Source organism: Zingiber officinale, chromosome 1A (genome assembly GCF_018446385.1).
Source record: "Zingiber officinale cultivar Zhangliang chromosome 1A, Zo_v1.1, whole genome shotgun sequence".
Taxonomy (NCBI): Eukaryota; Viridiplantae; Streptophyta; class Magnoliopsida; order Zingiberales; family Zingiberaceae; genus Zingiber; species Zingiber officinale.
In genome coordinates, this window is record NC_055987.1 from 183,831,953 (window position 1) to 183,892,900 (window position 60,948).

Below are 60,948 nucleotides of genomic sequence, written 5' to 3' on the forward strand. Positions count from 1 at the left end.
TTCCTAGCTACCATGTGTTCTTTTAAATTAAATTTTGGATCGCCTGCGGAACTTAACACGTTTGATCCAAAACATAATCTATTTGTTCTTTTAGGTTTTGACTTGGATCTCCTGCGGAACTTTACACGTTCGACCCAAGTCTCCTTAAGTTATTAATTCCATTAAATATTAATTTCCATAATTGGTTCCCAGTACTGACGTGGCGAGGCGCATGACCTTCTTGGATATGGGAGCAACCACCACCGACTAGACAAAACCTTTTATAGAAAGCTAATATTTAATTTCCTAAAATAACTTTAGGTTAACCAAAGAGAACAATCAAATCACAAGGAAAAGAAAAAACAATAGAACACAGCATCGAAAAAACATATTCGAAATTCTAGAACGTAAGCCTCTTGTATTTGGTATTATTTCCATAAATAACTAGCATGATGCGGAAATAAAAATTACTAGTTATACCTTGTAGAAAAACCTCTTGATCTTCTACCGTATTCCTCTTCTAACCTCGGACGTTGTGTGGGCAACGATCTACCGAGATGAGAAACCACCAACCACCTTCTTCTTCTCCAAGCAAGGTTCGGCCACAAAGGAAAACTTCACCAAGGAGAAAAACCAAAATACTAACCAAGCTCCAAGAGATGCTAGCTTTCTCTCCTTCTTCTTCTTCTCCAAGTAGTATCCGGCCACCACAAGAGCTCCAAGGGAGAGAGAGAGGTTCGGCCACCACAAGAGGAAGAGAGGGAGAGGATGGTCGGCCACACCAAGGAACAAAAGAGGGAGAGAAATAATAGATGTTGTGTCTCATGAAGGCACCCTCACCCCTTCTTTTATATTCCTTGGCCTAGGCAAATTAGGAAATTTAATTACAATAAAATTTTCTCAATTTCCTTGACATGATTTAATTGAGAAAAATAAAATAAAATTTCCCAATTAAATCTACATTGGCCGGCCACATCATTGGAGAACAAATTGGACAAGTTTCAATCAACAATTAAAACTTCCTAATTTGTTTCCGGAAATTTTAAAATTAAAATTTCTCTTTAAAAATCTCTACATGGTTAATAAAAGAAATTTCTATAATTTTAATTTTACAACATGTGAATAATTTTTAAAGAGAAAATAAAATATCTCACCAATCTACAAATAAGGAAAGAGATCTAATCTCTTTCTTTAATCTTTTGTAAATTTTACAAGAGAGATAATTTAATTTAAATTCTCTTTAATAAATTATTTCTTCCACATAATAAAAATTAAAATTAAAATTATTTTTAATTTATTTTGGCCGGCCCTACTAGCTTGGGTTCAAGCTAGGGCCGGCCACCCAATCTTATACCTAGGCCGGCCCTAGCTTGTTCCCAAGCTAGCTTGGCCGGCCCCTATTGGGTGGGTATAGAAGGTGGGTATAGGTGGGTATAGAACTCTATAAATAAGAGGCTATGATAGGGACCGAGAGGAGGAATTGGTTTTGGTCTCCCGATAAAATTAAGCATCCCGTGTTCGCCCCGAACACACAACTTATTTTTATCAATGATAATTCATTCTACTAGAGAACTATCATTGAACTACCGCACCAATCCCAAATTACATTTTTGGGCTCCTTCTTATTATGAGTATGTTAGTCTCCCTGTGTTTAAGATATCGAATGTCCACTAATTAAGTGAGTTACTGACAACTCATTTAATTAATATCTTAGTCCAAGAGTAGTACCACTCAACCTTATTGTCATGTCGGACTAAGTCCACCTGCAGGGTTTAATATGACAATCCTTATGAGCTCCTCTTGGGGACATTATCAACCTAGTATCTCTAGGACACAGTTTCCTTCTATAATCAACAACACACACTATAAGTGATACCATTTCCCAACTTATCGGGCTTATTGATTCATCGAACTAAATCTCACCCATTGATAAACTAAAGAAATAAATATCAAATATATGTGCTTGTTATTATATTAGGATTAAAAGCACACACTTCCATAATAACCGAGGTCTTTGTTTCTTTATAAAATCAGTATAAAAGAAACGACCTCAAATGGTCCTACTCAATACACTCTAAGTGTACTAGTGTAATTATACAGTCAAGATAAACTGATACATAATTACACTACGACCTTCTAATGGTTTGTTCCTTTCCATTTTGGTCGTGAGCTACTGTTTATAATTTATAAGGTACTGATAACATTATCTTCTGCATATGACACCACATGCTATGTTATCTACAATATAAATTAATTGAACAACTACAAACAAATGTAGATAATTTGACCAAATGTGATTCTTTATTCAAGACAAATGTTTACAAAAGCTTAGGCTTTCAGTATACACTCCAACAACACGAAGGGACGTCCGAAGCCAAGCTCGAGAGACGGGATTTACTTTGTAACCAGCCCACCAACCTGCAATTCGGAGAGGATGAAACCATTGTGCATCTCCACTCGAGGATTAAGGAGCCCATCATTAGACTCTCGAATCTCGGAGAAAAGGTAAGTAACCGACATTCGCTAAGGTATGCTCTTAATGCCTTCCCTAGGAACACAAAATGGGCATCACTAGTAGATGCTTTTTATATATCTAAGGACTTAGAAACTATTTCCTTAGAAGAATTATTTTCCACATTTTAAATGCATGAATCGAGATGTGCAAGTACGAAGGAGACGAAGCACAACGTCACCCTCAAAGCATCGAGAGATGAACCCGAGTCAGAGTCTTCTCTCGACGATATGAGGAACCGGTAATGATGGTAAGGCACTTTAAGAAATTATGTAAATCTAGAAAAACTAATCATCCACAAGGTAGAAAGAAAAGGACGATCCGATGCTACCACTGCAATGAAGAAGGGCACGTCAAGGACAACTGCCCCAAGCTAAGAAACAAGGATAAAGGAAAGAAGTCTGCCCAACCGAACAAATTCAAGACACTAAAAGTGACGTGGGACGATACGTCGTCCGAATCGGAAGTCGAGGCTTTTTTCGGTCTTACATTAATGGCAAGTCATTAAGACGAGGAGTACGATTCAAGCTCGTTCGAAATGAGCATAGAGAGCATCGATAAAGGGGGAGCTACGTCGGAAGAAAGCAGCAGTTCATGGGGAGACACAGATAACGAGATCTACAAGGTAAGTCAGGTACGATCTCTTCCTTCCGATAAATTATTTAAGTTCGTTAAATTATTAACTAAAGATTGCTGTAAATTTGAAAAAGAGATTAAAAATTTAAAATTAATACTAGCTAAATCTTGCTTGTTAGAAGAGTTAGACAAAGTAAAATTAGAAAATGAAAATTTGAAAAGACAAGTAGATAACTTGAAAAATCATACATGTTCATCAAATACAAGCTTTAGAAAATTCACTAATTTAAATTGGTATTATAGATATCACAAGGGACAAATTAGGAATATTTCAAAGAAATATATTCCTAAGAAATTCTCAGTTAATCCAGTTGACTGGAACCTATATTGGGTTCCAAAGTCTTGTTTAATCTAAAACTTTGAATTAGGCTTAGTACTTTCAGTGAGAAGATTAAACATTTAATTTCTATATGAGGCTTTGTCTAGAAAGTGGTTGTTGCTCCAATAATCAAGAAGGTCTAGTGCCTCGCCACTGCTTGGAAGCCAAGTATTGAAATAAAAAGTTTAATTGACTAACTGAAAAAGTATTAAATTGAAATTAAATAATGTTTTAAAGGGTTACTCAATTCATTTGTAAATTCTCAAAAGTATTTATGTTTGCAAATATTTCAAAAAAAAATTCTAGAATATTTTTTTTGCAAAATTGTCTAAACTTAGATTTTTTTTTTACTTAGAATTTTTTTTGCTTGAAATTTTCTTTTACCTAGAAATTTTTTCTAAAAAGTATTGAAATAAAGTTTCAAAATTTTCCAGTGTTCAAAATTACTACCCTTAGATTTTCTCTTGGTACCCCATTTTCTATGTGATCAAAGGGGGAGAAGGAAAAGGTTAAAGTCTAGGGGGAGATAGATTACAATTTTTTATTTTTTGCACTTTATTACAATATTATTTGTTTACTTTTATGTCTATTTATCCTAACTTAACTTAGGTTGCTCACATCAAAAATGAGGAGATTGTTGGAATTCCAAGATTGTTTTGATGTGATCAACAAGTTAAATTAGGTCCTGTGGTGTTTTAACCTTGTGTCTAAGTGTGCAAGAGCTTAGGAGCACAAGAAGTCGAGCAAAAGCAGCTAACGAGAAGGACGGCACGGGAGAGAGCCGACGGGCTCAGTGCGTCAGAGGGACGAGGTGTTGTGGAAGAGTACGCGGGAGGACGAGAAGAAGGCGCACGACGTTTCCGAGGGACAAGAAGTCGGAGCTGAAGGTTGCTCGAGAAGGTCGGCAGTTGAGTTTGGGTGAGCCCTATTCCGGATGGCCGAGATTACCCAAGCGAGCGGAGCCGGAGCAGAAGACCTAGACTGAGACAAGATGAACCGGAGCAGAAGGCCTGGATCAAAAAAGTCAATGAGGTTGACTTTAAGGGTCTGAGCACCCGAAACCTCAAGTTTATCAATATCAACGTGGACGTTGATCGTTGTTTTAGAGATAAAGTTTTATCCCCTCCCAGGTGCCTGGAACCCTTCTAGGCGCCCCGACCAAGGCTATAAATATAGCCTTGGTCCAGAAGCTTCACAAAAGAACAAGAATTAGCAATACAACAATTGTGAGCTTCCATTTCTAGTTTAGCTTTTCTTTTTGCGCTTTCACTGCTGTAAGAGGCTTCTTCGCCTGAAGGAGATCTTTTTAGTGTGCGATTCATTCCTTGGATTAACAACCTCCCCGGTTGTAACCAAGTCAAGTCTGTGAGCCGCTTCTTTTAGTTTATTGCTTTCAATTTTATGCAAGTGTTTAAGTTATAAGTTAGAGAAGCGTATTTTGTGTTGTGTTTTTTTAGGGCTATTCAACCCTCCCTTCTAGTCGGCCAACGCGGTCCAACAATATCAACTTTGAATGTTTATCCAATCATAACAGAAGTTTAGGAATAGTTAAGATACCTAAGAGTGAGCTTAGATAATTTAAATAACCTATTTTAACTAAAAATACAGTTATCAATCTATTGGTAATGGACACCAATCGATTGGTGGATTAAAAACTTGAATTTCTAATTTTTCAAACCAAATTTTAGAAATACATAAGTAATTCTATGATTTTTAAAAAAATATGAAATTTTGTATAGATATTCCTTATATCAAATACTATTAGGGAAAATAGTTTTTTTAATGAAAATATATCTTATTTTCAAAGAATGGTACAAATTAAGTTGTAAACTATTGAAATTTTAATGTTTTACTCTAACTTTGTATCAAACTAATCAATAGTGATTCATATGAACAAATAGACTTCATCAAGATTTTCCAAAATGATTTTGAAATAGTTTTCAAATGCAATTTACAACCATGATCTATGGGCTAAATGCACATAACTTGCACACTAACTTTCCCCATGATTGACCTTCATAAAATCAATGTATTTTAATGAAACTAAAACTCAAATAAATATATTAAATTAATATCTTGAGTTTTTTTCATCCTCCGATCATCTCACTTGTATGTAATGTATCTCAATATACGTCATCTTATGGTCTTGAGATATGTAAAATAGGTTTTTCATAACCAAAGGATCATGCATCTCTATATAGGAATTTTAACTTTAATCATCCAACTTAGGATGTCAATTAATGTGATTATCCTTGATGATAAGAAATTAAAACAATACATGATAATGATTATGACATGCATTAAATGAGTTTTTTTTAAAAGAAATTTTTCATAGTATATTAGTGTACATTTAAAATTAGTTGACCTTGCTTAAAAGAAATAAGCTTTGGTTTAATTTGTTGAAGTTTGTTTTAATAAAAAAAATAATCTCCTATCTATGCAACCTCAACTGGAGATGTGGGATAAAAGTAAGCAAGTTGTTCCTTGATCCTTATGTTGTTATTGTAGTTTTTTTTATATACATTTTAGCCTTCTTTAACTTAATTTACTTTTATTCTTTCAGTCATAATGTCACCCTCTGCTCTTGATCGTCTTGGTAAGTTGAAATGTTTGCACTATAGGTTCATAGTTATTTTTTCACCGTTGGCCGTTTTTGGTTGTTTGATGAAAGTTTCTAATACTTCAATATTATAAAAAAATCATATTGTCTGAAAATTTATAGGTAGCCTTCTTAACCTCCGCAGTTGGACCAAGAGTTGTTGTAGCATGTGCAAGTGCAACATTATCTATCTTGACCAGAGATGACTCAAGGTCAGTGCCTCCAGTTTCACTTGTTAAGGACATTGGTAGTGAATTTTTGTCATGCAACATCTACTATTGCATTCAATTTGTCTTTTTTCTTTCATCTTTAATTGACTAGACGTAGGCATATATATTTTGAGATACTATTTCTTCTGTATCCACAACATAGTCTGTTATTTTAGTTTTATGGATCTGTGAACCATATTTGTATTTTTTTTTTCATCTTTAAAGGAATGGGTCTGAGAATTCAGATGTTGACGTTGATACTCATGCACCACATACAAGCTTAAGTCATCAGAAAGGTATGTTGCTGATAATTTTCTAGTTTAACTTGTGTAATTGATTAATTGTCAATTGTTATGCTCACATTTAATTTACTGGCAGATGGTACTGTAGAAGGTCAATTGTCACATGCTAAAAATGATTCTACTTTGCTTTCCTCTGAACTTGTAGAACATGTTCAATGGATGGCTTATCTGCAACTGCAATGAAAGCAAAATTATTTGCAGATCAAGAGGAACGTGAAATTCAGAGATCGGCTGCTACTATCATAAATCATTAGGTTAAATTTCCACTTGTTTTTCTTAGGATTTTTATAGCAACAGAAAGAGTTTCTGATGTTCTAGAATTTATAGCAGAAGGAATGATATACTCATATACATGCCATATTGGGTAGGCTAGACCTTGAATTTCTTTTGCATATTTATCTCCCTGTTTAATTGTTAAAAAAAATATGATTTATGGTCCTCTGTGTAAGGTATTATCCGTGTCAAGAATGCAACCCTCCCAAAGGGTACATATGTGAAGTTGCAGCCTCATACAAAAGACTTTTTGGATATTTCAAACCCCAAGGCTACGTTCATAAATCTCTTGTTTGCTAGTTAATTTAGCATCATCTAAGAATATTTATGTTTCTTATTTTTTGTCCTTGGTTCATTTAATGGGTTGTGTACATCAATTACAACTTTAGCCTCATACATCTAAGTATATTTTCTTTTTGAGTTGTTGCAACTTGGAAACAACTTTAAGAAACTTCTCTTGACAACTGGTGACAGTATAATGGTAGCATACAACAATAAGAAATACTACGTTGATTTAATTGAAACAAAGCTCTCATCTGCAATCAACATTGCTGTGAAGAATTCGGCCTATTCGGTTGAAAATCGAATTAACCGATTTTTAATCGGTTCGGTTTGTTCAGGTTTTAACGAGTAATTCGGTCGGTTTGATTATTTTTTAAAAACCCAGTTTATTCGGGTTCGGTTTATTCGGCTCGGTTCGGTTCGGTTTTAACCGAATACTCACCCCTACCTAGATCCAAATTTGATCTCCTCTTTTTCCCCTTCAAATCAAGCCAAACTTGGTCTGACTCGACTTGGATCCATGTCTCTTTAGATTTCCTACAAAACCAAATTCAAAATATAAGAAATAACATCATCATTGTAGGAAAATTATAATTAAACCCAAAATAAATTCTTACTCGTAAAACATGATATAAACACCAAATATATCATACGAGAAGGTAAAAATATAAAGTATAAGAGCCAAAATAATAGATAAAAGTGCTAGTTATCAATAGTCCACATCATAATCTACCAGAACTTATAAATGTGCATCACTATCATGCTGATTTATTCTATGATGTTATTGATATGCAACTTCAAAAGTTAAATGATCATTTCTCAAAAGCAGATACGAAATTACTTCTTTATAGCTTGTTTGTGTTCACAAAATTCATTTTCAGCTTTTGATAAGAAAAAATTGATACAATTAGTTGGGTTTTATCCATTAAATTTCTCAAGGTTTGATCTCCTCGTACTTGATCATCAACTTGAAACTTATACATATGATATGCATTCTAACAAAACATTTCTAGAATTGAAGACCTTGGTGACCTTTCAAAGAAGTTAGTTATGTCAAAGAAAAGTTTAGTATACCTGTTAGTTTATAAGTTTTTGACATTGGTATTAATTCTATCGGTTGTGATTGTGACTATAGAAAAAGTATTTTCTATCATGAGAATTATGAAAGATAAGTTGTGCAATCGAATGAGTGATAATTGGATAAATAATAGTCTTATTGTTTATGTAAAGAAAGATATATTGCTAACGATTGATATTGGAGCTATTTCAAAATACAAAGACTTGAAAAGAATAATTGAAAGGTAATTATTTCATGATGTTTTATGATTATAAAATTTTATATATGATCCTGTCTGGAAGCTGAGAAAACGAACCTGCCGGTGTGACGTGTCTGGAAGGTTGACCGCATCCCCATGACCCGGTCGATGATCTGTCCTCTACGTTGACCAGATCGTCAGAAGTCCTCCTCCGGTCAACTGTACCTGTATCCAGCGACCGGGTCGCCCCCGGTCTCTGGTACCTCGGTGCTCGAGGCGAATCCCACAGACATATAAATAACCGCATAATAGTATAGCATAATTAACTGAATGCAGAAAAGGTACGAGAACGTACCCTGGCCCAGGGGGGCGCCCTCGGATGGATGGATGAGCTGGTCGAGCTAATGATCAAGTCGTCGTGGTCCCGGATCCGAAAAGCGACATGTAGGCCGAGACATAATGGCTCGTAGGCCGATACGCGGCACGCAGGCCGGATAACACAGATAGCTCGTAATCATAAGAGATGCACAGAGTGAAACCCAACGACTCAATGGCCGGAACAACCTCGGCTCGATGGCCGAACCCAACCTCGGCGCGATGGCCGGAATAACCCAAATAGTATCGAGCTGCGGCTATCTGGAAGGTGACGATATCCACTAAAGACAGCGGCAGTAGATGCGAGATGGGGAAGATGCGGCTGTCGGCGGCGACTGTGGCCGCGGGAAAAGGCAGCGTTGGCTGCCGGTGGCGGCTATGGACGCGGGGGAAGGTTGCTGTGCGCGCGGAGGATGCCGGCGAGGGAGGAGAGGAGGAGAAGAAGGGAGCGCCGGCGGCTTCGTCGGCGCCGGCGAAGAGCTGGAGAAGGAGAAAAAATCTCCTTGATGGCTGGCGGCGGCCCAAAATCACGAAACCCCCCCCCCCCTTCTTTCTGAATCTGTGAACAGTGCTTTTAAGCACTCCAAACCCTCAATGAGCCCAAAAGACCAAAACGCCCTTTGACCTCCCATTAATTCCTCCCATGCCATTCTCATATCCGGAACACAAGCCTCCCCTTCAAGTCTAGTCGAAGGAGGCGTGAGTCCGACTGACTGGACAAGTCTATCGCAAAGGGCGGAACCGCTCACGATATCAAAATCAAATTGCTGAACCCAAAGTATACTGTCTCCCGCGACCGGTCGCTATAATAATGGTGTCGCATGAGATAGTACTCGTGCCGAGCGAATCAAATCTGTAACCGGACCAATGCCTAGTATGCAGCCACGAAGATGCCGACCGGACGATCGAAGTGATGCCGATCGGGGTGGATAGACGCTGAGCGGAAGATGCTGAGCGAACGACAACACGCTGAGTGATCGACATGTAAACTGACAGCCGACCGAGCGGCACGTGGGACGCTGAGTAGACCGGCACGAGGCCGGGCGTGCGACCTAGATCAAGCGGTGTGGCCGAACGGATGATCGGAAAGATGTCGATTGAGTGAGTAGACGGTGAGCGGACAACGCCGAACGGGCAACAGAGAAAATGACGATCAGTCGATCATGAAATGCTGGCCTGACGTGCTGAATGAGCAGCATCGGGACTGGTCAACGAGCGAACATAAAATGCTGGTCCGGTAGTCGAGTAGCGAGGAGTTGGCAATGCTGAACGAGCGATCGGAATGATGCCGATCGGATGGATAGATGCCGGACGGATGCTGTCGTGCGAACGATCGTAATGCTGTCGATCGGATGTATAGATGCCGGACGGACGATGCCATGCGTGGTGACGTCGACCGGTCAGATAGATGCCGGGCGAACGATGCCGCACATACGACCGTGGTGACGTCGGTCGGTCAGATAGATGCCGGGCGGACGATGCCGCGCGTGCGACCGCGGTGACGTCGATCGGTCAGATAGATGCCGGGCGGACGATGCCGCGCGTGCGACCGCGGTGACGTCGATCGATCAGATAGATGTCGGGCGGACGATGCCGCGCGTGCGACCGCGATGACGTCGATCGGTCAGATAGATGCCGGGCGGACGATGCCATGCGTGCGACCGGAATGACGTCGATCGGTCAAATAGATGCCGGGCGGACGATGCCGCGCGTGCGACCGTGGTGACGTCGATCGGTCAGATAGATGCCGGGCCGCGAGGACTGCTCGACCCCGAACGGGGGAGATAGATGCTCGCGATGGCTACTCGACCCCGAACGGGGGAGATAGATGTATGATATACTGGTCCGATATACTGGTCCTCCCGGCCGAACGGCTCGGGGGCCTTCGGCTTCGAGCGCTTGGCTCGGATAATAACCTCCCGGCCGATCGGCTCGGGGGCCTTCGGTCTCCGAGCCTGTGGCTCGGATATAAACCTCCCGGTCGATCAGCTCGGGGGCCTTCGGTGATAACTCGACCTCGAACGGGGGAGATAGAATATATGATATGCTGGTCCGTGCAGAGGTCTTCAGGCCGGGGGATTCACGCCGGTCCGACTGCGGCCCGACTCTTGGTCGGTCGCCCGGGAGGTTTATAGTCGCCGGTCCGACTGCGGCCCGACTCTTGGTCGGTCGCCCGGAAGGTTTATAGTCGCCGGTCCGACTCTCGATTTTTAACGACGGTGCTCGTCGGTCTTCAAGTGAGACTATATACCCGGCCGAACGGCTCGGGCCTTCACATCGAGCGCTGGGCTCGGATACCATATACCCGGCCGAACGGCTCGGGCCTTCACATCGAGCGCTGGGCTCGGATACCATATACCCGGCCGAACGGCTCGGGCCTTCACATCGAGCGCTGGGCTCGGATACCATATACCCGGCCGAACGGCTCGGGCCTTCACATCGAGCGCTTGGCTCGCATATAATCCTCCCCGAGGTAGTCTCGGCTATAATGTACCTGGCCGAGCGGCTCAGGCATTCGCTCCTAGGCAATAACCTCCCTCTATCATCCTGAACAGCGCAGGGTTTTGGTTTCCCATCCTGCCATAATAGTATGCAGCCCGGCCGAACGGCTCGGGGTCTTCGTGTTTGAGCCTGTGGCTCGGATATAAACCTCCCGGCCGAACGGCTCGGGGGCCTTCGGCTTCGAGCCCGTGGCTCGGATATAAACCTCCCGGCCGATCGGCACGGGGGCCTTCGTCTTCGAGCCTGTGGCTCGGATATAAACCTCCCGGCCGCTCGGCTCGGGGGTCTTCGCCTTCGAGCCTGTGGCTCGGATATAAACCTCCCGGCCGAACGGCTCGGGGGCCTTCGGTTTCGAGCCTGTGGCTCGGATATAAACCTCCCGGCCGAACGGCTCGGGGGCCTTCGGTTTCGAGCCCGTGGCTCGGATATAAACCTCCCGGCCGATCGGCACGGGGGTCTTCGTCTTCGAGCCTGTGGCTCGGATATAAACCTCCCGGCCGCTCGGCTCGGGGGTCTTCGCCTTCGAGCCTGTGGCTCGGATATAAACCTCCCGGCCGAACGGCTCGGGGGCCTTCGGTTCTAGTACAGATCATATAACTGACAGAACAAATAACAGAAAAACTGACCGTGATCATGAGGATGGCAGAACTATCCGGCGTCGTTCATCTTCACGTTCCAGATCAGGCGCGTTCCCACAGACGGCGCCAATTTGATCCTGTCTGGAAGCTGAGAAAACGAACCTGCCGGTGTGACGTGTCTGGAAGGTTGACCGCATCCCCATGACCCGGTCGATGATCTGTCCTCTACGTTGACCAGATCGTCAGAAGTCCTCCTCCGGTCAACTGTACCTGTATCCAGCGACCGGGTCGCCCCCGGTCTCTGGTACCTCGGTGCTCGAGGCGAATCCCACAGACATATAAATAACCGCATAATAGTATAGCATAATTAACTGAATGCAGAAAAGGTACGAGAACGTACCCTGGCCCAGGGGGGCGCCCTCGGATGGATGGATGAGCTGGTCGAGCTAATGATCAAGTCGTCGTGGTCCCGGATCCGAAAAGCGACATGTAGGCCGAGACATAATGGCTCGTAGGCCGATACGCGGCACGCAGGCCGGATAACACAGATAGCTCGTAATCATAAGAGATGCACAGAGTGAAACCCAACGACTCAATGGCCGGAACAACCTCGGCTCGATGGCCGAACCCAACCTCGGCGCGATGGCCGGAATAACCCAAATAGTATCGAGCTGCGGCTATCTGGAAGGTGACGATATCCACTAAAGACAGCGGCAGTAGATGCGAGAGGGGGAGGCTGCGGCTGTCGGCAGCGGCTGTGGCCGCGTGAAAAGGCAACGATGGCTGCCGGCGGCGGCTGTGGCCGCGGGGGGGCTGCTATGCGCGCGGAGGCTGCCGGCGAGGGAGGAGAGGAGGAGAAGAAGGGAGCGCCGGCGGCTTCGTCGGCGCCGGCGAAGAGCTGGAGAAGGAGAAAAAATCTCCTTGATGGCTGGCGGCGGCCCAAAATCACGAAACCCCCCCTTTTTCTGAATCTGTGAACAGTGCTTTTAAGCACTCCAAACCCTCAATGAGCCCAAAAGACCAAAACGCCCTTTGACCTCCCATTAATTCCTCCCATGCCATTCTCATATCCGGAACACAAGCCTCCCCTTCAAGTCTAGTCGAAGGAGGCGTGAGTCCGACTGACTGGACAAGTCTATCGCAAAGGGCGGAACCGCTCACGATATCAAAATCAAATCGCTGAACCCAAAGTATACTGTCTCCCGCGACCGGTCGCTATAATAATGGTGTCGCATGAGATAGTACTCGTGCCGAGCGAATCAAATCTGTAACCGGACCAATGCCTAGTATGCAGCCACGAAGATGCCGACCGGACGATCGAAGTGATGCCGATCGGGGTGGATAGACGCTGAGCGGAAGATGCTGAGCGAACGACAACACGCTGAGTGATCGACATGTAAACTGACAGCCGACCGAGCGGCACGTGGGACGCTGAGTAGACCGGCACGAGGCCGGGCGTGCGACCTAGATCAAGCGGTGTGGCCGAACGGATGATCGGAAAGATGTCGATTGAGTGAGTAGACGGTGAGCGGACAACGCCGAACGGGCAACAGAGAAAATGACGATCAGTCGATCATGAAATGCTGGCCTGACGTGCTGAATGAGCAGCATCGGGACTGGTCAACGAGCGAACATAAAATGCTGGTCCGGTAGTCGAGTAGCGAGGAGTTGGCAATGCTGAACGAGCGATCGGAATGATGCCGATCGGATGGATAGATGCCGGACGGATGCTGTCGTGCGAACGATCGTAATGCTGTCGATCGGATGTATAGATGCCGGACGGACGATGCCATGCGTGGTGACGTCGACCGGTCAGATAGATGCCGGGCGAACGATGCCGCACATACGACCGTGGTGACGTCGGTCGGTCAGATAGATGCCGGGCGGACGATGCCGCGCGTGCGACCGCGGTGACGTCGATCGATCAGATAGATGTCGGGCGGACGATGCCGCGCGTGCGACCGCGGTGACGTCGATCGATCAGATAGATGTCGGGCGGACGATGCCGCGCGTGCGACCGCGATGACGTCGATCGGTCAGATAGATGCCGGGCGGACGATGCCATGCGTGCGACCGGAATGACGTCGATCGGTCAAATAGATGCCGGGCGGACGATGCCGCGCGTGCGACCGTGGTGACGTCGATCGGTCAGATAGATGCCGGGCCGCGAGGACTGCTCGACCCCGAACGGGGGAGATAGATGCTCGCGATGGCTACTCGACCCCGAACGGGGGAGATAGATGTATGATATACTGGTCCGATATACTGGTCCTCCCGGCCGAACGGCTCGGGGGCCTTCGGCTTCGAGCGCTTGGCTCGGATAATAACCTCCCGGCCGATCGGCTCGGGGGCCTTCGGTCTCCGAGCCTGTGGCTCGGATATAAACCTCCCGGTCGATCAGCTCGGGGGCCTTCGGTGATAACTCGACCTCGAACGGGGGAGATAGAATATATGATATGCTGGTCCGTGCAGAGGTCTTCAGGCCGGGGGATTCACGCCGGTCCGACTGCGGCCCGACTCTTGGTCGGTCGCCCGGGAGGTTTATAGTCGCCGGTCCGACTGCGGCCCGACTCTTGGTCGGTCGCCCGGAAGGTTTATAGTCGCCGGTCCGACTCTCGATTTTTAACGACGGTGCTCGTCGATCTTCAAGTGAGACTATATACCCGGCCGAACGGCTCGGGCCTTCACATCGAGCGCTGGGCTCGGATACCATATACCCGGCCGAACGGCTCGGGCCTTCACATCGAGCGCTGGGCTCGGATACCATATACCCGGCCGAACGGCTCGGGCCTTCACATCGAGCGCTGGGCTCGGATACCATATACCCGGCCGAACGGCTCGGGCCTTCACATCGAGCGCTTGGCTCGCATATAATCCTCCCCGAGGTAGTCTCGGCTATAATGTACCTGGCCGAGCGGCTCAGGCATTCGCTCCTAGGCAATAACCTCCCTCTATCATCCTGAACAGCGCAGGGTTTTGGTTTCCCATCCTGCCATAATAGTATGCAGCCCGGCCGAACGGCTCGGGGTCTTCGTGTTTGAGCCTGTGGCTCGGATATAAACCTCCCGGCCGAACGGCTCGGGGGCCTTCGGCTTCGAGCCCGTGGCTCGGATATAAACCTCCCGGACGCTCGGCTCGGGGGTCTTCGCCTTCGAGCCTGTGGCTCGGATATAAACCTCCCGGACGCTCGGCTCGGGGGTCTTCGCCTTCGAGCCTGTGGCTCGGATATAAACCTCCCGGCCGCTCGGCGGGCCTTCGTTTCGAGCCCGTGGCTCGGATATAAACCTCCCTACCGAGCGGCTTCGAGCCTGTGGCTCGGATATAAACCTCCCGGCCGCTCGGCTCGGGGGTCTTCGCCTTCGAGCCTGTGGCTCGGATATAAACCTCCCGGCCGCTCGGCTCGGGGGGCTTCGCCTTCGAGCCCGTGGCTCGGGTATAAACCTCCCGGCCGAACGGCTCGGGGGCCTTCGGTTCTAGTACAGATCATATAACTGACAGAACAAATAACAGAAAAACTGACCGTGATCATGAGGATGGCAGAACTATCCGGCGTCGTTCATCTTCACGTTCCAGATCAGGCGCGTTCCCACAGACGGCGCCAATTTGATCCTGTCTGGAAGCTGAGAAGACCAACCTGCCGGTGTGACGTGTCTGGAAGGTTGACCGCATCCCCATGACCCGGTCGATGATCTGTCCGCTACGTTGACCGGATCGTCAGAGGTCCTCCTCCGGTCAACTGTACCTGTATCCAGCGACCGGGTCGCCCCGGCCTCTGGTACCTCGGTGCTCGAGGCGAATCCCACAGATATATAAGTAACCGCATAGTATCATGGTACCTCGGTGCCTGGCCCAGGGGGGCGCCCTCGGATGGATGGATGAGCTGGTCGAGCTAATGATCAAGTCGTCGTGGTCCCGGATCCGAAAAGCGACATGTAGGCCGAGACATAATGGCTCGTAGGCCGATACGCGGCACGCAGGCCGGATAACACAGATAGCTCGTAATCATAAGAGATGCACAGAGTGAAACCCAACGACTCAATGGCCGGAACAACCTCGGCTCGATGGCCGAACCCAACCTCGGCGCGATGGCCGGAATAACCCAAATAGTATCGAGCTGCGGCTATCTGGAAGGTGACGATATCCACTAAAGACAGCGGCAGTAGATGCGAGATGGGGAAGATGCGGCTGTCAGCGGCGACTGTGGCCGCGGGAAAAGGCAGCGTTGGCTGCCGGTGGCGGCTATGGACGCGGGGGAAGGCAGCAGTGGCTGCCGGCGAGGAAGGCTGCTGTGCACGCGGAGGCTGCCGGCGAGGAGGGCTGCTGTGCGCGCGGAGGCTGCCGGCGAGGGGGGCTGCTATGCGCGCGGAGGCTGCCGGCGAGGGAGGAGAGGAGGAGAAGAAGGGAGCGCCGGCGGCTTCGTCGGCGCCGGCGAAGAGCTGGAGAAGGAGAAAAAATCTCCTTGATGGCTGGCGGCGGCCCAAAATCACGAAACCCCCCCCCCCCTTCTTTCTGAATCTGTGAACAGTGCTTTTAAGCACTCCAAACCCTCAATGAGCCCAAAAGACCAAAACGCCCTTTGACCTCCCATTAATTCCTCCCATGCCATTCTCATATCCGGAACAATATATTTTTTATAAATTATATTATTGGTTGTCTATATGGAATCAATATTCTGATCTCCTCCCCCGCTAGAACTATGATGGGGAGTAGGAACTAAAGGTTACAAATCATGTAAAATTTAAGTGTTGTGCTTGTATTTTTTTTTCTCATATTTATATTTTTCCACTGCATGTTTAATTCTTTGTAGGAAAGGGAGACTTGGCGCAATGGTAAAGTTGTTACTTTATAACCAAAATGTCATAAATTCGAATCCTGGAAATAGTCTCTTGCAAAAAGTAGGGTAAAATTGTGTACAATGGATCCTTTCCCGGTACCCTATATAATGAAAATTTCATGCACCGAATTGCCTTTTATGTCAACGAATGATCCAACCAAATCGCTATTAACCCAACATTTCATGGGTCCAAAATGTTATATTATCATTTCTATCTATTATAATCAAAATAAATATAGAAATCATAATATTATCTCACCAGCAAAGTAAATTATGTAGATTACTTAAGATTGCACTCGACATTATTTTTCTGCATTTGGGATTCAACGTTTTTAAGAGGATAATCTTTATTAAATCGGAGGAAAAATCCTCTAGAGTGTGTTACAATTAATATTCAAATCTTAAATCTATCTATTGATTTTTTTATTGGAGGGTTTAATCATCGCATCATTACCCGGGGCATAAAGGACGGCTTCCTTGATGACAAAAGATGAATACGCTCGCTTCCAGCACCCCCGCCAACCCGTCCCAAGGCCAACACAAAGGAGGTAAATCACGGACAGTTACTAGCCTTTGGAATAGTGACTAGCACATAAGGAAGACATTTACCTCGACTTTGTCGAGATTCGAACCATAGAGGACGACTTCCTTATTCACTTTAGAATGAATAATCCAACAAATAATCTTTAATAATTATTTTTAATTATTGGATAACCAACCCAAAATAGCAATAAGCTCTTCATTTTTATTTAAAGAGTAAGTGGGATCCTATTAATAGAGAGAAGGAATTTACTAATATCTCAAAGAACATAGAGATTAATTAGTTGGTTAATCTCACTCTTTCACTTATTAATTAATTAATTGTGTTATAGGACACTACAATTTAGAACTCCTAACTGCATGAAAAATGTACATGTTGCTCTACACTTTCTAGCTAGTTATCAAGATGAATGAAGTAAAATGACACTTGCATGCATCCACGCTGGCACGCCATGATCGATTGAGAAAATAGGTTACAAGAAGTGCAGCGTAACCATCATGAGCATATATATATATATATATATATATATATATATATATGCTAACCCCTGGTCTATCGTCTTATCTGCGCGCGCGCGAACACACACAGAAAATATGGTACTCAACACTTAAAGGTCTCAAATACACCATCATTCGAGGCGGCTCCTTCTGCAATCGGCAACATCTTCATCGTCATTCCTTGACACAACAATGGATGCAGAAGCAGTACCATGAGTGCGTAGGTTGAGATGAGAGCAGAAACCTTAATGGAAGCCATGTTAATTATCTCTATCTCTGTTAATTACTTGTGAAGTGATTATTGGTAATTAGGTAAGTGAATGATGAACATATATAGAGACAGAGAGTGAGTCGATGTTATAGCCACCAGTGCTGACCGCTGGAAGTAACGTTAACGTAAAACATGCGTTTGGTCGATCAATTATATATTCGTGTGGAATTAATATAATGTCTTAGTGGGTCAAGTTGGAAATGAATTTATCTTATATTAAGAATCTGGTCTATAATAGTGGAACGATCGCTAGTTAGGAAAAGAAACAAAGAAACTGACGCGTTTGTGTTGAATAATAATAATAATACAATATTTTAAGTGATTTAAAATCGGGATCATGGCTGTTCTTTTCGACGTGTCAGCTGACGTAAAAATTGTTCTGGAATGTGCATATAAATAAATAAATAAAATTATAAGACTGTAGAGAAGTTGTGCTTTGTTTTTCCTCATAAGAAATGCCTATATTCAGACCGTAGTGAATTAAATTAAAACCTTCAACTAATGAGACAGATATCAACCTAGTGGGCATGCATTTTGAGTGACAGATTGATTAGCACTTTCTGATTCATCGGCCCGTGAAAATTTTCCATGAAATCAGTCGTCTCAGTTCAACGTTACCTTATTAATAATTTTGAGTAACAGACTGATTCTTATTTTCTATGCAAATGGAATAACACCTTTTGATTTTCATTAATGACACTTTATTTTATATTTTTTTGGTTAAATTTATCCTTCCATTGGACTTTCTTATACATATTTTTTTTTAAAAAAAATATTAGCACGATCTTCTGGTACACATTAGACTGGGTCGGTTACTCTTGATTTTTTTTTATGCTTATATTTTTTAATGATAAATTTTAAAAATGATCCTTTCTATAAAAGAGGAACGCTCTTTGATTTTCTTTATTTTTTTTACTTAATTAAAAAAAATACGAAAGGTAGATTGATCCATTTAACGAGCAAGATAAGACCAAAACAGTGTGTTCGCGCCTCTCCCGACAACACCCTGCAAGATAACGCAGAAAGGAGAACGAGGGTTTCAGCAAAAACACAAAAACGGTACAGCCATATACGACGTCCATTATCCTGACAACCATGCCTAATCCTGCCCCAAGTATTGAGCAACTAAATTATCAATAAACACCTCAAGCCCTACGCCTTGAAAGTTATATATATATATATATATATATATATGCAGATGACTACTCGTAAATGCTAGTAACTAGGCACACTTCCATCTATATAAATCTGATAAAAAAGTATATAGAATAAAAAAAGAACAAGAAATTTACGATCATCAGCAACGGAAACCCATTTTGATGAAAATAATAAAAATAGATAGCTAAGACCACGCAAATCCGTAAAATTGAGATTGGCTACGGCTTTTTATCTACACGTTTATTTTTAAAGTTCTGCAAACCACATTATTGAATTATCTGAATTAGGTTATCAAGTGCGTGTCTAAGTGATCAGAAGTAACCCACTAACGACTGAAGAGAGAAAGCATACTCTCATCAGCTGACGGGGCAGCCTAGTTCTTTAGCTGCAGCACTAAGGTAAACAAGTGTTAGACCACTCGCAAGCCTGCTTTGTGCTTCCCACTGAATGCATTTCTCAATGTCAGCTCGCCAGCTGATGATGCCCAAATTTAAGCATTGGTAGGCTGAATCCGGAATGACCCTATTTACATTCGGACATGTGGAGGACGTGGTTGGACTACCATGCAATATATCACGAAGCACTGATGTACTGAGAGCGCGAACATGCGCGCTTGGATGTGAAAGGCAGCGGATTGTTGCTGATAAGCGACACTGCAAATGATTGTCCCATGGGAAACTCTAGTTTCAATATATTTTGATTATGGTGATAAAAGAAGATGAAGTGAGGAGATGATGTACCTTAAGCAGGTTTGAGAGGCCATCTGCAACTGCAACACCCGGTTGTCCCCAGTTTGTAACAAGTTGAATGGCTTTGGCTGTCACTTCAAGAAGCTGCTTGTGTTTAACATATTCTCGCAAGAATAATAACCAGGTTAGAAAGGAAGAAGAATTTGAAATAGATCCGAAACAACCACATCAAACAGAAAACTTAATAAAGAAGAAAGGCCAAAGATATACAATCAGTTGTGGAGAAGAGGAACCTGTAAAGTTTAAAGGCTAACTAATCTGAACATTCAAAAATAATTTAGGCAGCTAGCATACCATATGTTGGTATGAGATGGTGCCAATTAGCAGAAATAAGGAACAAGAACAAAGGAGGAAAGGAAGACGAAGAAGTCCAGTGCCAGCCCGCATACCATGTGTTGGTAAGAGATGGCATTGATCAACAAAAATCATGAGAAAGAACAACGGGAAGAAGCAAATAGTGTTATGCCCATGCATGTATGCGTGTTCATCTTCTTTTTCCTCAGTCAAAATCCTTTCTTCTACTTCAAGACCATAGCTAGGGCTAATCAGTTATCCACAAGGATGCTTTCATAGTAATTTAGGTGACGGTGGTTTTACTAGAACGGCTCCATTTCATAAAAGATAGCCGACACCGCCTAGTGGGATAAGACTTGGTGGTTGTTGTTGTTGTTCCATATCATAAAAGAAAGCCAAGCATTCAAGTAATGCATTAATAAGTAGGACTAAGATAACCATCAAACTCCTGAGGTTCTTTCAGAAATTACCTCCAATTGAGGTAGGGTGCAAGCTTCGCCATCGACAAGCATTCCATCCGTAGCACGGAGTAAGAGATCTGAAGCACTTGCCAGAATTATTAGTGCCTCTGGGGTGTCATGGTTTCTCATGAGTTCCACTATCAGCTTCACAATTCTATGGTTTATTCTCCACATCTTCTGTCCTTGCTCATCATCCCTTGCAATCCAGGACTGCAAATCCTTCTCTGCCTGTCGAAACACATTGTTCTCAAAAAGTGACTGAAAAAACTTGGGAGCACTGAGAGTGCAATGAACTATAAAATTTAACAAAATATATATATAAATGAAAAAATAACAAACTCTGGACCTGTAGAACAATAGCAGTTGATGCTTTTGTTGGCGATGCTGAAACTACATTGCAAATTGCATCTACGACCTAACACATGGAGAAGAATAGTTAGTCTGAGCATCTGATTCTGACCTAATAAAAAATGATAAGCAATTCGAACACTTGACATCATTATGTATCTGAAGAGCCAAACATCACATTGCATAAGATTAATCCATGTTTATGTTATATCATTCATTGGACTTTGTGGCCTTGTTATCAGCAGACAGCATAAATAGCCCCCCAGAAAAATGGTAAAAATATAAACATTCTTGCACAAGGCCACAAATCCAGTACATATACAGCAATGTGAAGAGGAAAGTAACATAATTTTTAACTCTTCATTTGAATACTAAAGATTTTATTTATGAAATAACTTGCAAAATAAAAAATAAAAAAACACAGCACCCAATCAACTAAATTGCTTTCTTTTGATCTTGTACTTAATTGGGTTGGTATTAGGATCTTCGAAGCAAACAAAATGCTTACTTTGCTGGAAGGATGAATGTAGTGTTGCAAAGTAATAAATGAGTAGGATTTTGATTCTAATCTTTTATTTCCAAATGAGACATCCAAATTTGAAAAACATCAGAGTAGCAAGAAACAATAAATATAAGAAATTTAATTACGAGATGAGGCTTTTAGGTAATTTTCCTCAGTATTTTTTTTTCATATAGTATTATAGTGTCATTTATATCATGCTTTCTCTACCATTCAATACTTTAAGAAGCCTGTCAAGGCACCGATAGACAATTGGCATGTATCGTGCGATTAGCAATCACCGGTAGACAATTGGCATGTCTCGTGTGATTAACAATCACCGGGAAAGATAGAAATGGCAAATATTGATTCCATATAACTATATCATAATTCTGTACCATGTTTTTTCCTTAGCTAGCATGTTTTTTTTCCATAAAATCATTTTTTCCAGTTTAATGTGATCCATTAAAGCACAATTTGTCAGTCTAGATAAATGATTTTGACAATGACAAGTTTTGTAGGAGGATCTTGTCACATAGGGAAATTATTCAGGGAAAGGTAGGATATAGCATGATTTAAAATTTCAACTCGTGTCAGAGGTTCAATCTCGGACCGGAACAATACGGCTTTGGTACCGTATCATACAATGCAGTTTTGATACTTTTAAAAATTTTAAATATAAGTGTATATTAGCTTTATTAATATTTGATTATTAAATATGCTCACTATTGGAGCAACCATGTTAAATATTGGAGCACCCATGCTAAATATGCTCACAATTGATGTTATAGTTTTGAGGTGTTGAATTCATATTTCAATATTTTATAAATTTTTATAAAAATTATTTTAAAAAAAAGTAATTCTCAAAATTCAAAACTAAATCTACAATTATAAAATTATTTGAAAGACTCAAAGATAAATATAAAATTATTTAAGGGCCTAAAATTATTTTTTGAATGTATTTGTAAATTTTTAATTTTTAAAAATTTATTTGAAATGTTTAAGAATTATATTTTGGGAAATTTTTTGATCATTTTAAATTCACATTCAATTTTCAATATATATTTAAAAAATTAATTATTTTATAAAAATATTTTATTAAATTTTAAAATTATTTAAAAATTTGAAATAATTCTTAATATTTTATAACTATTATTCATAATATAAGAAAGGGAGCCTTGGCACAACGGTAAAGTTGTTGCTTTGTGATCAAAAGGTCACGGGTTCAAATCCTAGAAACAGCCTCATGACGGGAGCTTCGTGCACTAGGTTATCCTTTTTTATTATTAATAACATATTGTGTTTATAATTATTATATATGATTAACAATTATATAATAATTAACTAATTATTTATAATAACAAAAAAATATCTATTTAAAAAAAAAATAATCTTAAAAAAAAACAATGCCGCAACCCTGTGGAGGACAGCCGTAGGGTCATGGTACCCTCCGTGACCTAACGAGGCTGCCGCGAGGTCGTGACGGTCTTGCGGTCACAGTGCCGGTCCGGTGTCGGAACAATAAATAGTATTCATTTATGGAGGCATGGTAGGACATTTCAAACCATGGGATATAGTATATAGTATACTCAATTTGTCTTAAACTGTATAAACTCTGAAATAGATTAGTGATCTTCAAAATCTGTCTACCTTTATCACTTTACTAGCAATCTTTTTAGGATAATGTACATATCAATGTGTTTGGCAATATATTAGCTCAGCATAATCAATGATGCTGAATAGATGGATGAGGTGAACAGGTATCTCTCAGAACAATTGACACAAATTATCATGCAAATGAGGATACCTATATTAAGTTTTTAAAATATCAATGCCATTAGATAAAAGCTGCAACATGTACCTGTCTCCAACCCTGGTGAGCGGATGTACTTTCTGCACTCATTTTTGTTTCTGGGGCAGCAATCAGTTTATGCCACAACAATGAAACAACAGAGAAACACAATTCCTGTTTCTCTGCAACAGATCTTAGAAGAGCTTGTGCACCATAACTAAAACCAATGTAGCGATCTTTCATTAAAAAGTTTGCCAAATCTGAAGCCTCCACTGATAGACTTGAAATACTTTTAGCTGATGTCTCTGTAACAGTGTCAGTAGATAAATTTCTTTTATCACTCTTTGAAGAAATTTTTGATGAACTATAGGTAGATTCAGAGCATGGGATATCATCAGATTCAAAGGTGCTACTTCTTGCAAAAACTGATAGGCTACCACTTGGGCATGTTGGATCATCCTTTTGCACCTGTGCATGTACCAAATGTGCTTCCAGAGGCTCAGCCTTGTGAACAATGGAGGCAACAACTTTGCTGTGTATGTCAATTAAGTTATAAAGTGAAGAAGCCCTAGTAGAGATTTCTACATCCCACTTGCAGCGCATCATAACAGAAAGGGCATTCATGCAAGCTTTTGATCTTCCAAATAACTCAGAAACATGAGCAGCAACCATAGCAGCAGCCACAATCTCATTCGAACTATAACTCCATGAGGTTCCAACAGAAGATGGCTTCAATGAGAACAAGGCTTCTAGAATTCCAAGAATTCGACGAGTGTGACAGACAGCAAACCTAATGCTATTATGCAACTCATAAGAAACTCTACTAGTTTTTGCAGGTTTGGTACTTTTTGCAGAACCCTTAGAATCTGTATGAAGACCAGTTTTAGTAATCACGGGGAACAACTGAAGTTCACAAGCCAGTGCACAGATAGCTGCAAGGACATAAGAATCAAATGTTGCTACTGGTCCTTGCTTTTTCCGACTTTTGTTTCCAGTACCTGGTTTTCTATTTACAAGTAGATCCCCACTAACATCTTCAGAAGAATAACTACCACATTCTGTTGGTCTTTTACTCCCACCATTCGGCAAAGCTTCATGGCTGACAGAAACTGTTAGCATGACGAATAACAATCGTGATGCAAGGTCCATTGAAGCACAAGATTCCAGAAATAATGAATGAATCATGGTATGAAGCTCCGCTATTGCAAGATTCTTAGTGGGAGACCACATGCTTCCATGGGCTCTTGATTTACTTAATTGCTCAGCAGAATTTTCAGGAGGAAATGTTCTTTTGAGTATAGCTTCAACAGTAGCAACAAATATTCTTATGAGGCATGCTTCAGAGGGGCTTCCTTGAGGAATATATTCCAAAACCTTCAATAGAGGTAAATACAAATTCCAAGATAAAGGAGGTGGCTGCAATGGAGTTGCAACTACTATTTCAGGCAAGTCAACAGCTGAGGAACTCAGAGGAAGCAAACCATAAGCAGCTTCCCAAATAGTACAGATTCTCCATTCAACATCAGGGCCATGGGCACACAACATTGTTGCAATTCCTTGAGCCGTTGCTTCAGTAGAAGCTTCTGATGTGGGGACTTCAAGCTAGTTGGGGAAGTCATCAGCAACAACATAAGTTAATGACAAAAGAATCATTTGAACTTGTAAAATAATAGAACATAAACAAATGAAATTGCCTATAAATGTTAGGACAAGTAGATGACATAAATACCAAGAATTTGAATATGATTATTTAGCCAAATCATGTCTACCAATAAATGAAAACAACACAAACAATACTAACTACCTGTTTCTTGTATGATGATATATATCCAACCAGGGGTTCATGCTGGACTTCAACTCCTTCAGCATGGCTTAAAGGGGGGAAAAGCAGTGTAGGTTGTGAAAGTATGCGAAAAAGCAAAGCAGCTGCAGCATCTGCAGAGACGCCAGCTCTCATGGACATAGCAATGCCTATTGCACGGAGGAAATGCAAATGCAACCAATTCCTTGGAAGCTGCAGAAGGATGATTAAAGATATCAACAATAAAATGCTGATATAAAGTACATGCATTATTAACAATTTATATCAGACCGACATGGATATAAGCTATTTGGATTGCACAAATAGTCATAATAAAATTATTCATAGATTAATAAACCCTAGTACTGGACTCAATAGGTACAAGGAAGCCCCTAAATCTTGTAAACTGTCCACTCATTACCGTCTGTGTTTGATTGCCTTTAACCCAGGATATCTTTTGTCAATATAACATACCTTTACTTACATAACTATTATATTTTATTGATCAGTATCATCATCTAAAAATGGCTGCAGAGCCAATGCACTGAGAGACTTCATTGTATATAGTCCTAGTAGGCTAGTAGCAATCAGGTTTTTCCAAAATAAAGCCACGTGCCATCTATACCGAATGCACAAGGGCTATACAGTCTATACCGATCCTTCGGTAGTTATGTTCAAGTAACAATTGATTAGATTAAATTGATTTAGTTAAATTAAGATTATTTATATGGATTGCTTAGGTTGATATGCAAATATTGTTATATGATTTTCACGTTGACTATCAAGAATTAGTATCTATTGAAATGGTTTATGTTATATTGATTTCTTAGTTCATATGTACTTTTTTATATGAAAAGATTGGTTGCTTAGGGTGTGAACAATTTGATATCTTAAGTGATAATTGTGAAACATTTTATAAGAATGCTTAGGTTAACTCAACAAATCATGTGGTAGATGTAAACTTGGATATCTCTGGTTCCAAAACAGATAGCAGAGAGAGGCTGTAGCATTCTTTAAAGGTTAGGAAATTAGAGAGAGCATCTTGAATATCTCAGGACATGCTAATCACACAGTCTTACCCTAATCACAGTCTTACCATAGATAATAAGAATAAAGGTCAGTTTGACTAGCTTACAATTAAATATTGCAAAAAATATTATGTACTTTTGTCAACATATTTAATGGTCAATATTTCCAAATATTGATTGCACATGTGGTAGGTGTGTTCCAGATCTGGGTACGTGTGCACAAATAGAAAGGTTCAACAAGAAATTGTCTCGGAGGAATAAGTAACTAATTCCAGATCTGCCAAGTCAAATGACACCCTAATAAACGGCATCAATATGATCACCATTCTTCCAAATAAGTTTTCCTTGTGCCACAGTTAGCATTTCACACCATTAACCACTTAATCTGTATAAACTCAACCCATTTACACAAATGCGAGTTGATCATGTATTAATTTTTTTCTTTATGAGAAAGTATTAGCCATTTTAGATAACTTATTAAATTTTCTCATCAGGACTTGTTAGTGTTAATATTACCTTTCCCTGAATCAACTTCATTTTTTTTTCCAGATTACATTGACTCATCCAAGCTTGTTAATCTTGATATTCCCATTCATTGAATCAACTCCATTTCATGTGTCCTTCGCCATCATTAATATCACTAAGCTATGTAAATCCCAACTATTTCAGATCGGCTTACATGTAGCATATCCCTCCATACAACTTTATTCAAGATTATTCTGAATTGGTTCCATTTACCTCCTCTTCTTCACCTTTGTTGCCTTCATTACTTTGCCTCCCCTCATCCCAAGTCTCAAAGGATCAACCGCTACCTCACTACTGAAAACACATGCTCCTAATTCTTCATCAAGCAAACTGCTCTTCTATCTAAACCATTGAGTTTGGCAATCTTAGAATGCTGCCAAGTTCCACTCCTTATCTTCCACAGAGATGACATCATTACTAAAAAAGGACAATGTTTTAGATCTATATTGGTAGCTGAACCAACTGGGTATTCACTCACCCATTCTACCAGTAATGGTCAAAATATATTTAATGTCAAATTTATAACATAGGAAAATTGTGTCAAAATGGCTTGTTATACTGAATTTAGCTGGTTCTAGACCAACCCAATGACCCATGAGAATTCGAGTAGGGCTATCTATGAAACAGTGAATGAGACAAATCTTTCAAGTTTCAGGATACAAGGCCTTAAACAAAAAGGGAGCAAGGAGAACAATAGAAAAAAAACAGAGACAACAATATCTCTCTTTGAAAGATGTTTGATTGTTCTGACTATGCATACCCTCATGCCAGATGCGTAATCCTCAGCTGCTCGAAGAAGTTCAACTAGTTGCACAGCAGCATCAAGTGCATCTGGTGCCCATGAAGGAGGTGCTTCTAGAAGCCCAAGCAGGAGTCGCTGTGTAGCACTTGGAGTAGCAATTGAATAATACCTGCCAATAAGAAATTCACAATAAGAAATGTTAACTACTAAAATGTCAGTTAGTGAAGACATAAACATCCACCTATGAAATAGTCGAGCATAGGGCTCAAGCGGAGGCAGCCCTGCGACAAGATGCTCATCCAAAGGAGTTGTTGGAGGAGGAAGCAAGAGTGCTGGGACGGCTGCTGCTGTCAAATTCACAGTCTCATAACGAGACACTTCCTCATCACAAACACCCAGTATGACACCAGCTCCATTAGCCACAGCCCATCTTGGAGTTGATGGCATAAGTTGAGGATGTTTTCCAGATCCACAACTAGAAGCTACAAATGTGAGAAAGGCTTATTAGTGATTATTGACTTGAAGCCCATGGAATAGTAGTGAAGTTAAGAAGAGGAAATGAAGCCAAAGATCCTGTACTGAAAAGGAGATGGTAATGGCTGATATATGTAGTAAATCTATGGGGAAAATTTCTAGTTTTCTGAATATCATCAGACAGTTATTATTTGAAAGCAATTATCAAACTTTAGTTATCCAAATGGGACATAAAAGATCAAATGCATCTACAAGGAGCATATGGAGAAGAATTGAATGTTATTTCAGTAATAAGCAATCCACAAATCATCTGAACAAATTAAGGCAGAAAAAATTGTGATTTGGGAGAATTTTCTCCTACATGATTTTATCATAGAGATCTTGTTATGCTACAATCCCTGTTCTGTACTAACTAGTTGCGCCAGTAGATATTAAGATGAGGACCACCTTTATCTTAATCCACAGGTAATCTGGATCAAAATTTGGAGCTAAATTTAGAGTGTTTTTAGATTCTTAGGGCTTTAGACTATAAGTTTGTTTAATTTTTAAAAGTTGTCTACGTCTTTAAAAGTTTGCTTTGTTTTATGGTAAATTAGACCATGTCATAGGAGAATTGATATTTAATTCTGGTTTGTAAAAGGGAATGGATCCCCTCAAGCAATTTATTCTTCCTTTTATGAAATTTTCCACCGTGAGTTTGTTTCCAATATAACAATATGGCATCAAGTGGTATCAGAGTATTTAAGTGTTACATCAACTAATATGAGAGTTGAATCCCTAGTTTGGATTGGTACTTCCATTACTTGCTTTAGTTCTTTTATTCTCTGTTGCCACAACACCTAATCTGCAACAAATCTCAAAATTCTCTCCTCTCACGTCCAATACAGCAAGACCCCTCCCACAAGCCACGTGCATCTCCACCCACGTGAGGCTGCACCACCTAGGCGCCTAGCACACGTGGACTATGTTAAGGACTAGTAGCCCAGCTAGGAGGGATGAATAAACAATGAAAATTTCCGCACAAATCACATCTCAAAATTACAATTCAAACTATCCATAGTAGCCAAGCGCATGCGCATGATCAAATAAAGTGTTAATATATAAAAAAATACAAAATAAACACAATGCTAACACACTTAAGTAATGTGGTTTTAAGCTCTTCACTCCTACTCCACAACTCTCAAACGCATTAGTGTGTTATCCTCTTCCTTAATACAATCCACTATCAAACTCCTTCACGAGGCAATGGAGCAAGCTTTTACAATCCAAGGATAAAACCTCAAGAGTTAGAGAGTTCTATACGAGGATACAACAACAACCATCAAGTCTTTATCCTACTAAATGAAGGCAGCTATATAGATCCTCCTATGTCATTGGACTATATCCTCTTTTAAATGAATTTTATCCTCTTTTATTGTAGCTAACTAAGTCTTCTTTGGTTTCCATCTTTCTCGATTAATGTGCATATTTATCATGATCTCACATCACCTAACTAGGGCATTTATTGGTCACCTAAGTACATGTTCATACCATCTTAAATATGTTTCTCGAAATTTTCCCTCAATAAGCATTACCACAACTTGCTTTTTAATGTTCTCATTTCTAATGTTGTCCATCCTCATATTTCCGCACATCCACCTTAATATTCTCATCTACTCTTTGCGCATGTAGTCGCTTTATAACCCATCATTGAGCTTCATATAACATAACAGGTCTAACCACCATTTTGTAAAACTTTTGTTTATACTTTAGAGGTACTTTACAATCATAAAAAACAGTTGCACCCTCCTTCATTTCAATTAGCCTGCTTATATTAAATGTAAAACATCTCTATCAACCCCTCTATCCTTTTGCAAAAATGATCTTAGATACGTAAAACTCTTTGTTAAAGGTAACTCGTCATCTCCTATCCCAACAATTTCTATGTTTTATCTACTACAAGTAAACTTATATAGGGCAGCCCGGTGCACGAAGCTCCCGCTATGCGAGGTCCGGGAAAAGATCCATTGTATGCAACCTTACCCTGATTTGTAATTTTACAAGAGGCTATTTTCGAGATTCGAACATGTGACATTTTGATCACAAAGCAACAACTTTACCGTTGCGCCAAGGCTTGCCTTCTACTACAAGTAAACTTAAATTTTATATATTCTGTTTTTTACTTTACCAACCCTAAAACCTTTTACTCCTAGTGTTTCTCACCATGATTTGAGCTTAGCGGTTTACTTCTTCACGTGTTTCATTTTAAAGTTGTTCGTAGTCAAGGTTACAATATGGTGTTGGAGTTCAGTTCATTGGTGGCTGAGAAATCCAATACCCTAACACATTCAAACTAGTCGACTGCTGATGGATGGCAGAAAAACTTGCAACAAGGATCTCAAAGGCTATAAAAAGAGTGGATGGAGGCTTTATGGTTGGCGAAATAGTGTTGGTTAACCTATTAGAAGCCTTGAAATTTCCTATAACATTCCTCTTTGTATTCATTGTAATCTCTTGTGCTTGCAAGTGATTTCTCCACCTCTGGAAGAGTTTCTAAAAGGAGAAAGATAGTAGTTTTTCAAGAGTGATCCACTGACAAATCATAGACCACAGAGGAGTTTAGGGGACTGTCGAACCATGTTAAATAAACGTGTTAGTGATTGTGGTAAGTGTTGATTGCATGATTGCTTTATTTTCGCTGTGTTAATCGTGTTTGACATAGTTCGATAGCAAAAATATAGAATCATCACTTACATGTTACAATCGCTATTCACCCCCTAGAGCACCTAACGCTCCTAATAGAAATCATCTCATGGGTCAAATTAATCTCAGTAGCTTTGGTATGAAAAGTTCATCTATACTCTTCTTCTTCAGTATGGCATGACTAGAAGCTATTTCACTTCGTTTCTACATAAGAAAAAAGTATATTTCCTTTTGTTTATATAGGCAATATTATCATCACTAGTAATATTCTATTGGGATCACACAATTGAAGGAAAACTCTATCAACATTTCAAGCTAAAGACATAGGTGATCTTCAGTAGTTGGTAATAGGGATGCCTACTCACACATTTTCATCTCTTCAACAAAAGTATATACTTGATATGTTTGACAAAGGTAGTATGCTAGGACCAATCAGTTAAAACTCCCATGTCATTAGTACTAGGAAGGGGAGAGCTATTGGTTGATCCCAGAAGAGTCAATATGATTTGTCAATTTCTAGAGATCATATGTGGAAAACAATTTAAAAAATTCTACATGACCTCGAGAATACTCTAGGAAAACCTCTTATTTTAAGACCAAGTTCATCTTCAAATTATACTGATGTAGATGTACATCTATTGCATTCTTCTAGAAGAAGCAAACTATTTTCACCAAATCAAATGGGCAACTGATTAGTCTGTTACTAGTATCCCTATTGCATACTTTGTCTAACATGCCATAAAGAATAACATAAATAATACATTGGGAAAAGCACTAGAATTGGTATCCAATTATGATGTATATAGAAACACCTTTAGCTAACCTGTTGTAGGAGGCTTTAGTTCTCCACCAGCAGCATATTTTCCCATGACCCCTCCACACCTAATTTGCAAAATAGTGTTCAATAATCTGAACGTAGAATATATATACTGGATGTAAAACAATGTAGAAAAATATTCAAGTCAAAACTTTAAGATAACTCTTACTGGGAATATCCGATTTGAATTGTCAGAAAAATCTCAAATTTCATAAAAGCAGAAACAAACTAACATATTTATAGATAACGTTTGGTCTCACTATACTTCCTAAAAAAAGCAACGTCAGACTAAGAAGAGATTTTTTTGTTTCAGGTAAACTGAGATTCCCCGTAAGCAGCCTAAGGTCTGCATTTTGGATTGAGATTTTTATTTATTTAAAAAGGCCTCATCTTCAAGGTCCTGATTTGGTAGAAAACAAGCCCAGGCTTAGCACAGAAGAGCAAGAGGATTGAAAGGAAACTTTCAACTAGTCAAGGAATCCTGAAACATCATAGGCACAATACGCGAACAAATGTGAATTAAGATTTTGGTAGCCTCGGCCTTGAGCAAGTCCGGAGTTCTGACACTTAATTTGGATTGAAGAAAACCTATGAACAAGGGGCAAAATTCAGATACATACCATCTAAAATAATCACTTCTAATGCCCAATGGTGCAGCAAGTAATATGTCTGTAATCCATGGAGATAATAGTCGCAGTGGCCTCCTATCATGCTCCTGTTGAACTAGAGTAGATGTTTCTTTCTCAGACTTACTTGTTGTGGCAAAGTTACTACTACTGCTTCTTTCAGCTTCAGAATTATGATGCTCGACCTTGTGGATTGGCCGATTATAGTGAGTCAAAATGCGCAAAATTTCCCCACATGCCAAAGCCCATTGCTCAGAATACTCTTTCTGCAGTAATTAATTGGCTAAATAAATCACTGAAAATTGTGAATTTATACATGAATTTCAAAATTAAGATAAAATATTACCATACTTGAAAAGAATGGATTATGATGGTAAGATAATATACTTTCTCAAAATATTGTACCTCTGCATTTTGGCTCACCAAGGATATGAAAGAAATAAATGGAGGGTCATTTCTATCATACACCAATCTCCCATCAATTATAAGTGAAAGGATAGGATGAACAATTGCATGACCATGCTCTGGATGATGCAAAATAAATACAGCTGTAAATTAAGAAAAGCGAGAATCTGGAGTCAGCAACTTGACACTGGAAATGAGATAGCAATAACTTGAAACTGACAGTAGTAAGGTGTGAATAAGCCAATACCAAGAACTTCATCCAAAAGATGCTTCTCTTTAGAAGGATAGTGATTTTGGATTAACTGCACAAATAGAAGGAGCAAGAATGAGTATTTTGAAGCACTACTTGGTTAATACAGCAAAATAGTTATATGCTAGTAGTCTTTAGAACAAAAAACAGATTGGCATGATAATTATACCTGAGCTATATCTTCTGGGAAGTCCTCAGAAGTGAACTGACTGAAATATTCAACGTAGGCAATGACTTGGGCCTTAAGGAAAAGCCAAATCTATTAGTCATCATTAAAATGAATGACAAAAAAAAATTAAACCTGACTTACCACATAGAGATACAAAAAATTGCAATGTCTTTATTTATTCTTGGCTTCTTAGTTATTTGTTGATACTTGATTCATTTTTGGATTTGAACAATTAGCCAATGGAAGGAACAGAAAAAGATACTCTCTTGTTTAATAATTAATGAAACTGTGCTGTAATTTAACATCTATTCACAATGAGTTTACCAGTTTTTGCAAATAACTCTTGGGATCACCTACTGATATGTCTTCAAAATTGCATCTGGCAAACTTTTTTTAACTAACCAAGTAAAGTCCTTCAATTTATCTAGCCTGATTATTTACTTTATAGAGGAAGATATAAAGCTTGGCATTTTAAAGATTGGTAAGCATATGTCACCAGAACCTAATTGTATTATTACCTGTGAATTCATCTAAGATTATTAGGAAGTAGTCTCTCAGGATTTGATTCTCCTATTCAAAACTTTTTATCCAAGCAATGTATTTAGATGACTGACTACTGCATTCATCACTATTAGAGGACTGATGTTTAGAAGGTGAAGGATTTCAAACTCTTTTTACTTTTCCACATTATTCTGAAAAACATCTCCATGTTCTTGCAGATAGATTAAGAACTGTTTTTATTTAATCACATTATCGTTGATCATTCTTAGTTAGCATTGTCGACAGGGAAAGAATGCCCATTGTTGCCACCAAACCTATCAATTTGTCAGGTAAAATAAGCTATAGCTCTAAAGTTGGATTTCACAAAGGCCAGGGATCATGTTAACTGGTGGGCTCTCTCACTCAATATGCAGCATCTTGACCTTCTAAAGATCTGAATGGTTTGGATATTTTTCTTGGTTTCAGCTAATTGTCCAGTTTGTCCAGCTGGACTACTTAAGGGTCAACAACTGGTGCCATTGATGGAATTCAACATGGCAGGGTATTAGACCTGAACATATTTTGTGAAATCTAAACATAACATTTTTTGTGTAGTGACATAATTATGACCTGAACATAACTATACACTATTTAAAACTACTAATTTTTAGGTTTAGGTCATGTGGCTCGTACCAAAATTTTGAATTTTCTAACCTCATTTTTGCCTATATTTGATTTTTTTTTTCTTATATCTTTCACTTCGTTTTATCTAACTCTAAATACAGATCCATGATTTTGAATTGGTCACAGTTTCCTACCTCTAAAACTAAGCTATCTGTTGAAGTTCATTAAATAGTTAATAAATATATTTTCCCTATCTCCTTTCATATGCCTAATATTGCCTAAATATCTACATCTTATTGCCTCAAAATTTCTTCATTTTAGGGAAATACGGGAAGCAGGAACCACAACTTCTTGTAAGTAATGTAAGTATAAAGCATTTATATACTGCAACTTTTAGTGTCTACATATATCAAAATATATTGAATATATGAGCCCTGATGAGGTACCTAAACATTGCAGAAAAAATAAACTGAGCTCGTCAAGTAATCACTGGAAGGAAAGAGAGACATAACGAAACAATATCTTAAGAAATGAAGCTGAGAGCTACTGCAAAACAAATAAACAATCACTTTCATTGCGTACCTGTTTTTGTTGTTCATCTTGGGGTGGTGGCCAGAAGAGTGACGTGAATTGGAGGCCGTCAATCCACTTCTCATTCGCGACAGACATTCTTAGCTAAATGCTTCTGTAATCTTTTCTCTTGCCGAGACCAAGCAAACCCCAGAACCAATATATTGTTTAGCGGTCAATGACAAAGGTTCCAAATCACTAACTCGCTTCTCCATCTACATCAATCAAACCTAACCGCTTCATCGGCCTAATACCTAAAACTCGATCTAAGATTTGACAGAAAGCGGGATAATAAAACTCTTAAGTCATCAAGGTCCAGCTTCAATCCCCGGAAAGGGGCTTCAACCCCTCTAAAACCTAACTGACCATCTCAACCGACCTCAAAACACATCAATCTTCAGATTTCTGCAGAAGAAACAGCAATCACAACCAAAAAAAAAAAAACTAAAAACAATAATAACAATAATAAATCCACGCAAAGGAAATAGCTAAAGCAAGATACTCATATAGCTTACTGCAGACAGATGGGACGAACGTTAAGAATCCCTAAGAAACTGAAACAAATAAACAGAAAGGACGGCTAAATTCAATAAATCCACACAAAAAAGAACACCAAGATCACGAAAAAATGGAGAGTGCGCATACGTACCTTGACAGATCGTTTGAGGTTGTGCTAGGGTTTCCAAGCGCTTTCGCAGAGTAGAGTTTGGTTTTTTTTTATTTTCGGCAAGGGGGGTGAGATTAAGCGGAAGGGAGGAGAGCGGAGAAGATTTTTTTTGTGTTTTTTGGTTTTTGCCAGAGAGATGGATGGGTCTTCTTATAATTATAAAAACCGTTTTGGGTTTTATCAAGCAATAATATTTTGAAATCGGGGGAGGGCAAGAGAGAGCGGAGTAAAAGATTCTTGGGCGATACGCGGTGTGCGACCTGGAGGCTGGGCTTCGCCCTCCCCCCGTCCGACGTGGCGTTGATATTTTTGCTGCATGACCACGCGCAGGCCCCACGCACGGGCCGCTGTTTAACGCGCCCTCGCAGCAGCGCCCATCGAAGAGGCCCCCCCAGACTGCCCCCCAGACTGCGACGCGGTCGCATTGTGTCCGTCAGACGAGACGAGGTGGGCGGCGATGGACTGCTGAGGAAGGCGAAGCGGGCGGTCCCAGTGGCGTAAAAAAATGGGTCGAGTGGAGATTATGGTGACGCAAGTGGACAAGTGGACGATGGGGAGACAAGGGGCGGCGGTGCATTACGCAGTTGGACGGCGGTAATTTTCCAAACGTGACGGCGTGTCGAGCTCTACTCGTTTGATAACTGAGTCAAATTAAATCGAGCTGCTGAAATAGAGTTTAATTTTTGCTTAGTTTTTAGTTTGAATATTAGTTTAGTTTAGTTTAAGTTTAATTTATTTAAAATATTATAAACCTTTTAATTAGAGCTTCTTTAATTGTTCAAATTAATATTTATGTGAAATTTTTTTGGAATATTCACGAGATGCTCTGTATTTATCGGTGAAGAAGGGAAGGCGGTGTACCTATTATAAAAAATATATATGATGGTTAAATGCAAACGCTTAATTAAACAGATAATTATAATTTAATTACAATTTGATTTATTTATTATTTTTTAATTTAATATGATTTGGTTGGGAATTGATTGAATCGATGACATGGGAGTAAAGCCAGCATTCCCATGGTAACCGGTTGAGCCGTCGAGAATCAGATATTTTCGGGTGTGACACGGGCACGTGGCTGTGGGCGGGGGCCTCTTCGCTAGAGTAGTGGAGCAGGAAGATTGCTTTGTCGATCCGGGTGACGTGGCGCCATCTCGTTCAAGTAATATATTTACCCTAACGCTCCAGTGATACGAATGTTTTTCGTTTTTCGTGGGACCCACAAAACGAAGTTGTGCACATGCATGCATCGGCAGACGGCTGGCAATGAGGCGTCAAGTTGGATGGATGGACTCTCAGCCCGAACTTAATCGGAATCCGATCAACCTGAACAATCAGTTTGACCTAAATTTTTTAAAAATTATTTTCTATAAATCTTCATTATTATTTTCTTTATCTTAATATTTCATCATTATACTAATATTTATTATTTATACTAGTGTGATCGTGAAAAAATTATTTTATTTTAATATTATACTTGTCCTAATAAAAACAACTAAGAAAAGTATAATTTTTAATATCGTCGGCCTAAAATATTTATAGAAGCTTCTTTGATTATAGTATTACTAATTCTAAGATGTGGGACTAAAGAAAACTATATTTTTTTATATAAAATAATCAGAGAAAATTAATAAATTATTTCGCTTGTGGAATTACTAATAAATCTTGAAATTATTTTAAGTATAAATAGAAAAAAGGACATTAACGTAAATACATTTTAGGCTTCACCAAAATTAGTTAGTAAAGGGGAAGATTTTTAATAAAATAGTAAGATACTAAACTATTTTAATTTTTAAAATAAAATTTAATTTAATCTTAAAAACTGAAATTTTAAATTCTTATCCATCCAGGCCAATTCAAACTAATCCGATCTAATCCGAACTTAAACAATTAAAACAAAAAAGTCAATCTGAATCCAACCCGAACTCAATCCAAATTTAAAAATTTTTAATTTAAACTTGATTTTTTTTAATTCAAATTAAATTGATAGATCAGATTCATTTTTAATATGCCTGACTGATAAAGATAGATAACAATTTAATTAAAATTATACAAAGCAACTTTAGTTAAAGTTACTATCAAGTTGAAGGGGAAAAAAAGACATTTTATATTAAATTATAATTTTTTGAATAAGTTGTTAAAATATCTTATGAAGTCAAAGTGCAATACTGCCTTAATCCGACGAAAGATTAATTTAATCGACCGTCCAACGTTGACAACCATTAGTAAAATGTCAAATTGTCGATCAAAAGCAAAGCCACTAACAAAAGTCAAAGCACAAGTCAGAGAGTGAGTCGCCGTCGAAGTAAACACTTTTCCCATAAATTCATCGAATTCTCTCAGTAAAATGAAAAAAAAAAATGATGGTAATCAGCGCACTACATATTTAATTATGTCGAGAAGGACGGCACCAACAACTAATCTCGTCCTAATTGGGTAATTTGCGTTTAGTTAAAGCACTAACCCACCCAAGTGTTTGGTGGCAATTCATGACTTTATTCTTCTTTCCATTGCAAGAGTATTTTAATAAAAAGATTAATGTTAGATTATTAAGCAAACGACAAGAGTATTTTATTTAATGGTTCGAATATTGTTTCCAGAAGTTTCTATCGGCATCGATTTGGAAGACGACGTCCGTGACCGACACTGCCAAGTAGGTTCACGTGCGTCCGTATGAATTCAATCATAAATAATTTTTAGTTTGATGTCATGATTTTTATAAAATTCGACGACAAAAAATATACTTGTATATTATTTAAAATAAATTTAGTAGCAAATAATTAATCAGATTTGAAGTCTGGTATTATTCAAAAGTATAGATTCTTGCTCATCAAAACTTTCTGTATAATCAATTTGTTAAAAATATATCTAAATTATACGAATTACTTCACTGCGTCTAAGATGAATATTGTTCATAGATTGTGTCTAAATTCTCTTGCATAATAAAATGAAATAGAGAACAAGGCCAAACCATAACATTAAATCCCTAAAAAGGTATAGATACAAGTCACAATGATCCCTAGCAAACTAAGTAAATTAACATTGGCAAATGAAGATGGTTGATTGATCACTTCCGAGAAACCAGAACTTTCACCTCTTGTTATTGATGACAGCAGACTGCGAAGATTTCAGGTCCTGATCAAAACGCTTCTGGGAAAGCAATAGTTTGGTTCTCTCTAGAACACCGAAGAATATCGAGCCACCGATCCCGATCCATAGTACTCTTGGACCAATACCCTGTGAAGAACAAACAAAGGTCGTTAAAGGTTTAGCATGATCAGTCATATTAAAATGAAATTTTTGTTTTAAGTATTTGGGAGTTGGCCGATATCTTTCAATATCGTTGTAAATTTCTCTCTTCCTTGCTTCTCTCAACTGATCCATTGATCCTCCTTGAACATTGAAATACATCTTAATCAATCTTTTTAAAGCTATTTTATTATCTAAAAGGCATAGCTAGATACCTTCATGACAGTTAACTAATTTCTGTTTGTCCTTGTTCTTCACTAACAATGATACCTCAGAAACAGTTATATAGATTATAAACCAAGCGAATAAACATCTGATGAACAGACGAAACAAAGAAATTGTTAGGAGGCTTATGTTCAATTCAGTATGATTTATAACAAAAGGCTACTTGACTGAAGGTATATTCTCCAGAAGTGCAAAATCTCTCAGGAGGGGAAATCTAAGGCAATAATTAGCATGCGAGACCTAAATGACAGACCAAGAATCAGGGTTTCTTGATACACAAGCCATCATTGACAAATTGTGGAATATGCGAAATCACAAATGGAGTACAGCAGAAGCAAAAAAGACCTTTAAGAAAGCTGCTGGGCCTTCTTCCCTAAAAATTGTTTGAGCACAATTAAGTAGCCCATTATATTGGTTTACTGAACCCTGCAATACAAGTCAAGATGAATGTATACTGTCCCATTCTTGTATTATATGAACAAGTTATGAAACAAAAAGATGTTACCTGAACCATCAATCTAGTCTTCATGACATCAAGAGGTGTAGTTATAGCTCCTGTTATTGCACCTGAAGTAAGAAAACATTCAATAAAAAATACCAGAAGCAATCTAGTACGGATGAAGTGTTGTATAGTAAAACAGAAGGTGGATTCTACAAAAACTGCATGCTTTCTGCAAGTATATAAGATGGCATATGAAATCAGTCAGGCAATGATCGTGGACGAAAATTCATCCCCTAACTACTTTGCGATCAGCGATAAACTGACCTCATAATTTACCTCCCTTCAGAAGGACTATGAAGGAGGTCTAGAGTGAGCATAATCACTTTTTGCTACAATGGACTAAAATTTCCTTATAATCCTTAAAGATTGCAATTATAAAAGTAGTTTATTAGAAACTTCAAGTTTTCTAATATAATTGTATATTGACGGTTTACATTTGATTCTATGACATTCAAAAGTCAAAATGTATCTTAACTTTAAAATGATAGTATGCTGAGTAAATGGCCTTAATGAAACAAGCTGTTATAATATATGTTCAAGGGACAATCAAATGTTTGGCTCCTTGGTAGATGAAGGGCAGAGAGAACTTTCACTTACAGAAATACATAATTATATGTTCAATTGTGAAGTGCTCAAGAATGCAACAGGATGCTAATATGAAAGAACATCAATTCAAAACTACATATTCTGAAAATTATAAATTAAAGCTCATACATTATAGTTGATCTCATGAAGTAATCCAAGAAGGGTAGCAAGATAATGTTGCAAAAAAAAAAAAAAAAAAAAAAAACTAATAGGCACAGAAAGCACCAACAGAGCTTGAGATTACCAGCAAAAGCACCAATTAAAGCATTCTCTGGATCATTTAAGTCCCTCCTTGCCTGTATGATTGAAGAAAGCAATAGAGAATAACTTAGTACTTCTGTCTTTGTGGAAATTAGTATTATTGTTCTTATACCTAAAGTTTCTCCAAGAACACTTGATTTTAGGAGTCACAAAATAGATACATTCAATCCCAAGCATGCCTAAATCTGCCAGACCCAAACCTTGTGCAAGATAGCTAGTCTACCAAATCAAACTTGATGCCGATCAGACTGAATTATATAATACCAAGCCAACCCCACCATTTATGTAGATAAATAGCATCCTCCTTTCACCCATGCTTGTATATCACTATATGAGGTCACCAATTATGCAGAATGCTTAAAGCACTTGAATATGAACAGAATCACTCTTTCCCCCATGCTTGTATTTCATTATGTGGGGCTTAAGCCTCAATTTCTGTAATTCCGTTTTTGGTGGGGCATAAGGAGTTCTTTTACATATCTAACAAGAAACCTTCAGGATTAAGTATCATTTCGGACTAAATTCTTCACAATAGTCAAGAAAAACAAATAATATTAAAATCTAGGTATCTCAATCCATGCAAGCAAAAACACATATCACAAAGACCACAAATTTGAAAATGCTTCTAACCAATCCAATCTTGATAAATGTCTCTCACTAATTATTCATTTATGATGTGTATATAAGGATAAATATATTGCTTACAAACTCACTTCCCTACGACATGAGACTGATACTAATAGATTGTGTTTTATGGTCATACCTTTCATTATACCAATTGCAAATGATGGGACTTGTTGTCCTTGCAATGACTAAGTTGAAGTCGTGGCAAACAGTATCTATAAACAATAGGGTTTGTGCATGGTGTGAATCTTGTTAAGTTGTGATGGGGCATAACATAAACAGAGGGCATGCATACAAAAGCACAAAGTAGCCCATCATATGCAGCACAAACTAACAAATAGCTCGACAAGAGCTGATCAGCATTAGACATAGGGGCATGGGACGCCCAGAATTTTGCTAACATGACAGATAAAGGCAATAAAACAATTAAAAATATTCAAAAAACCTGCCATTTTAGGTGAAGGCCACCATCTGATGGTCGTTGCAATGTCTATTGGACACTACTAGCAACGTTTGATACTTTAGATCAAATCCTTAATTTTGACTCATGATTCAATGCTAACTGTAAAACCCAAACAAAGAATCCAGAAGCCTATCAGCAGAGAACAGGTTCTTCTATTTATGAAAGAACAAAAGACAAGGATTCAAAAAAATACTAAAACAGTGTGCATCGGGCCTAAGGAGGCATGCATGGCAACTTGGGTATAATTTCACTTCGATTTTGGTAGAACAGCCACAGACAGTTGACATAATCCAACAAAAGATAGTGTGGTAGTAAGCAATCCACCAAACATTCCACTGCTAACCAATTTTAATCATGGCATTCACCATTAAGAAGTTCTTTCAGAACTTACTGCAATCTTATATCCAATTCGAAGCTGCTCATATATACAAAATTGGAGTGCATCAAAGGGTAAATCTCGTAATAGAAATGACTTATATCCCTGTGAAGAAAATGAGCAGCAAGGTTAACTAAAAGTTGTACATAAAATTGAGCATCGTGGATACTGCAATTGTATTCAAGCACAAGCATTGGAAAACTTCAGAATAAACTTAAAGCAACATACAGCATAAAGACCTCTAAACCCTTCTTTAGCAACAATAAGACGGATAGCATCAGGAGCAGAGGTGAAATGTCCAGTCTGAATCCTTTGTTTAACTACCTAGAAAGAGCAACAGTCACTTGAACTTTAGAAAAAAAAAAAAAAGAATTTCAGAAAGTGTCCTCACCTCTGTTGGAACCCGAATAAACGAAGAAACAGCTCCTCCAATAGCACCTGCAGTCTAAATGAATTTTTTTTTTAATTTCATAAGAATTTTGTTTCAAATAACATAAGGTTTGCAGATAAGGAAACAAAAACAAAAATTAGATAGTGAATTTTCTACAAGATAGTTCAAATAAGCTAGAAACACGATGTAAAATCAACCAAAAGATTAATAAACTAATAATGATAATTAAATTGAGAAAAAAAGGATAAGGAAGAATATCAAAGGGCCTTCCTAAAAAAAGAAAATGCCTAAGGGTGTATTTATTTTATTTTTGGGGTCTTCAATTCTCTGTATCAACAAAGGGAAAATTGTTTTTGGAAATGTGTTCAATATTTTCCAAGAAAATAAAAGCCATCAAAATGATAAAATAAAATTTATTGTTTTTGCTATTTCTAGGGAAGAGCAATTGCCCTTTGTATGATTTTTTTCATATATTAGTCAAAATGCAGCGATAAACATTTTTCTACTTCTATTTCCATTGCTGATTCTGTTTTTTTTTCCTTGGAAAAGGAAAATTGGAAAAACAATTCAAAAAACAAACACAGACTATACATGACAAAATTTCATATCAATACTGACCACAATTTACTTCATGAAATAATCTTTCAAATGTGCTTCATAATTCATGATCAAAGCAGTTTGCAAACATGTTTTTTCTTGAAATATAAATAGAGCTTCATATGAATTAATAGTTATATTAGGTGGCATATCCACTAGCATGTACCTCTGGAACAGGTTTCTGACATACAATACAATCCATACAACATTCACTGCTCCTTTGTTCACCTTTCAGATATATTGAGTTGTTTACCATCATAAACTGCAAAATTATCTAAAAACTGCAACTAACTTACCAGATGAGCAAAAGTACTAAGATTCTCTGGAAATAATTTCAGTAACTTTTGTTTGGTAGGTTCATATATGCCTACGAAAATGGCAGAGGCCCTGTTTAATCAAACATGTAAATAATTCAGAAATTGCCTTTTTTGACAAAAAGGAATCATGGTAAATGCAAGAAAGATCTTTCACTGGTGCCAAAGAAAATGACAGATAGAAGTAATAGGCTACAAAGAGATTTATTCAGGATTGTCCACTATGCAACTGTGTTATCCTTAAAAGTATAGATGTAAATTAGCTATGTAATGCATAACACAACATGCATAGAATGATGAAAGTTTGACGTAAGTAAACATAATGATTAGTAAAAGCACTTTCAAGCATATATGATATCATTAGATTATCAAATAAAAAACAAGATAATTATAAGTTGAATATTAAGCCATCAATGAACTACATAGACAGAATAGTAACTCACGGCAAGACCCCTGCAAGGTTGCAAGCAACTCCAGAATACAGGTCTTTCCAATGGATTCTGCTCCCCCCATGAGCAGCCTAAAAGATGACAGAGAGGAAAGACTCTTCAGGACTCTAAAGTAAATATTACAAAAAATTATTCAAATCCAAACAAGATTAAACTGAAAAGGGCATCTTACAACTAGAGGTAGAGATGAAGATATTACACACGACCTACTAACACAACCCAACCCGACACGAAAATTGAAAGTGGCATGACATGAATGAATTGAGACAAACTGATATGTTTATGATGATAAGCCATTTTAAAATCATTAAAACATTTTATGACACATAACTTAATTCTTTAGAGGCTTAATTAATCTTACAACTACAAAAAAAAAAAAAATTATAATTTTCATTATTACAAATAATTTTTTATTGGCAAATGATGTAACACATTAATGACACGATTAACACAGTATGACACAAATTGTCACCCCTAACTAGATGAGTCAGTAGGTTATTCCTTTTTTAAAAAAAATCACTAGGTCACATGTAAGACAAAACCAAACAATCTTTTGCTTGAAAAGCTTGAGCATTGCTAGAAGTGTATATCTGCTAGTAAAATTTCCAGAGAAGTTGGAAACTTGGAACAGTCTTTGAAAGTTTAAACTGCCTAAGTGACTAAAACAACTTTTCTAAATTATCCAATCAGGGATTACTCACCTACTAAATTTTGAGATATAGTAGAAACTATGATATTGTGCTTAAAAGCATAAGATTAATTATGTAGACAGGCACAAATCAACTTTATGGATCCATGGACAGGAGTGTTGCTTTGTTAGTAAGCAACAAGAACAAGAAAGTTAGCCGAATAAAAATTAGAATGCTAAGATGGATGAATGCTAAGATCATGTGTGAAATTAGTAGAAAGGATAAAATGAAAAACATTAACATTCAAGACCAATTAGGTATACATTCAATTGGTGATAAAATGAGAGAAAATAGAGATGGTATGAGCATGTTCAATGACCAATAAATTACATAGGACAGTTGAACCTATTACCTATTAGAGTAAAATGTGTAAGGGATTAGAAGAAAGCTATAAAAATCTTTGGTCCATGTAATAAAAAATTATTTAATTAATCTCACTTAATTAATCTCAATATTACTACTCATACAGCGACAGCCTTCTATACAAACACAACTTGATAATGATACATCAAGCTCTGGAAATATGAACATTATATCATAAGCAATAGAGTTCTGTTTTCTGCATGATTAACCTGCCTGAAGCCTGGTCTTTATTGTATCTATAGGATATAAAACTGCTTCCGCAACACCACCAGCAGCTGCTCCTGCTATTGCACCATCTGAAGATAGGAAATAGAAACACCAAAACATATAAATCTATATGCATGCAAAAGGAATGTACAAGTTTTGATTTCGGAGTAAAATCAAGGGAAAGAACTTAGTGAAAACTTGTATCACAATCAAGTGGACAGCAAACATTGTTGTCAACCCAACTAAAATTGAATCTTGCAAAACCAGGATCTATGCGTATTGAACTTTATCAAGATCTAAAAGTATGAAGATATGTTGGTTGGTGTGCCCATGATGCTTTTGACACAATTAGAGTAGTTTTCCAATGGTTAAACTTGCAACTCAAGAACAAAGGCAAGTCTCCTCTCTGCAAGTCCAGTTGATTTTTTACTAATCAACCCTCAACCCTTGTTTAGGATAATGAAACTGCACTTTGCTAACCTCATTCCCATTATGTCAACTAAGATGAGGAGGTTGAGATGAAAATGTAGATTAATCAAAAGATAAATGATAAATTATTTGTATCTGCGAACAATTACACCTTAAAAATTATTTTAGTGATTTGAGCTTGAGGTATAAAACCTTGTGATGAAATACTAACTCGGCTCCATATGAAGGCATGCATATGAACTTTTTCGTAACTTCCAATCAACCCTCAACCTTTGTAGTTTAGAATAATGAGACTGCACTTTGCTGCCCTCATTCCCATTATGTCAACTAAGATGAGGAGGTTGAGATGAAAATGTTGGATTAATCAGAAGATTATTTATGAACAATTACACCTTATTAATTTTTATAGTTCGAGGTATAAAAACTAATGATCAAATACTAGGTCAGCTCCATAAGGATGTGTGTATATGAATGTTTTCATATATGCCTCTCTTCTGCTAATTATAATATATTATATCTGTGTGTGCATAAAATACATGAAATTCGAATATATTTTTCTACAAATAAATGCATAACATATGCGTAAATTGATTCATATGTGCATCAAAGTAGGTATGAGAGGAACACATGGGCACATGAAAAATAGGGATCCAAAATTTTCATTAGGAAGATAAGCACAAGGAAAAACAAACAAACTATACAGAAATGCTAGCACCAAACCAACCAAACTAGAAGCTCAAATCATACTATATTTGTAACTTGTAAATAAATATTGAAGAAATCATTTGGGAAAGTCAAATTCTTAAGCTATTTTCAGTACACATCTCAGTGAACCATCAGCTATGACTTTAAAACTTGCCGATGATCCATGTAAAATGTTGTCGATGTGTTGACCGGATCAAACGGAAAGCTCAAGTTAAGACATGGAAATTACCCCATAAAACATGCAAAGGGTTAAATGGTTCCTCCCTCATCGATCAAAACAAATGGCTTCCTTGTTCTATTGAAGAGTACGACAATTTACTCCCATGTACATTAAAAAAAAACAAATTTCCTGCTAAGATAGAAAAAACATGAGGAAAAGGTATTCATAGTAAACACAATAATAAGGTGAACAAAACAAAATTGACTTGTCACAAAATTTGGCTCTCCTAATAATTTTCATCCTGAACTTAAAAAAGCACGTGTTGTTCTCTATTGAACATGTAAATAGCATGGAACACAAACCATAAGTTAGTACAAAAAGTGCACAAAGCTCCAGCCAATGCAGGGTGGGAAGGGTCTATTGTACGTAGCTTTATCGGTAACGCAAGAGGTTGTTTTCGTAATTCAAACCCGTGACCAACATATCACACGGCAACACATTGTGCCAAAGCTCCCCTTCCATAAGCTAGTATATTAAAATAAAATGAATTATATTAAATAAACAACTTTTTTTGACAAAGAAATTACTTAATAGTATAAGGATAAACTATTGAAATAATATCTAAATAAGTAAATAATATTGTTCTGATTAATTTAATTATTACAATAGATTAAAATAATAAAGATTTCTATTAAATAAACAATATTTTTAGATGTTATGAAAACTTTTAAAATATTATATTAGTACTTATTATTAACAAGTAATCGAACTATAAACATAGTAATAGATAATTCTATACTAGCTTGAAACCAAAAATAATATTTTAAGGATATAAACTCATATTACTTAAACATTTTTAACAAATAATTGTAATATAAACATTAGAATATATGTATATATTAATTTGAATCCAAAAAAAATAGTTTAAATATTTTATGATACAGGCTCATATTATATTGATTTTATAATAAATAATAATTTAATCACTAACATATTTATATTTTTAAAATAGTAATAGAACATATTAAACTAAAAGATATGAAATATAGTTTGTCATGACCCGATATTTATGATGCACTTCGTATTGAGTGAATTCATCCTATATATATATATATATATATGATGCATCTTTACTGACCAAAATACAGCAAACCACGAACTCCCTGAACTTAAATTATCAACAGTGCCCTTCTTGGTATAAGAGCATGGTTGATGACGAGTTTAGGAGTTTGTGGTTTATCGTATTTTGGTCTTTTTTTTCAGATTGTGACGTTGAATGAACTGTAGAGTCATTTTCAAAAGTGCTCGAGTGTTTTTGAGAAAACAAGTTATAGAGTAATAGATTGTCATATAGTATTTTATGTTAAGATGATGTCTTATTTATTGGTCCATTGCAAAGCATGGTGCAACGACAATCTTCTTGAGTTTGCGCTCATGCTCATAGGCATACTCCCACCAATAGAGAGCTCGAGCAAGGGCTGCCACACCCTCCAATATCGGATGTCACTAGGATGGCAATGGATCAGGTTTGGATCGGATTCTATATCCTCCATCCCCATACCCATCGGGTATCGGATATCCATCCTCATTACCATACTCATTAAAGAATCAGATATTTTCTATACTAATGATTTTTCTTCTTTCCATCCCACCATCATCATTCAACAAAAGCATATTAAACTTCACATCATATTAAAAGAAGAAAATATAATTAAAAAAATAGATTAAACATCTATGTAGTCTACTCCTAACATCAACAAAAATAGTTAGTGAGTTTTGGGAAGAGAAAATTTTCTTTAATACATATATAGATATATTATTTAATTTGGATCGAATATCGGATATTGATAGTCTCTCCATACCCTCCTCCATTCGGGTCGAATATCGGATCCTCCATTGGTTCAGAGAAAATTGTCATCCCTTCATGCCACTTCTCATCTTCAAGTAGCTCAGGATTCAAAGCAACTAACTGAGCAACAAGGTGAGTCAGAGACTAATCCAATGGAGAGCTCAAGAGTGAGTTTGGCATGCCCACCGAAAGTATTCTAGTAGGCAAGGACGAAAATATTACAGCATGCAAAGTTAGTGAAAGAGAAATCCATTCCTTACCGTGATGATCTATATCCTTTAAGTTGAATTATTTTTCCCACAAAAGAAAACTTGAACAATAATAAATATAATTAACTAACAACTATCCATGTTATAGGCATTGATTAAAAATACAATGTTAATAATTATAGACTTAAATTGGAGAAACAAGAGCCTCAACACATCATTATAATCCTCCGATTATAACATGCAATAAGTACCTTTCTCATGAGAAAGACCATGAATCTAATTAATTTAGATAATATATCCCCTTAGGTCAAATGAAATTATCCACATTAAAATATTCAAAGCAATGTCTGATACGTTGTCCTAGATTGTAATACATAATAAATCCCCTCCAGTAGATAAATTATATCCTATGATATAGAACATAATATTATAACACATTCTCAAAAAAATACCGCTATTAATAAGTTTTATCATACATGAGTCACTTTGGCAGCAAGAACTCATAATAAATTACAATTGTAGAATGTTTTTTTAAGCAATGCCCATGATTGATGTGAGAATTTTAAGTATATTAGAATTTATAATCTATTTCATGCATGATTAGGATTATAAACTCTCTATCAATTTTAATTACAGATCCACATATAACTTTAAAATTGATTCTAAAATTTACATATCAATAAAAATCTTATGTCAATAATTAATGATTAGTTACACATACACGAAACTATTCAAATAGTGGTTGACAAAGTTAAATATGTCAATTTGACATCAGTAAGAAAATATTACACAAAATTAGCAATAATTGCAAACAAATAAACATGAGGTACTGAGTGCAAAATTGCTGACATTAATTGTCAAATTGACTTCAAACAAGTGCCATAATGCAGAATATAAAACAAACCGTCTTGATTAAAACTTGCATCTGCAATTGATCAAATCATAAATCAATAGTTGATTGAGTAATTTAATCAAAACTCAGTCCTGAGAAAAAACTGATCAGTTTGATTAAAAAACTTACAATCCAAAACAACTGATTAGATTTATTAAAACTGTGTTTAACTAAAAAAAATTAGGTCCGGACCCTAATCAATCAGAATAAAATTCTTAAGTTTTAAATTAAATGGATTCATTTAATTAAAACCTAACAATTTAATTCCATCGGCTGTTTTTAATTGAATCCTCGCTTCTTTTTTTCACCATATCATTCAAAGCAATAATAACTAAATCCTAAATTTACTACCAGCCCACCAAAAAAACTGTAGGAAACCCTAATTACGCCTTTACTTCTCTACCACGATCCGACGACGCCGCCGTGGTTTCGCCCAAGCTGCTAGATCTATGGTCGGGCGCTTGGCCGTACGTGGCTACTGCTGCTGGGCCAACACAACGGGACGGCTGTTATGGCGCCTCCGCCACCAGGCTTCCACACCGCTCAGCCGGCCCGACGCGAAGGTGCTATCGACACTGCCGATCGAGGCCGACCGAAGCGACTGGTGCGACTGGTGCGACTAATGATGTCACCACCGCCAGGCTTCCCCGTACCCTCTCAACGCAGGCGCCTCCGTTGCCGGCAGGAATGCTGGCCGCGGGTGGTGGTCGATGAAAATAGATGGGCCTTACTGAACAAAAATTTAAAGTGGTACCTTCGTTTGTTTGTTTTTCCAATCGTGGCTTTGGTTTCTCTTCCTACACTGGTTTCTCTTCCTACACTGCTTTGGTGTCTTTTATTTTTTATTTTTTATTATTTTTAATAATAATCTCAAACGAAAAAAAAATCTTTTAAAATTTATACATGCATACATATAAATAATAAAAATAATTAACCAAAAACTCATTCTACTATCCTTATCCCACATAAATATAAATAATAAAAATAATTAATCAAAAACTCATTTTACTATCCTTATTCCTTTCAAAGGGATTGCTATGAATTTTTAATTTTATAAAGATTTTCAGTGAAAATATAATGATCAATCTAATATATTTTTCTTCTCTTAAGAATGATTGGTGAGAAATTTGTAATGAGGGTTAAATATTCTTTTTGAAATATAGGAAGACAAAATGCTACTTAATACAAAACACATGGGTTAATTGTATTTTTTTTTCCATTTTAAGGAAATATAAAATTAATTTAATAATTAATATATTTTTTATTTTTTAAAATGAGCATATGGTATCCAGGCCTATTATAGGTTTGATCTTATGAAAAAATTTTATCAACAACCGGAATAAATTAAAAAATATTCAGTGATTTTTTTATAAGTTTAATAAAAAAATTATTGATAAATATAAATAAATTTTGTTTATGAATATTAATTCATGAATAGACCATTGTAGATCAATAGCCAACAAGTTTGGAAGTGAGGTCAAGCCCACCTATTAGCTTAGAATCATTATAAGTCTTGGGGGTGAATATTGCTTGACTAAAAAATAACCTTTTGAATTAGATAAATTTAATTGAGAAATTTTGATGGGAGATCGATTTTTTTTTTTTTAAATAATAATCTCGAAGATTATGAGGACTTAGCAAGTCTAACAAAATTAGAGATCGAGTCCGACTGATGTTTATCTCATGCAACTATAATACTTACTCAATTATCTAGTCAAATAAAATAATATACTTGTGCAAAATTTTAATTTAAGTTAACTAAAGTGAAAATTGAGTTGACTTATATGACCATTGAACAATATAAATTTGTAGTATTAGTTAATTGGGGTATCTATTATAGATATCAAATCAATTAAACAATGTCGGCAAATTTATCAAACCAACTTTAAATTCTTATTATACGGTCATTTGTGCTCCTATGTCTATGGTGTTTTCAGTTGTCTATCAGATATTTATAGTTTAAAAGTTCGATTCTCAATTAGAATAAAGAATTTATCTTACTTGTTTAGAAGAGGAAAGGAAAGAGAATAAAGATTAAAATTATAAAAATATTTTTCTTTCTACATGTGAAAAAAAAATTAGAATAAAATTGGAATAATTTGTCCTTCTCTCTCCTTTTCTTTACGGGAAAGGATCCTCTGATCCACTTTTTATGAATCAGGGGATTGTCCATAACTTAATTGTGATCGGATTGTGGGCCCAAACCAATCTGGCTGTAATTGGTTGTGATTCCCCTAGGTCCACATTCCCACTCAGATTGTTGTTTGGATCGGGACAGATGGTGGAGGCAATCCGGAGGCCCCCAAGGTGGGCGGGTGGTCAGGCTGCTAGGCGTTGAGTGGGGGTGGCCTCCGGGCTTCCTTCGATCGCCTATCTCGACTTAAACTATAGTTTAAATGGAAAGGTGAACCCAGGAGGAATCGCAACCAATTGCAGTCACAGTCCAGTCACAATTGGGTAATAGACATCCCCTGATCCATAAAAAGTGAACCAAAGAATCCAGTTTGCTTCCTTACACTATAAATTGAGATATAAGAAATTTCGTTGCTTCCCAAGCATACAAGGATAGGTTTTACCTTTCTCTCCCCTTCCCCTCCATAACTCACTTCCTTTCAAATAAGGGTAAAAATTCTCCTTCCAACTTGTACCTTTCCTTTTCCTTCCTTTCACTTACCTCCTCCCAAACAGAGTAAAGGATGATGGGCTTATGGACCGTCCGCCACTAGTACTTCCTGATTTGTTCTAGTAGTCGATGAAAACTTTTCATACGACCAAACTAATCACCACAGACTTAACGTTGCCCAATCAGTCGATCTAATTAATTATTATTATTATTAATTATTATTATTGTATACTATCATTTAGATGTCTCATATTATCCTTCTTCAAACTCCAACAGATCTCCAAATAGATACTTTGCACCACTAAATCGCTAGATTGGTTCGCAAAGGCTTGAACAAAGGTGAATGCGGAAACGTTCTTCTTGCTAAATGACCAAAAGAGTGTCGAGCCAAACAATGAGAACTTCGAGAATTAGGAAATCAGATAGCTAGGAATTGAAGACATTTGAGCTTCAACCTCATCCATGGGCAAACACCAAAGGATCATCAGGAAAAGGTCAAGAAGATCAAGAGGAAATAACACTTTAAGGGTAGCTCAGTGCACAACATTTTCGTTATACGAGATCTCGGAGAAGGATATATAGTACGTAATTTCATCCTATTTTTTATAAGAGGTTATTTTCAAGTTCAAACTCGTAACATTTTGATTATAAAATAACAATTTTACCATTGTACAAGGAAACAACACTTTGAAATAAAATAACAAAACACAAAGAGGTAGGTAAATTTGAATGACTTAGAGGAAACAACCAAAACAAGTGAAAAATGTGGTGATGACTTTAGCAACCAAAACAATGTTAATAAGGGTGGAAAAATATACAAGAAGGACATGATGGCTTGCGCTAAACTAATTTTTTTGCCTTCACATGGCCAAGTAATAACAATAGGTTTTGGACTTCTTGTTTTGTTCCTTAATTTGATGGCAAGGGCGATATCTATTTAACAATAAGATTTGTATATATCCCTTAAGTGGATTAGTACTTTATCTATTAATATTTATAGTTTTATGACTTCTAGGGAGGAATGAAATTTGGGGAGGCTAAGTGGAGCAATTATTGAGGGGTACTTTGTGTTTAGGTTCAATATAAATGACATTAGATTCTAAACCTACATGTTTGACTTGTAACTTTTTTGCTATAGTCCTAAAACTAATTACTAGTTAAATTGACTAATAGAAGATTAGAAAGTGTTTAGGATTCTCTCAAATGTATCGTGCTTCTAATTTATTTGTATTCAATGCTAAACGCATCCTTTAAGGAAACTCCAATAGTCCAATGCATTGAATTCCGGTTCGGTTCGATTAGGTTCGGTTCGTCGCTGCTGAACCGAGCTGATGTTCCCGAGACGATGTCTCGTGTGGGTGCAGATTAAACAATTCATACAAAAACAAAAAATTAAAAGAAAAAACATATCAAATTGGGCCGTCGGCTTGTGAACCGTGCCAGGCCAATATTCTAACCCGTGCCGGTTTATTTTTTTCCGGTTCGGCTCCCCGATTCCCGAAAGGAACCCACTCGCCGCTGTCTCGGAAACGCAAAACCCTTGAGTCGCCATAATTCCCACCCTCTTTAATTACCACGCTTTTTTACCGGACCTTGAAATTGGACCGGCTCGGATTAAATTAGGCCGGTTTCAGCATCCCAAAGCCTTGGGGTGGGAGCTTGCTCCCCCCTCTCTTTCTTTTACTTTATCACACTCCCCTAAGCCTTGCCTTGCTCCCATTATCATCAAATCTGCCCTTCCCGACAACACAAGCAAATGTGTCGTAAATGACTCGAATACCCTTGTATTTGGGGGTTAGATTGGGCACGTTGAGGGTAGTTTAGTCATGTGCAGTAGAGTAGGGGATCTGTCAATGGGCTTTGTTTCCTTGGGCCTAGAGTCAGCCCGTTATGTGGAAGGAGACAAGGCAAGCGGCTACTCGGCCCATTATTTTATTTCTAAATTATACTTCATAATAAAATATAGATAAAAAATTATAGGTAATGTAGGGGGTAAAGTAAAATTTCTCAGCAACTAAAGTAATGAAGCAGAGAGGCCATGCACCTTGGCTCCCGGCGATCCTTGAGGGAAGCTTAAGGTTCGACTTCTCGTCTACTCTTCTCTCACATGAACTGCTTCTCCTCCTCTCTTCCTCTTCCTTGATCGATCACTGGGGTTCAGCAACTTCCGCCATTGGAGAACCTCCTGAGTTTTTGCATCAAGAAAGAGCTAGCACAACGATGTGGAAGGGCAGAGCCATTCGCATGGCTTCCTTATTCTTCTTCTTCTACAGTGGGCTCTGTTCCATGGCCTCTTCTCTTTCTCCTGATGAAAGGGCTCTGGTCTCGCTGTTGGTAGCCAGGTCTACCTCCGCCGGGTCTCCGGCGCCATCATGGAACCCCTCCGATCCTACCCCCTGCTCCTGGAGCGGCGTCACTTGCTCCCCTCAAGGCCGCGTCACTTCGCTCTCCCTCGCCGACACCTTCCTTAACCTCACCGCCATACCGCCGGAGCTTGCCTTGCTCTCCTCACTCCAGCTTCTCAACCTCTCCTCCGCTAACATCTCCGGCGGCATCCCGCCGGCGCTTGGTGCCCTCTCCGCCCTCCGCATCCTCGACCTCTCCTCCAACTCCCTCTCCGGCCCCATCCCGCCGCAGCTCGGGGCCCTGTCGTCCCTCCAGTTCCTCCTCCTCAACTCGCCGCCTGTCGCCCGCCATCCGCCGCCCTCGCCAATCTCCCCTCCCTCCAGGTGCTCTGCCTCCAGGACAACCTACTAAACGGCTCCATCCCCGCCCACCTCGGCTCGCTCCTCTCCCTCCAACAGTTCCGCGTCGGCGGCAACCCCTTCCTCTCCGGCGAGCTCCCGCAACAGCTCGGCCTCCTCACCAACCTCACCACATTCGGAGCCGCGGTGACCGGCCTCTCCGGCGCCATCCCGCCGGAGTTCGGCAACTTGGTCAGTCTCCAAACATTAGCCCTCTACGACACTGACATCTCCGGCTCGGTGCCGACGGAGTTGTGGCAGTGCTCGGAGCTGACCAATCTTTATCTGCACATGAACAAGATCACCGGGGTGATCCCCCCGGAGCTCGGCAAGCTCCAGAAGCTCACCAGCCTCCTCTTGTGGGGGAACTCCCTCAATGGATCGATCCCGAGCGAACTTGCCAATATCTCCGCATTGGTGGTGCTCGACTTGTCGGATAACAAGCTCTCCGGAGACATCCCCGGCGAGCTCGGAAGATTGGCACAGCTTGAACAGCTCCACCTGTCCGATAACATGATCACGGGGAGCATTCCCGCCGAGTTGAGCAACTGCAGTAGCTTGACTGCTCTGCAGCTCGACAAGAATGCTCTATCAGGCTCCATTCCTAGCCAACTCGGAAACTTGCAGTCATTGCAAAGCCTCTTCCTCTGGGGCAACTCACTCTCCGGATCCATTCCGCGATCCCTCGGTAATTGTACCGAGCTGTATGCCCTGGACTTGTCGAAGAACAGCCTCACAGGGACAATGCCGGAGGAAATTTTTGGGCTCGACAAGCTCAGCAAGCTTCTTCTCTTGGGTAACTCATTGACAGGGGTGCTTTCGTCGAGCGTCGCGAATTGCCAGTCATTGGTAAGGTTGAGGCTCGGAGAGAACCAGCTCTCCGGTGAAATCCCAAGGGAGATCGGTATGCTGCAAAATCTTGTGTTTCTGGATCTCTACAGCAACCATTTCTCAGGGGCATTGCCTTCTGAGATCGCAAACATCACTGTTTTGGAGCTGTTGGATGTCCACGATAACTTCATCACTGGAGAAATCCCTGCTCCGCTCAGCGAGCTGATGAATTTGGAACAGCTCGACCTCAGCCAGAACAGCTTCGCCGGCGGGATCCCGGCTAGCTTTGGCAATTTCAGTTACCTGAATAAGCTCATCCTGAGGAACAATCTACTCACAGGGCCGTTGCCAAAATCAATAAAGAACCTGCAGAAGCTGACCTTGTTCGATGCGAGTGGTAACAGATTATCTGGTCCCGTTCTTCCTGAGATTGGCTCATTGACAAGCTTGATGATTTGCTTGAACTTGAGCTCCAACCAGTTCGCCGGAGAAATCCCACAGGAGATTTCGGGTCTGACGCAGCTTCAGTCACTGGATCTTTCGAACAACATGCTCAGCGGCGGGATCGAAGTCTTGGCCCTGCTCACCAGTCTCACCTCCCTCAACATCTCGTTCAACAACTTCTCAGGGCCAATTCCGGTGACTCCTTTTTTCCAAACTCTGTCTTCGAACTCCTACCTCGGGAACCCCCATCTTTGTCAATCTTTCGACGGCTTTACTTGTTCTTCTGATCTCGTGCGCCAAACTGCCATCAAATCGATCAAGACCGTGGTGCTCATCTGCGCCATTTTTGCTTCCGTCACTCTCTTGTTCGTAGCGACATGGATTGTTCTCGACAGAAATCGAAAGCTCACGGCGGATAAAGCCCTGCCCGTCATATCTTCTTCATGCGACGATTTCTCGTACCCGTGGACCTTCATCCCGTTCCAAAAGCTGAACTTTACGATCGATAACATCCTCGAGTGTCTCAAGGATGAAAATGTGATCGGAAACGGTTGCTCCGGGATCGTCTACAAGGCCGAGATGCCCAACGGGGAGCTGATCGCCGTGAAAAAGCTTTGGAAGACGAAGAAGGAAGAGGAACTGGTCGATGCATTTGAGTCTGAGATCCAGATTCTAGGCCATATCAGGCACAGAAACATTTTGAAGCTACTAGGTTACTGCTCCAACAAGTCCGTCAAGCTCCTCCTCTACAACTACATTTCCAACGGAAATCTGCAACAGCTTTTGCAGGACAACAGGAATTTGGACTGGGAAACACGGTACAAGATCGCGCTTGGATCCGCGCAGGGTTTAGCCTACCTCCACCATGACTGCATTCCCGCCATTCTCCACAGGGATGTCAAGTGCAACAACATACTGCTGGATTCAAAATTTGAAGCATATCTGGCGGATTTCGGTTTGGCGAAGCTGATGATTTCTCCCAATTTCCATCACGCCATGTCCAGGATTGCCGGTTCATATGGATACATAGCACCAGGTAAATTTAACCCCAAGAACACACAAAGTTCTTTGGAAAATTTTCACTTCGTTTGATTCATTGTTGCAGAGTACGGGTACACGACGAATATAACGGAGAAGAGCGATGTGTATAGCTTCGGCGTGGTGCTTCTAGAGATCCTGAGTGGACGCAGCGCCATAGAGCCGGTGGTCGGAGATAGTCTTCACATAGTAGAGTGGGTGAAGAAGAAAATGGGTAGCTTGGAGCCGGCGGCGAACGTTTTGGACCCGAAGCTGCAGGGATTGCCCGATCAAATGGTGCAGGAGATGCTTCAGACACTAGGGATCGCGATGTTCTGCGTGAACTCATCCCCATCGGAGCGTCCCACCATGAAGGAGGTGGTGGCATTGCTAATGGAGGTGAAGTGCCCCCCTGAAGAATGGGGGAAGACATCACAACAGCCACTCATGTAGCCTGTGAGCCATGGATGCTGAACTCCCCCTTCTTTTGATCTTCTAGTCGTTGAATTTTTTTTTATCTTTCTTTCTTTCAAATTCTTCACTTTGTTTTCAGTTTTCTTATCTCCTGAGAGAGCTCCATGAAAATTCCTTCTCCCAAAGGAATGGAAGGTTTGACGAAGTTGGGAATTGATGAGATGGCTTTTGATGTTACATTGGTCGTTTCCTTGTGATTGTATAGTTTGTTGTTGTTTGAAACTTAGAGCTCAAAAGTTTCTCAATTATCTATTGCAATGGTTTTCAATGGTTTAGTTGCTAGTCCAACCAAAGCTAGTTAGATCCACAGCGATAAATTCTATCAACAGTTTGCTCGATATGCATGCAAAAACTTGTTCGACTTATCCTCTCGTCAAGCGCAGCAACTCTGTTCTTCTCCTTCTTCTCCAGCAAGCAATAGAGAAACACGGCATCAGATTCTGTCCTCTCCCAACAACAAGAGCAGCAGTACTCCTCCCCCTTCTTTCGTTGTCTTTCCAACTAGCCACAGCATGAGCCACAGCCACTGCCACTGGAGCCCCAGCCGGAGCTAGCCGAGGCCACCGATGAAAAGGACAAAAAGGTTCTCCTTCCTTTTTCTTCCCATGTTTCAGCAATTTCATCATTTGTTTGTCTGTTCTTTCAGCCAACGGCAATAAACCTTCACTCTTTTCATCTTCCCTTGGGTTTCCATCAACAACAGCTTCACTTCCTCTTTTCCAGCATATAAAATGCAGTCAACAATCCCTTTTCTTGCTTCTTCGTATTTTTCCAACAATAGGAGTAGCTCCAAAGGAAGTTGCAAGATATATTTTATTTTAATTTATTTTTATTTTAGATGGATAATAATTAGATAGTAAAGGAGGTCTCCTTTAGGAACGAGAAATATTACGAGATAACGATAGTTTAAATTTTACCTTGAGCATATTACATCTCGGAGTTTAAAAATTTTGTGATATTGGGTCATCTGTCAGATTTATTTGTATTTCTCGATTTATCTTGATAGTCGGTGGAAACTTTCGTGGCATTTAGCTGATCACATTTAGGATTAGCTGGATTGTAAGAGCATGATATCTGGATTTTATATATATAGTTTTTTAACTATGAGCCTAGTAAAAGAAAAATCAAGATAAGTTCCAATAGGGTTGCATTCCCCCTTTAAGACATGAAGGTTTCCTCACTACAAAAATAATAATTAATAACGATTGAATATTCTGTTGGTATTCCGTCGGTAATGTCAGATACCGACGGAATTTACGGTATCGGGAGTCATTTGGTCGGCGATTCAACTTACCGACGGAAATACAATTCAGTCTGTAAGGTCTGACGGAATTCCATTTTCCGTTGGTAAATTTAACGACTGAAAACTTTTCCCGTCGGTAAAAAAGTAAACGACAGATAACGAAAATTTTCGACTGAATAAATTCCAGTCGAAAATTTCCCGACAAAGACTTCATATTGTCGGTAAATTACCGACGGAATTAATGATTCCGTCGGGAATTCTCGATGAAAATACTTATTCCGTCGGTAATTACCGACGGAATTATGAGTTCCGTCGGTAATTACTGACGGAATTATGAGTTCTGTCGGGAATTCCCGACGGAATCTATATTTCCGTCGGGAATTCTCGACGGAATTATGGTTTCCGTCGGAAATATATCGCAAAAATTACTGTGCTGTCGATATTTTACCGACAGAAATCATAATTCCCTCAGTAAAAAATTGGAAAAAAAAAAATAAAAACCTGCTCTTGTTTTACTCATTTCCCACATATAATTTTAATATAAATACAAGTCATCACAAGCGATGACATCACAAACACAATTCATAAATACATCACAATCCACACAATATAAATCACAACATACAATAACAAGATCACAATATAAATCAATCCACAATCTCCAAATTGCAACATACAATATAATACATAAACATAAGTGAACTGCAAATGTAAAATCTCCAAAATACAATAATATCCAAGTGTCAAGTGCTCACAATCATAAATATCTAAAAGTATATAAGTAAACGGCAAATACAAAATATCAAAAATACTTACCATGATACATCGCCTATACATATATCCAAATATAATCATATAAAAGTCAAATACAAGAGATTATGATTAGAATAAATTGATGCAAATATAATATAACTCAAACATTGCAATATATAACTAATTTTACATGTAAAAAAAATACATGGATTATATTTTGGATAACCAATAATAGTGGTAATTGTGAATATATCAATATGAACTCCTGAAAAATGTAAAACACTTTAAGATAAACATCTAATAATATCCCAATAGAAATAATACGTCATTTTCCAAGCAATATTTTTCCTCTTCTTCCTTGGTATGTGAGTACAATACTTAAAACGAGGGTGAGTACAAATTTTACATTCATTCAAATCACTGTCTTCATTCCAAAATATCATGCAGTTGTTTATACAACAATCAATATTCTTTATAGGCAAACCTAAACCTCTGATCAATTTCTTTGTTTCATAGAAGCTATTAGTCATTATGTTATCAGCAGGGAGCAACTCTGACATCAATTGACAAATGTCATCGTAACATCTTTATGAAAAATGATGTTCTGCTTTCATATTCAATAACCTTGCAGTAGCTGATAGTTAAGAATGACCAGAAGGAATGCCTTCTCACACTTCTCTTTCACTAGCCTTTAACATTTCATATAGTTGCTAATATTCAGGGGTTGATATTTCATCTATATTCGAATAATCAACTGCATTCATCGCATCTTGAACCATTGGTTGCATTGAAATATCAATATTACTTGATGCTTCAAGAGCGGTAGTAGTAGTCTCAGAAGATGAACCACCAGAAGGTCCAATTGGTTCATATAAATAAGGCTCTTCGTGACAGTACCAATTGTAGTAATTTGACACAAAACTATTTTTACATATGTGTATTTTTACAGTATCTTCATCACGAAATGCTCTATTTTGACATTTTTTATGATTGCACGGACACCGTAACTTAGCACCATTCATACCTTCTAGATGACTTTTAACAAAGTTCACAAACTGTTCAACTTCAGCAATAAAATCATCTTTGATAAAACCATTGTCTAATCGATTGTAATCCAAACTTTGTTCATATACATTGTTATCTAATGAGAATATAATTTGAAACATTATTAAACTTGTATCACTTGAAATAAGTTTAAATAAGGCATTATGTGCAAAATTTCATCTTACGATCATTGTATCATATTACCGAAAATCTCCTTTACACTAAAGCAAATAAATGAAACTAATATACACATGTTGTTCCTTAGAGCATCATTGAATGAAATAAACATACATATATGAAAGGAAAACAAATCTAGCCGAGAGCAAGCCGCACGCAACCCCCTGCGTGCAGCCGCGATCATGCGCTTCAAGAAGGCAGCCGCGAGCAGGACACTGCGGGGGCCGCGAGCAGGCTCCCACGGTTGGCTCGGAGCAGGCCCCGGCGGCTGGCCGCGAGCAGGCGTCGCAGCCTGCGGCGGCCGGCCTCACAGTCAACAGCCTAAGGCGGCTAGCATGCTACGGACAAGTGCCTGCGGCAGCAGCGGCTGGCTTACCGCGAGAAGCCACCAGCGGCGACCCGCAGCCCGCGACAGGCTGCGGCAGCCCACGGGCAGCGAGTAGGCCGCGGCGGCCGTCGTGCGTGTGAAAACCAACAGACGAGAGAGGAGAGGAGGAGGATACTTGAGTCGCTGGTTGCGGATCGCGGTGAACGAGAGAGAGCACGAGGCTACTGGATGCAAGGAGATCGCCGAAGCTGGAAAATCGCCGAGAGAGGAAAAAGGGGTCGATCGCCGAAGAGGAAGGGGTCCGGTGCCCTAATTCTAATCGGTGTTACCGACGGAATTACAGTTCCGTCAGTATTTACCGACGGAATTAGGTTTTAGTCGGTATATACTGACGAAAAGTTCATTCCGTCGATAAATTTTCCATCCGCACCCCGTTAAATGAAAAACCCGTTGGCTTGTACGCGTTAACCGGAGGTATTTACCGGCGGAATTAATAATTCCGTCGGTAATATCCAAAACCCACTAATCTGGACTAACCCGGATCTTGACCGATCGCGCAATTTTCCGACGGAATTAAATTCCGTCGGGGATTACCGACTGATTTA

The 60,948-nt window shown here is 39.0% G+C and overlaps 3 protein-coding genes and 1 pseudogene across 21 annotated transcripts; 1 reads left to right on the forward strand and 3 right to left on the reverse strand.

Moving 5' to 3' along the window:
* Nucleotides 1-12,032: 12,032 nt before the first annotated feature.
* LOC122007819 lies at nucleotides 12,033-16,423 on the reverse strand. Its single transcript, XM_042563346.1, has 3 exons — nucleotides 16,404-16,423; nucleotides 15,667-16,337; nucleotides 12,033-12,223 (listed from the first exon to the last, which is right to left on the reverse strand). Exons 1-2 carry the CDS (start codon nucleotides 16,421-16,423, stop codon nucleotides 15,719-15,721), a joined length of 639 nt encoding a protein of 212 aa, XP_042419280.1. The 3' UTR covers nucleotides 12,033-12,223; nucleotides 15,667-15,718.
* Nucleotides 16,424-19,304: 2,881 nt separating this feature from the next.
* Nucleotides 19,305-35,340, reverse strand: LOC122038616 (protein GIGANTEA-like). 4 transcript variants are annotated; one of them, XM_042598426.1, is made up of 16 exons: nucleotides 35,109-35,340; nucleotides 34,975-35,013; nucleotides 34,472-34,864; nucleotides 32,786-32,857; nucleotides 32,614-32,668; nucleotides 32,367-32,509; nucleotides 31,956-32,227; nucleotides 31,342-31,400; nucleotides 27,604-27,844; nucleotides 27,381-27,531; nucleotides 25,068-25,280; nucleotides 23,336-24,868; nucleotides 20,974-21,042; nucleotides 20,637-20,855; nucleotides 19,864-19,956; nucleotides 19,305-19,776 (listed from the first exon to the last, which is right to left on the reverse strand). In XM_042598426.1, the coding sequence occupies exons 3-16, from the start codon at nucleotides 34,556-34,558 to the stop codon at nucleotides 19,480-19,482; spliced, it is 3,504 nt and encodes a 1,167-aa protein (XP_042454360.1). In that variant the 5' UTR covers nucleotides 34,559-34,864; nucleotides 34,975-35,013; nucleotides 35,109-35,340; the 3' UTR covers nucleotides 19,305-19,479. The 4 variants fall into 4 exon arrangements, with proteins under 4 accessions (XP_042454360.1, XP_042454361.1, XP_042454363.1 ...); XM_042598427.1 differs by having other exon boundaries at nucleotides 34,962-35,013; XM_042598429.1 differs by having other exon boundaries at nucleotides 25,071-25,280; nucleotides 35,109-35,338.
* Nucleotides 35,341-38,045: 2,705 nt separating this feature from the next.
* Nucleotides 38,046-49,478, reverse strand: LOC122038617 (S-adenosylmethionine carrier 1, chloroplastic/mitochondrial-like). Of its 16 annotated transcripts, none has more exons than XM_042598435.1 (12): nucleotides 49,420-49,478; nucleotides 45,785-45,904; nucleotides 44,428-44,510; nucleotides 43,157-43,233; nucleotides 42,696-42,786; nucleotides 41,803-41,856; nucleotides 41,640-41,735; nucleotides 41,427-41,516; nucleotides 39,932-39,983; nucleotides 39,106-39,167; nucleotides 38,946-39,026; nucleotides 38,046-38,363 (listed from the first exon to the last, which is right to left on the reverse strand). In XM_042598435.1, exons 2-12 carry the CDS (start codon nucleotides 45,822-45,824, stop codon nucleotides 38,217-38,219), a joined length of 873 nt encoding a protein of 290 aa, XP_042454369.1. In that variant the 5' UTR covers nucleotides 45,825-45,904; nucleotides 49,420-49,478; the 3' UTR covers nucleotides 38,046-38,216. The 16 variants fall into 16 exon arrangements, with proteins under 16 accessions (XP_042454369.1, XP_042454367.1, XP_042454368.1 ...); XM_042598433.1 differs by having other exon boundaries at nucleotides 49,069-49,472; XM_042598434.1 differs by having other exon boundaries at nucleotides 45,785-45,907; nucleotides 49,069-49,472.
* Nucleotides 49,479-53,341: 3,863 nt separating this feature from the next.
* Nucleotides 53,342-57,056, forward strand: LOC122038619 (annotated as a pseudogene).
* The last annotated feature ends 3,892 nt before the right edge of the window (nucleotides 57,057-60,948 follow it).

What these genes read in the sequence shown, in the direction of transcription:
- LOC122007819 (XM_042563346.1), bottom strand. Translation starts at nt 16,423, where the DNA reads ATGGGAGGAATTAATGGGAG. An exon ending in ATGGGAGGAATTAATGGGAG is followed by an intron (nt 16,338 to 16,403) that starts GTCAAAGGGCGT and finishes CACTGTTCACAG; the next exon opens with ATTCAGAAAGAAGGGGGGGG.
- LOC122038616 (XM_042598428.1), bottom strand. Translation starts at nt 34,558, where the DNA reads ATGTCTGTCGCGAATGAGAAGTGGATTGACGGCCTCCAATTCACGTCA. An exon ending in ATTACGCATCTGGCATGAGG is followed by an intron (nt 25,281 to 27,380) that starts GTATGCATAGTC and finishes ATCCTTCTGCAG; the next exon opens with CTTCCAAGGAATTGGTTGCA. An exon ending in CTCACCAGGGTTGGAGACAG is followed by an intron (nt 21,043 to 23,335) that starts GTACATGTTGCA and finishes TCCATGTGTTAG; the next exon opens with GTCGTAGATGCAATTTGCAA.
- LOC122038617 (XM_042598435.1), bottom strand. Translation starts at nt 45,824, where the DNA reads ATGAGGGAGGAACCATTTAACCCTTTGCATGTTTTATGGG. An exon ending in TTAGTACTTTTGCTCATCTG is followed by an intron (nt 41,857 to 42,695) that starts GTAAGTTAGTTG and finishes AAATTCATTTAG; the next exon opens with ACTGCAGGTGCTATTGGAGG. An exon ending in TTTAATTGGTGCTTTTGCTG is followed by an intron (nt 39,168 to 39,931) that starts GTAATCTCAAGC and finishes TTCTTACTTCAG; the next exon opens with GTGCAATAACAGGAGCTATA.